Below are 72,089 nucleotides of genomic sequence, written 5' to 3'. Positions count from 1 at the left end.
AGAACATCGACAATGCAGAAGACCGACACGACGGATGACAACACCAACGCCGAGGATGCCGACATGGGGAAAGGCTGTGTGAGTATGCGGTAGTGACGGGACGTTGCGAGGCAGGTAAGTGTGGAGATTGACGGTCTGTGGGGATAGGGGTGGGTTAAGTGAGTTAGGGTTAGGGAGCGATAGGGGTGGGTTAAGTGAGTTAGGGTTGGGTGGGTTAACTGAGTTAGGGTTAGGGAGCCATAGGGCGAGTTAGGGTTAGGGCAGTGAGTTAGGGAGCCGGTAGGTAAGTGTGACGGACCTTAGGGTTAGGTTTAGTGTGGGCTTGTAAGGATTTTGTGTGTGCTTGTAAGTGGGATGTGTTTTGTTTTGTATGGGGTTTGTTTGTGTACCACGGGTTATTTGCTGTCGGTTATGTGTGGTTTCGTGTTTATGGACTGTCATATGTGGTGTCGGGTGTTGTGTGGTTTCGATTATGTCAGGTATATATATATATATATATATATATATATATATATATATATATTTGTGTATATCAATATACATATCTACATGTATATATATTTTTATCTATATATACGTCTGTGTGTCCGTTAACCAATACATTTCCTGGACATAGACGGTTACACATGCGTATTGGGTTTCATCTCTGCTTCAACAGCATACTATTGCCTTAGTCATTATGACACCAACACTTCACTCTGGTGAACTTGTGATCAGTATACTGCACATTATACAGTGGACAGATGTTGCACGTTTTTCATGTCTGGGGTACCGTTGATAAGTGTGATGTGATACAGTGTTATTCGACCTATTACTCATATGCGCAGCCTATTATTCCTGCTACTGTGTTTGTTTCTGTGCACATTCATATTATTAATGTTAATAGAATGAGTGCTTGTGTTACAGAGATTGTACGTCAACATATTGATGTCTGCATGTAGTTGTGCCTTTCTGCTTTTCCCGGTTTGGGGATGTCACAGCAGATCTCCGTTCCACTCATGGTTGGCAGATAGGTTTTACGTTCTGAGCTGCCAGCCCTGACGCACAACCTCCGACGATGGTACGCCCATTCACGCATGTCTCCGCACAGACGACGCTCTATGTGGGAATCGCACCTATTTACTAGCTGACCTCCACGGGCCGCTCCATTGCAACCAGCGCAACATACCCTAGCACTCCTGTGTCCATAATCACATATCCATAGTTTCTCCAGCACACCCGGGTTGAGTTTCCACACATAACAGCCATTATCCACCTGATATCGCAGCCATGACACACCTTTACACATTGCCCTCTCCAGAGCATTGGGGCCCTATACACATTTTGCACCGCCTCTTGTATTCGCAGCGTCTCCCTCCATTCATATTTGCACATACGTGCCTTTCCTGGTGTTATGGATTATGAACGATTTGTGGGTTACAAGTGTAGGTGGTCACAACATGAACTACATTCCGTCTGTGTATAATGTTGACGTAGCACGTCAACGATGTTATAGCCACTGGTATAACCCTGCCTCTGGTGTGCATAGCGGTGCTCTACTCACTCTTGTGCAGCTTTATATGACATATGCTCCGAGCACTTTATAATACCTTACTTGCTCTAGATTCCCTTCAAAACCCTTATGTTTGCTTTTGTCTTACGGCGTTCATTCTTATATATGTATATATATATATATATATATATATATATATATATATATATATATATACATGTATATATATATATATATATATATATATATATATATATATATATATATAATTGCATATTTCTTTTATGTCTGTGGATATTTATCTATACAGACATCTATCTATCTATATATCTATATATATCTATATATCTATATATATAAAAGTTACAACTGTACAAGACAACATACATTTGCTATGCTACAAGCTGCTTACACCTGCGCAGGCGCACTTGCATCTACTTATTGTGAGTTACATATGTTTACTGCCACTTCTTTGTGATTACATGTGCCTTATTCCTTATGAAAGTACCACTTTAATTGATGGAATCCGGTTAACGGCCCCATGCGAGACACGCAGTCACCTTTACATGTATAAATGTTGGCTTTACAGCACAGAGGCATTCATTACACAATAAATTAATATGTGCTATAGTCGTACTTGAACCAGGAATGCCTTTACGTTAGGCGGATGCTCTAACCACTACACTATTGTTGTTCTGCCTCATTTATATGTATACCCATGGTTCATAGCTACTCTGACATACGCCTCACCGCTTCACTTACACAGCAGGCATCCATTCTCCTGCTGGGAAAACCACAGTACTACACTTCCGACATTCCCTATTTCCTACTGCTCTGGACCCGTGCTGCATGTCTACTCACTCCAAGGATATTCAGAACTCCTCCACTTATAGTCCTCGCACATACGTGTGTTTGATTGTCAGGGTGTTCATGTGCTAGTCTGGGTTTAGGCTTGTCCAGCTGGTGACTAGAACTGCCCTGTACCTGTTTAAATATCACACGTAGCACATGGACAGAGTTAGTCTGGATTTTAACATTCTACCTGTGTTTACAGAGGCGGGTGTTTGGGCACCTCTGACCACATTATTAGGTCAGCACTACATAATATAGGGTGGGGAGTGGTTCCACTACATAATACATGGTGGGGGGGGGGGGTTTCACATGTTTCCCCTCACATTTGACTATTTCATTCATTTATATATATGATGAATATTATTCTGGACATCAGTTATAAATTCACTACAGGTATGCAATAGTCCTGTCAACAAATGTGACAGTTGGTTGGTGTACTTATGTGTACGCACCTGTGTGATACTCAGAGACTAGTTTCTACAGTGACAGGGACAAGGCTATGACAAATCAGGGTCAATCACTGACACTTCTACCATATTAGTACTATTAACTTGGAACATGTTGACAGATTCGTATTACTACTTATTTTCTGCAGTTAAATGCGTCTATTACTCTTAATTGTTGTAATTAGTCATTCTGGGTGGCCACGGTGGTGCACTGGTTAGCATTGTCACCTCGCAGAGGTTCTCTGGTTTGATCCTTGGCTGGGGTGCCTTCTGTGCGGAGTCTGAATGTCCTCCCTGTGGTAGCGTGGGTTTCCACCGGGTGCTCCGGTTTCCTCCCACATCCCAAATACATGCCATAGGTGGATTGGACACTCTAAATTGACCCTAGGTGTGAGTGCGTGTGTGTGTGTGTGTGTGTGCCTTCTGTGGAAGGTTGGGCGCTGGGCTGGCAATTGGACACTGTAAAACTATACTGCCAATCATGCGTGGACAGGTGATCCGCTGTGGCGACCCCTAACCGGGAAAAAGCCAAAAGAAGAAGAAGAAGTCATTCTCATTCAACACCTTTCCTCCAAAGGTCACTGGCTTTGTGAGTGATTAAGAGGCTGGCCAGTTATTGTGCGAATGCTCTGACCATTGATAGGGTTGACACATTGTCATATGTACAGGTTGGGATATATTCTGGGGACACCAGATTATTTAGGCCAACACATACCCATGTTCGGTGCAGGTTTAGAACATTCATTATTTTCCATGCTGAGAGCCTATACCTTTAGCACTTTAGTTGTTAGTCTGTTTCTTGTACGAATTACATATTTTCTATCCTGACATGACTGCTTTAGGCAACTGTTACATGCAGTATGGTACATAGTTATTTCCTACAATCACAGGACATTTGGCATTGTATCATTGTTGGTCAGGACACACCTACCCACACAGTTACTGTCCCTCACACAGTAGATCAGGGGGTATCCTGTTTATGTCAGTGCCTTCATCACCCTATTTCCAAGTGCCACTATGCAAATGTGTACAATATATTCTCTCGAGTATTCATGTGGGGACACGTGCGTCACGGGCAGGTGTTTGATCCTGGGTAGTAGGTTCTGCATGACTGTCTAGGGCTGTACAGTCTCATGCACCACTACTGCACATTCAAACTTGTGTCCAGATGTCTACAGGACTGGACATCGTGTCTTGATACCCATTCTGATGTTTACACAAATTACTTATCCCATGAGGGAAATCCAAAAATTTAACAAGACCAATACCGACCATTCAATGTGTTTGGGGTTTTACATGCAAGCGATACATAGTTTGCAATCCTGAAACTGCCTAGGGTGACACTGCCTACTACATATGAGTAGTGGTCACTATGTGTAGATGTGGCTGCGCCAAGCTAGTAGGCCAAGTATGGCTGGATTTGGTGGATGTTCATGTATGGGGGCGGGTTGTGTGCTGTGGAGGGGATGATGGGCATTCCATTATGCATCCAGGTGTGTTGCATTTGAATGGGCTGGTTCCATCAGGACCAATCTGTGGGTATGTGCCGGTGACATTTCTGTACATTTCTATCGCACATTTTAATATTCATATGTTTGTGGGATTGTGTTCTACAATATGGCCTGTCAGGTTGCATTGCAGATGTGTATACATGTTCTTTGTATTTCTTTCTGATTCACCCACTGCTCCCTCATACACCTCCAGTTCACCTATTCTGCATACGACACGGTCTTGCCTTTGAGGATTATACCATTACCCATCCCCCCCACACACATATTCCTGACACTCCATCCATCACTGCTTTGGTTGATGGCCCATGACACAGTCAAGGTAACACATTGTTTACACTACATATGTCAGGTACCTGTATGGTTGTGTGGACTACCCTGGCATGTTTCACCTTCCACATGCTATATATCACGCACATAGGTACACACCCATACTTAACTTTCATGACATGGTTGGTACACCCGGGTAATACCCGTTCAACTGTGACACATCCTGACAAGTACGGCTTGGACCGCATATGTGCAGATTTTGGCCGACTGCTCTGATCTTTGGTAGGATGGCACCTTTTCCTATGTCCAGGATGGGATATATTCCGGACACATATCCGATTGTACTGGATATCACATACCCATAGTCAACGCTATGGATAATACTGTTCCTTTAAGCCTACATGTTGCCTTATTGTTGTAGCAGTTTATATGCTCCTTCTGTTACGTTTTCTTGCTTATTCTATTTCTTGTCACATATGGTATGTTAAATATGGACATACCTATTGTATGTGACTATTACATGCGTTGTGGGATATAATTCTGTCATACGGTCGCTAGATGTTTACATTTATTGTGGTTTTGTTATGGACACATCTGCCCAGCTGTGTACTCTCCCTCAGAATGTGGGACAGCTGTGACCCTGACCATTGGGCTGGACGTAGCTATTGGCGGCACGCTAACATGATGTGTTTCACTTCCACTTGGTATAACTATCTACACTGCGTTGGACTACGGGCACACAGTTTTCAATGTCATTTGTTCGAGGGATGGGGACCCACTATTCCCTACCGTGCATTTGTGTTTGCTTCTTTATTTTGTGTTCGCAGGAACTGTCTTGCATGCTTTGCATACGTTTCAGTATCCACGGACACTGACAGGTGTGGTTACTATTGCATGCAAATTGTTATATGCAAGCATTTTAGGTTGCACGTCGACAGCTGACATTTCCACGCCTCCGTGTGGCACTTCGACATGCCCTATGCACTCGCGCTCGTTTCCTATGCACGTGGCTGTGGCGGCAGCGCTTTCATTAATATGCATTCGGTGCTACTGCACCATCTTCATGCCACATGGTCGGTGCAAGCCTAACGCCGGCCTTGCGCTGAGCTTCATGAATCCTGGGGAATGTCTTTTTGATATGGAATGGGAATGAACAAGAATTATGTGATTTTGTTTCTTATTTGGATACTACTACTGGATTTTTGCAGTTTAAAGTGAACTATTCTAAAGAACAAATACAATTTTGAGATGTATGTATTATAAAGAATGAGAACAAGCTAGATACATTATACATACATACAAATGTTTCAAGTACGGGCATTAAAGCCCTTCTAGCTTGCCAATATGCCAAAACACTTTTTCCCATAATAAATGTCCAGGCTGTTCTTAAAAATATCTAAACTAGTACTTGCTTTAATGTAATTTGGTAGTCTGTTCCAAGCATCATCTACTCTGTCAGAGAACCAAATTAGTACACTTTTCATTCCTATACAATCTTCTACATAGGTTATCTGACGATACTCTAGTACTTTTTGATAACCCCAAACATTCCCAGAGTTAGTTGTCCCTAAATGCCCTATATACCTGAATAAGATCTCCTCTTAAGTATCTGTAAGAGACACTGCACAAGTTCAAATATTTTAGTCTTTCATAATAACTTAGATTTTCACATCCATGAATGCCCTTAGTATATTTCCACTGTACTCTTTCCAGTTTATTCACGCTTGTTTTCCTATAGGGTTTCCATATTGTTATTCCATACTCAAGCTTGGGTCGAATGTAACTAACAAACAATTACTTCATTATGTTTGATTTCCTAGACTTTATAAATCTTTTTATACAACATATAATTTTATAACTATCATTAGCTAATTGGTTGATATGTTTAGAAAAACTCATAACTGAATCTACCCATATACCCAGGTCCTTAAATGAGTCTACAGTTTCAATCACTGTGTGCTGTATTAAATATTCACCTTTCAATTTATGTCTCCCAAATCTCATATGCTTAGTTTTTGATGTATTTATCAACATATTATTTTCCTGTGCCCAAATGGTCAATTTAGTCAAATTATTTTGCAGACATGCCTTATCTGTAACACTTGTAACCAGTTTACCCAATTTCAGGTCATCAGCATATAGACTGTAGAACACCTCAGATGAAAAAGTAAGGTCTGGAACATACAATCTAAATAAGTAAGAGCCTAGTACAGAGCCCTGTGGGACACCTTGACTGTAACCAAGGATTTCACCTGTCCAGTTGGTGTGTGATACTTACCGTGTCCTATCTGTAAGCCATGCAGCTATCCATCTTATCAACAGTACATCAATACCTAGTTGCGCTAATTTATTGATCAGTGTTTTGTGCTGTCAAATGCTGAAGTTAAATCTATATAAATCATATCACAGCACAATTTTTCATTCATAGCCATTATATTGTTAAAGAACATCATGTTACAGGTGGTAATAGATCTGTTTTCAACATATGCAGGCTGATATATGGTTTCAAGTCCCAACCTATCCAGTTCTGACAATAACTTATCGAGTATTACCTTCTCCATTATTTTTCCACAACATGAAAGTAGACAAGGGTCTATATGATTCTGGGTTTGTCCTACTCCCCTTTCCCTTAAAGACAGGTTTAATAAGTGCATGTTTCCAATCTTGAGGAATCTCCCCATATTTATATGACCTAGTGAATAATATATGTAATGGGAGTGTAAGTTCTTGCTTAAGTGTTCTTAGGTCATTGTTACTTATTCCATCTCCTCCCTGTACTTTGTTTGGATCCAGTTTGCACAGTTCATTTTCAATATAATTTAATTTGATTCCAGTATCTGGGGTTACCTGGATGTCACTAGGACAACTTAAACACCCCTTGTGTGGAGTCAAACTGTTTTGCATAAGATTTTGTAAATATATCTATAATCTGTTGTGTCTGAGAATATATTTTAGAATCTGCACACAGTTTATCAGTTTATGCATCTTTACTCCTTCCACATCTTATGTATCTATAAAAAGGTTTTATATTATGCTCAACATCTTTATATAAATTTTCCTTGATCTTGTCTAACACTATGCTTAATCTGTTTGTCCAGCTTGTTTATTTCAGTTTTCAAAGTTGTAGTTTGACCTCTCTTCAGTTTCTTATATTTTTTGTCTCTTACCTTAATCAGGTATCTTGTTCTTATGGAAATATACCCCCTAATGTTGCGTGCCTAGATCCTGATGTTAAACATTTTTTTTACTTTTTGAACTCAAATAATTTCTCTTTCAAAACCTTCCACATTCCATCTGCAGTTTTTCCACTGAACGCCTCACTCCAGTTAGTTTTATATAGTAACGGTTTTGCTTCCATATAATCTGTAATTAACCTTCTGTGCATTGGCTTAGATTTCATTTCGGCAGAATTATCTAGCAAAAAATTAACCTTTATGACTCTCATAATCACTGCACATCAATGGTGGTAAAATTTGACTTGAAGTTACAGCAATTTCTTTGTGAACACAAACAATATCTAGTATATTTTGTTCCCTGGTAGGTTTTTTTACAATCTGAAGCATTTGTTCCTGAATATACTCTCTGAATAATTTCTTTACTAACATTGTTGAATCGATATTATTCCAATCTGTTTTAGGTAAATTTAAGTCCCCAGCTAATATTATTCTTCCCTCCTGTGTTTTATGTAAGAAATGTATGAATTCCTCTAGGTCATCTGCACTTGAATTTAATGACCTGTACACTCCAACAATTGTTATATGTTCCAGGGTTGTCTTTATTGATGCTACCATATATAAAAAAGAAGTTCAGGCCAGTAGGTACCTTCATCGAAAAAGCATGCACCCTGGTCGTACTTTTAGGGGCATTGTTGAAAGTCAACTATTAAGGATGAGCAAGATTAATACTGATATAGAGAGATGTAATCAACAGATGACAGACATGCTCTATGATTTTAAGTTAAGAGGGTATGATGAAGTTTTACTAAATAAAATGAGAAGAGAAGTGATTGGTGACAGGGAATGTAGCGCTAAGCCCTATTTTTCTCCATTTGAGGGAGATGCACTTAGATGTTATGCAGGAGAAAATATTAGGTTAAGATATGTTATGAATTAGAGTAGAGTATCATATGCTGTAATGAAGCTAATTATTAATAATTGGATATTAGAAGTAAAATACTGACAAACCCGCTCAATAAGCATATAATAGACTGTGGCCCTGGCCATATGTATAAGCTCAGGGTACTACAAATCTTGACTAAAAATATAAGGGGATGTGATTATAATAGTAAATTAAAATTAATGGAATATGAATGGATTTTACGTTTGCAAGCTGACTCTTCTCCAACCTGTTTTACAAATAAGACAGATGAATTTAAAATGAGATATAGGTGTGTTGTATTTTTAAAAGTATGTTTAATTGTACTTAATTGTTTGCGACTGCTGATTTGGGGGGGTTTAACATGTGACTTGTTTTATTTGTTATTTATGTGAAGTTAATTTAATGTATTTAATACACTGAAGAAGGGATTTGGTGTTCCAGAAAGGTTTGTGTTTTAATAAAGTAGCAGTGCTACAGTTCGGCATTTTTTTTGCATGTTGGATATTTGCTGCGCTTGGATTTACTAGTTGTGGATCTTTGAGCACTTTCCAGATTTGTGTAATGCAATGAATGCGGACGTGGGTCTGTACTGCAATAACTGTCTACTACAAAGTATAGCGAAATAACGATTAAAGCATTAAACCTGCTCATGATAATGAGATAAAGATTCTACTGCAATAATTGTGCAATTACAGCTGTATTGCAACACCTGCATTACCCCAAATTTAGTTTAATAGAGAAAACCACAAAACGAGAAGCTCTCAGTACACTCCAAAAGTACGTAATTTATTATAGTTAGCGCTTTCGCTGGAAACAATTCTCCAGCTTCTTCAGACTAAACAATTACATGAAAATTACTCACAAACTTTAAAAACTCCCCTTAAAAAACACACTTCCAATGAAATTCACAAGCCAATAATGATGTCACTCAAACTAATTCTAATTTAAAGCAACAGGATAAAAAACGATAAAAATGGTAATAATGTTCATTCTAACCAACTAGATAATATTTGTGTATGAAAAGCGCTTGTGTGTGACAAGTAATACAAAGCTGTTTTTCCTTATTATAAATAGATTACATTACACAATTACAAACTATATACAAATGACTACGGACAATTGAATTTGCCATACTTGTTGTCAACAAAGATACTAAACACAGTGTTATTAAATGGAATTCTCTGAACGTCCTAGATAAATAAGATTATTGTGCACATAAAATACGCTGTAAGCCTAACCATAATAATGTTAATCTGGTAGCGTGTATTTATAGGTGCTCTAAAACAATGCACACAGTTTGAACTACAACTTATTGGGCATCTACACGTAATTACCTGGCTAGTGCTTTCTTTTTTAATAAACATTTTATTGACAATGCCTCGTTCAACCCTGGTGGTGTATGGGCTCCTGTCCAAATTTGCCATGTTAATTCTGCTTCCTCAAGTACTAAATCCCAGGGACCTCCTCTTAAATTCTTCTCTACTTATTACTTGTTTAATAAAGACTCAAAAATATGACAATAACTGCATGAAGGTACCCCTAATAAAGCTGTGTTGTGCAGTTTGTGTGTAAGTAGGGCTGTTGTTCATGAAATCGAGTATGACATCTGCTCTGAAATAACAACACAAAGAATACCACTAACTGACTCTAGGTTAGCTAAGAAAGAGTGTTATGCTAAACTGTAGATTTAGAGCTGTACTACAAGATATGTACATTATGAAATTTTCTGCACTAACATCTGAAGCAATACCAGGAGCACACAAGGTATATTGTGTATATCAGGACTGTCTTGTGTTAACCATTGCATTTCAGTCATATGCATTCCTGATCTGAGGTACGGTGCTACAGGCAAGTGTGAAACTGTAATAACTGTAGACTGCAAATATACCATCTCCAACTGTATATGGGTCAGGTAGCCAACCCAATACTCTGATATGGTTTGTACACATCACAGATATTTCCACCCACTAAGAATTTATTGTGTACACCTGCGTTATATGTATTAATGTACAGTTTAACTAGTATCTCTGTTATGCATGAATCTCACGCATGTGTGTTCAACTGTCATTGCAATCTTATGTAAAACTGCTACTATTATAAGGTCATATTCTTTTTCCAGGTGAGCTCTAGGTAAATATCAGTCAACAGTCAGCACTGGCTCAGTAGCTCAGTTTGTTTAATGTTGTGTTTGATGTACATTTTGTCACACAGACCAGGGTTTGAATCCAGTGACAAGTACTAATAAATATTACTGAATCAGTTAAGATTTGTTAACAGATTTTCTTCCCACAAGAATTACAGGTAAATGGGTGCAGTAGCCTTTATTATGGGTTAATTTGTGTGTTCAGAAGTAACAGACTGTTAGTGGCATTCATCAGGAATGTGATAAGATGTCCGAAAACAAAAGCAGCAAGTACAATACTAATGAAAGATATTAGAATAAACAAAATGTGTAATCTTGGTATGGCTGTGTGCCTGGTGTGTCTGTGAATGTTTGTTGACAGTCTAACCCCATGCATGCCAAGGATGGTATGATAGTTGTTTACTCTCTGTACTGTGCATGATACAAGTCTCTCAAGTGTCACGGGCTGTAATCATTGTCACCTAATCCCTCTGTCACAGATCTATCATCAACATGATTATGTCAATAGCACAATCACACTACAGTCTAAAGTACACCTTGGTAGTCATATAGGTCCACCTGACATGTAATAGTCCTCTGTAGTTTTGTACCTGTAGGTGTTACAGCTTGGCCCATACTGTTCCATGAGGATAGCTTGAGAGGTATATACGTGCTACAGCAGCTATAGGGCACTGTTATACATAAAGGAAGGGCAGACCTGTAGAGTAATTAACAGTACTGTTACAAACTATATAGCCTATACTAGTACTAATGGACAGTATTTCTCTCTATTCCCACCCCTTATCTTCATCATAATTTATTATTGTTATACATTGGTTATGGTTTACTATTAACAAATATTGTTCTCTAAATGTTATGTTGGGCCTTGTGTTTTATTATTGTTATGTATTGCAATGGTTGCATACTAACATAACATGTTGAATTACCTATGTTGGCCTTATGCTGTAACTGGTACTGGCATGCTGTTACTATACTGACTGTTATCTCACTTATTGTTGTGCTCCATATACTATGAAATGTTATGCTGGGGTAGTGCCCAACCTTTCATGGAGCCCAGCATTAGTAATGAAATACCAGTTCTTACGAATGATTGAACATAGTGAACCTGATTGTATGTTAAACGGGGAAATGAAGCCAGTAGAGAAGTTTGACCTACTACAGACGTTAAAAACGTCCACATTGTTGTCAGTGGTAGTGGTTAAACTCCTTAACTGGCTCGGGGAGAATACACAGTTTTCAACTGAGTGTGCCTGCTCATTAAGTGATAGCAATGGCAAATAAGTGCCCAGTTTTCACATTCAAGAGAGGTTATAACCTCAAAGACATGTTACAGAGAAACAGCTCAGTTGACCTTATGGTTAGACATAAGGGGACATATACTTGTGGGTGTTGTAAATGGTGTACACACTTACGTGTAGGAAACTCCTTTTCCATTGGTAAGAGGAAATTTGCCATTAACCACAGGATCAACTGCAACACGAAGTCTATTGTATACGTGGCCTTCTGTGAATGTTGTTATGCTTTTTATGTTGGTAAGACGGATCGGCGATTCAGGGACCGTATTTACCAACATTTATACGCTATTAAGAACAAGAGGAGCGATAATGCCCTCTCTAAACACATTCTGAACAACTGTGGCCACAGCTTCAAATTTATGGGTATTGATAATGTAAAATGTGACGTTAGGGGCGGCCCACAATCTTTAATTTTAGAGACCCGGGAGTTGGAGTGGCAATTACTATTGGATGCTTTCTCCTACCCGGGTCTCAACGACAATTGCAATATTGCTTCTATTTTAAAGTATAGATCTTATCTCAGGTAACTGTGTTTGCACATTTTATATATATGAGCTTCATCAACTACGTTAGAATAGGGCAGTAACTACCTATTTTGGGTTTATTCCCTCTGCTTTTTGATAAGCGTCCCTTTGTATAAAGTTTTTAATGACAACTATATCACTCCCCTTGGGCACTGTTTTACTAAGCTTATACAGCATTGTACACATTTGTTTTATGCACCTTGGTAGTACAGTTATAAGATTAATTTTACACTTATTCAAATGTTGCTTCTTCCCTTCCTAAGCATAGGATATTTATCTAACCAACAAAGTGGTTAGTCAACGTTTTTGCTATGTTGTTTAAAAAAAAAAAAAAAAAAATTTTTTGCTACTTGCTTCACAGGTTCTAGCAATGTTGACATTGTTTTTGGTTGCTTGATTTATCCGCATATATACGAGTATACATATAATCTTAGGTGTATACTTGCTTGCTTTTCTAAAACCAAAGTTATATCGTGGCATTTCACCTTAATGTATTTTAAATGATTTTACTTTAAATGATTCAATTTGGGTGACATCAACAACACGTCACTATTAGTTTTTAAAACACTGTGAGTTTGCGTTCTGTTTATGCTGAAGAAGCTTCCGTTTTAACAGAAGCGAAAACGTGTGTTATTTGTTTTAAATAAACTGCGTTACATCTTTTGGAACCTACGACTCATCTGGGCACCTTGTTTATTTGTTTCAGTTTGAGTTCTCTTTTTTTATAATTAGCACAGGTTTAAGCAGAGCTAAGTGGAGCAACATGCTGCGCAAACCCATTTAAAACTGTTTAAAAGTACCTTGATCATCTTATGTGTTTCTGTCAGTGTTAGATACATTTGCAAAATAATCACCCTTCACCCATCTTGAACATGGGCCTCTGTCAACTACAGCACAATGCATTAACCCACTAGCCCACTCAGCTCTGCATTAAAATAGGTGTTTCCACCAACATATCTTGATTGCCACTGACGCACTGCAAGTACATATACAGTAATGGGGAAATTGGCAGTGTACATGGGAACTGCACCAGTACACAGTCAAATAAATAATAATGGATGTACGTGAGGCCTGGGATAGCAGGTATAGCTCTCAGCTGTACAGACTATTGCTGAATGTCCACAGTTGTGCCCCTTAGGTTTGGCATGGTTTTCACAAAAACATATGTGTCTGCTAAACTACTGGCAAGTCATTAAAGATTGAGGTTAAAAGATAATGACAGATATTTCAGTGTGCAGCAGTGACTCAATACCTCAGTCTGTTAAATGTCTTGCACGCAGTACATTTTGCCACCCACAGTCCTGGTTTCGAATCCAGTGTGTTGCACTTCAGTAACATTCTTGTGAATGCATCAAATAATGACTGAGTCATGCAAAGTCAAAGTCAAATGTCAAGTCAAAGGCCTGTAGGTAGGGACACACCGCACATATTCATATAGCCTACCTATATCTCACCTACCCCTCTCTGATTGGCACTGTTACATAACAGATGTATCTTAATCACATGCCTAAACTGGACTGTTATTGGTACCCTCACCCTGGCTGTGCTGTAATGACAGAGTTGACACTGCTCCCTCAGTGACACATACAGCTTGCTGTCCTCCAAAGTGTTCACACTCCCCACTATGAGTCCAAGGCAAAAAGCAGCAGCTGCGGACTGCAACATGTGCAGCTCTATGTGTGCTACCGGCCACAGACCTACCATACCTCACAACCCCCCCAGAATGAGGGATCCACACAAACCCCATACATAAAGGGTGGGGGGCAAAGGTCAAGTGACAAGGACATGTGTCACAGTCTGCCCCTACAAACATTCAGCGCTGATAGATCAGCAGCTACTGCAGCAGCATGCATATTCTGATGGGTATAATGTCTGACACTCACATGTCTCTTACCCCTTACTGACCTCACCCAACAATGTTTAACAATGAACTGCCAGATAATCAAAAGTCATTTGACAATGGCCAAACATATCATGCAAAACTGTGGACATACCTCATAAATCTCAACAGTGGACAGTATTTGTACCTACCTTTTACAATGCTGTAGTCTCCACACTTCACTAAGATCCATCACACAGACTAAGAAAGGGGCAAAGGCCTACATGAAGGCTTTAAATATTGCACTGGTGTGCCATGTTATTGGCTAATGAAAGTGCTACCAAGCTGTTCTTGATGCAGTTAGCAAGTCTGAGCCATGAATTCATGCACAGGCAATCACCTGTTATTGAGCTTTACCTACAAAAGGCAAGCAGCTGCCTTTGGAAAACAGGTCTGTAACTTGCTTTACCAAGACAGACTGTGATTTCAGAAGCATTTTTCTTGAGGATTTGTGCATAAAAGGATTACATCACTCTACCAGGTATGTAATGCAAGTCGCTATATAATGGGACACAGATGGGAGGATGTAGTTATGGGGAATAGGGATTACAACAGTAGACCTGTAGTACATCTCTGGGAATGACATGGTCTGCTGTCCAAAAGTTATAGGCATGACTCTCAACTGTGCCTGCTGTGACTTAAATCACAGCTCTGACCCTCTCACTCTTTCCTGCAATGGTTGGCTTCTGTACAAATGCTACTGGATTATGTGTTAGTCATAGTGACAGTAAGTAAGGGTGGACACAGCTGTCATATCATATGATATTCTGTCATTCAGATCCTCTCAATTTGTGAATGTCACACAGGAGTAGTTCAGACATTGTACAGGTGTCCCTGACTGTCCCTGATGTACTCTGGCTAGGTCACTGTTTTGTCAGCATTCATGTCTCATTGCTTGACAGCTATGGCTAGCATACCTGGCAACCCCCTACAGCAGGAATTCAGGTCATACCCATTATTAGTGGGGGTCCACCCTCAGTGACTGCATATACATATTGGTCATGCAAAGTAAGGATATGAATACAGTAACAGATATTACTGTAGCATAACTGCTTTATGAGGGTTCTGGCATGTGACAACCAGATTCTCTACATTCTGAGAACAACCTGCAATTATTGTCTAACCATTTGCCAGACAGCCACATGTTTCTGGCAAAAGGACCACATATATCAGGCACATGTACACATTCTACAAACATCTGTTTACCGAAGAAGTAGAATGCCTACAGGAAAGATAGGATGATATTTTACAGCACATTTGCATTTCTGTCTGTCATTGTGGCACATGGATGTTGCTGGACTGTCCCCATATACTTGTAATAACACACATCTATTTGTCTGACAGTGGCTGTATGACATAGTACTGGGACATTGCCCATAGGGGACACACCACAGTAGACGGCATTGATGGGAGTGGAGACATAAAGAACACTCCATCATGGCACACAGGGACATAACCAGTATTGCTACTATGTTGCTGATAGCCACATACATGCTGTGTTGATAGATGGTGAGGTCTGACATGGGAGGTAGCAGTGGATAGTGCAAGCCAGTTTGGATGTGCAGGGTCTGTACATAGTGGATAGCAGTGTATGTGGTCCTGTGATGTGTTCCCCTCTTCTTATCTTTCAGACAAGATGTATAGATGGAGGCACCTGCAGTTTTCAGCTGCTGAAAATAATGTTATCCTGGATGGCCTCAGACTGCATAACAATAATTTGGTGTCCAGGAGTTGCCCGAATCATGAACAATGTGCAGCACTGTGGGCTGACCTCATCACAGCAGTCAACCAAGTAGGGCTGCAGGACAGAAGCTACAAGCAGGTCCGACACCAGACAACAGATATGGTAAATGCTGCATGGCAAAGGGCTTCTGCTGTGGCCAGGAACCATGCTGCCACCAGTGGAGGGCCTGCAGCAGAACAACCACTCTCAGCTAAAGAGGGATTACTGGTGAACCTGGGATCAGCCACCAGCTCCCAAGCATCCATCACCCCATACATCATGGAGGTGGGTGCCACAGCATCCACAGCAGAAGAGCATCCAGGTAAGTGTCCTGTGTTCATCACTGTATCAGTCATTGTGGCAACCTCTGCATGTCAATACATGGATGTCAGGTCCATCTGCATTAGGGGGATCATTTTTAATGCACACTTGTGCACATATACTCAGAATGTCAGCAATGTAGACAGTATCACAGTACCTACTGTACATGTTGATATACTCACATATTATCCTGTAACAATATCACATTTAGTATTGCTGACAGTACCTCTTCCTCACATTTCTGTAGGTACATCAGGTGTGGCTGGAGTCCAATGCCCTGTACCCAGTGAGTGTGATACTGTTTTTCTATGGATCTTATATACTCTAAGAATGTTAAGGGTTGCCATTTTGCATTAGACACAACTGATGTGCTTAGCCAGAGTGCAATACTTGTATTTCAGTTTTGGAGGGGCAAACTGAAGTGCAATTACAGTAGTGTATTTGCAGGAGCAGTAACATATTTGCACTTATTTTTGTGAAGTTCTATGCAGTCTGCTATACAGGGGACAATGGTATGCTCCAGATGGGTGCAATGTGTTTTAGATGTAGGTCTATCACATACACTGACGTATTACTTATCTCACAGGTGTGTAGTACTGGCAACATTAACTGGACATAGCTGCAGTGCATGTTATAAAGGGCCTTATTTGTCTGTGTATGTTGTAGTCTGCTTGTGTGTTGTGCATGGGATCAGAAATAAGTGGTATGATGTGGTATGTGTAATGCAGTTGTGGCTCTTCACCTGTATATGTGTGTGTGTGTGTGTGTGTGTGTGTGTGTGTGTGTGTGTGTGTGTTTGTGTGTGTGTATGTGTGTGTGTGTGTGTGGATCACCGTACATAATAGTGAAGGTAGTAATGTACTTATTTTGTCTTCCTCCTCACAGGTGACCATGGCGGTTGTAGTGTTTCCCCTTCACAACCTGATGTCAGTGTCACATCAGATGTTGATGATGATGGTGGCTATAGTGAGGCACAAGTGGGGTTGTTGGGGGCAGAATCTGTTCCATGGGTTGACATCCCACTTCCTACCCCATTGTCCCCACACACAGTCAGTATACCCACACATACCCAGTCCCCTACAGCCACATATATTGGACAGTCAGAATGTGGCAGCATCGAACAGGAGAGTGCGGCATCAGTGGCATCAGTGAGTGTAGACAGTAGCCATAGCCAGAGAGATGGCAAGATCCCACACAGGCAGATTGACAGGGGTGCTCGAAGGAAGATTGCTGCCCATCCACCATCTGTCACAGGTGTCACATCATGGGTCACTCTATGCATGTTTTGGTCCATCATGGAGACATAGGCACATTCTGAACTCAACACCAGATGGATGTCAGGATCATGGATGCATCACTGTCTGACATCTGTGACTCCCTCTACCACATTGGTGACACCATGCATCATTTCACTGATGTTGTGGACAGACAGGGGGTTAAGACATTGTCAGTCCTTGACCGCACATTGTCTGTGCTAGAACATGGGGTAGGAGTAGGCCATCAGACATCTGGTTGCAGGTTAGCAACAACATCTGCTGAGAGTTCACGTGGCCATGCACACTCATGCTCCCATAGTGGCAGTACTTCCAGAACTACAGAAGAGAGAGTGCTGTCTTCACCACAACATTACAGGCCATGGGCATGTGGTCCTGGGTGGTCCTCTGATGGACACGGGCCCAGCAGACACCAGTCACTGTCAGGGACAAGTACCACATCTGACCCTGGGAATGGAGGTACCAGTTCCACTCCTGGCAGAGCCAGTTACCTTGTTTGTTGCTGGAGAATGTGAACTGTCTATTCTGCCATGTACAGTCCACAGCTGTCCAACATACCTATGTGTAGAGATAACACATGGCTTGACTGTGTATACACACACACACACTCAAACATCACTGTCACATGCAGGTCACCAACAGACATGCACAGCACCTCTCTATGTCCAGCTGACCAGTACACCTTCCTGACTCACACACAGGATGTCAACTGTTTGACACAGCCTAAGCCTCTGTCACCCCCACACCACACCCTGTGCATGTGATGATACCTGTGCCACATCCTTGCCATCCATACCATCAATGCAGGGACATGCAAATATGTGCTTGATACACAGGGTGACTACATTACATTGTGTGACATTTTGTAGTGCGGTAGGTTATGTCATGACAGGTACTGTATGCTGGCATATGTCATGAGTACACATCAAAGTATTTGTACCTTGGTTGCATGATGTTAGATTGGCAGTAGTGTTGCAGAATGACAGGTGTCTCACAGAACTGTGTATGTTTCTGTTCCAGGGGTCTGCATGTCTATGCTGTAGAGACTTGGTGGCAATACAGCAGCTCAGGATGGCATGGCAGCAAAGTGGAAATATGACATCAGCAATGTACGGCTGTATATGTGCATGGTTACGTAGGTGCATAAGTGTACAACAGTGTGTCAGGGACAATGGGGGCAGACAACATAATCCTGCATGCATAGCCCGTGACAAGGCATGCCACCCTTGATACATGTCACCTGGGTGTTCTGTACCTACAAATGTAGGTGGTGGTGGATAGCATTTATGCATAGGTAGATGTGGGCTATTTAGAGCCAGGAGCTACTCACAGGGCCTTAAAATGTATAACCATTACACACAGATAGGTGAGACAGGCACACTGCTGCAAGGGGATATATTTACATACATAGACACACAGGCACACTGCTGCAAGGGGATATATTTACACACACACACAGGCACACTGCTGCAAGGGGATATATTAACACACACACACTTCTGCAACAGGATATATTTATGCGCACACACACACACACACACACACACACACAGACACACACAGAGTTGCCTTTATTGGGGTCAGACCCCATACCTATCTAGTAGTATACACTATAACACTAAGTACTTATTGCATGCGCCACAGAGCTTATGTGTTTTGAGAGTGTCTGCTAGAGCTGTTAAGATGGATGACATCAGCAGCTGTTGACAGGGAGGCCAATGTTGTGGAGGATGCTAGTCACAGGGCCATAAAAATGATTGGCCATTGCACAGACATATGCCTGATGGGCATGTCTGTAACTGCTGTGTGGGAAATATCTACATACACACACACACACATAAGGTGGCTGATGTGAGATTAGAACCCCTAACTACCTACTATTACACACTACAGCTTACAGTACTAGTTGCACATGCCACCGGTTACATTTGGTGGACATGTGGCTGCAGTCACAGTACTTGTGGGCTACGCAAAGTGGCCTTGTATTACACAGCCTGTATGGCCTGCAGAATGAACCTGCTTTATGCTGTCATTGTATCTAGTGTTATATCAGTGGGATACCTGTTAATACCCCTGCTATGTGTGTACAGGTACCAGTATTGCCATTTCTGACCTTTTGCAGTTTGCTAGGTGGAGAATTTACTAGTGACTATATGGCCAGTCCAAGTCCTGCATTGCAGCCATCACACATTACACTACCTGCTCAACATTGTCTGTCTACAGTCTGAGATTCTACAGGCACAGGGATCTGTGATTGGGAGGATTATGTCATTATGCAGCTGTGGTCTTTTACCATCAGACGACAATTATGTGTGTAGGTGCAGACCCAAGCATTCTGCATGTAGGTGTGAACTTTCGTGTATCCCCACAAACATATACATGTATAAATATATGTATGTATGTATATATATAAATCATAGTGATGTCCACTTAGATGTAGCTGTGTGTGTGAGCGTTATATAACTGTGTCATATAGATATATGTGGAGGGTGTACATTACTCTATACCTATAAAGCATTCTATTGCTATGTCAAGAATCTCAATGGCAACACTCAGATCTGCTCTGAGTTACAGCGCAATGGCACTAAATATACAGACCCAACTGATATTGCCAACATCCTGGCAGATAGGTTCAGTGCTAACTTTACCCCCCTCTCATCCCCTAAAGAGCCCATCTCTATACCGGAAGAATGCAAAGTTCCTGTAATCATGGCTGCGCAGGTAAAAAACACACTCTCCAAAGCCAAGAACACAACATCCATGGGACCAGACAACATCCCAGTCTGCATTCTACATGAACTACATAACCAACTGGCGCCCCACCTAAGTACCATGTTCAGTCATAGCCTTACCTCAGGCTTTGTGCCCGCTGAATGGTGCACAGCGACGGCTATCCCACTTCACAAGAGGGGAGCCACCATGGACCCCGGGAACTACTGCCCCATTAGCCTGACAAGCCTGGTCTGCAAGGCCATGAAATGTATCATCATGGAACTTATAAACAAAGACATTGGTAATCTCCAAACTGTGGACCCCACCGAGTTTGGGTTTGTAAAAGGCAGATCATGTCTACTAAACCTGATAGACTTCTTTGAAGCAGTCACCAAAGCTGTAGACGAGGGTAAGGTGGTTCACACAGCCTATCTATATCTTGCCAAGGCTTTTGACACCATCCCCCACTCTGGAATTATAGATAAACTCACTAAACTAGGTACAAATCCCTATGTCACAAGATGGGTTGCCAAATGGCTTACTGACAGAACCCACACTGTGAAAGTAGCAGACTCCAAATCTGACTTCAGACCAGTGACAAGTGGAGTACCACAGGGTTCAGTCCTGGGTCCTCTCCTGTTTGGTATCTACTTCTCTGAAGTACAGGCTAACACAGAAGGTCTTTGGTAATGAAATTCGCAGATGACTGCAAACTAGGAGCCATAATCAAAACTCCTAAAGATGTGGACATCCTACAAAAGGGCCTCACTGAGACAGATGCCTGGTGTCAAAGCCATGGCTTCAAGCTCAATGCCAAAAAGTGCATTGTCATCCCCTTTGGTAAAAACACTGTACCCATGAACTACAACATAGGTGGTAGTATACTTAACACCAAAAGTGTGATACGATACCTTGGGACACAGTTGGACAGTAGTCTCTCCTTTGATAATCACATCGCCACAGTAGTTAGGAAATCCTTCTACGTGGCACACCTCATCACAAAAGGTTTCTCATCCAGAAAAAAAGAGGTCATTGTTCCCCTCTACTCATCACTCATTAGACCCATTATAGAGTACAATGCCCCTTTTGGTATGTACCTCACAAGACATCTACAACAACTGGAAAGGCCAAAGAAATACCTCACAAAGAGGATTACCGGCCTCAAACAGATTCCCTTCACAGACCGTCTCAAAAAACTCCAGCTTTACTCCGTCCCATATCGCCTACTCAGTGGTGATCTCTGCCTAACATACAAAGCTATGTCAAACCCAGAACTGTTGGACATGCTCCACTTAAAGAAGTCCCAATCCCTCTGAGCTACATGCTCTAAGGACCTAAACATTGTCACTACAATAAACAGAACATGCCGGAGGGATAGATTCCCATCCCAGAGACTTCCCATACTCTGGAATAAACTACCTATCTATATCAAACAAAGCTTCTCATTAGTACTCTTCAAGAAAAATCTTGATGATTGGATGGGAAATAGGAAATTCACCCCAGGGATCACTTCTTTGCCTCTGCTCGACAGTGGCACAGGAAAATAATTTTCTTAGGTGGCAAAAGCCAGGAGGTACCTTTTTGGCTTGGCTTGTATAGGCTCTAGGGCCGATAGACTAGTACCTATATATGAATAACAAAAAAAGAAGCACAAAGGATCCAAACCGGTTGTAGCACTCAACAGTTGTTTAATGAACACACAAACTGACTTCCAAGATTAACTCTGACAAGGTCAAATTAACGTTTTCGCCCCACAACTTCTTCAGATAAAACCCCCTCTCCTCTTTGAATCCTTTGTGCTTTTTTTTTGTTATTTGTTTTCTGCAAGCACTTTCCGCTTTTCGATACCTACATATTAACCTTTGTAGCTATATATATATATATATATATATATATATATATATATATATATATATATATATATATATATATATTATGTATATCTATACGTAAGTCTATCTCTCTCTCTATATATATATATATATATATATATATATATATATATATATATATATATATATATAGGTATGTATATATATATATATATATATATATATATATATATATATATATAATATTTTCTCTCTCTCTCTCTCTATATATATATATATATATATATATATATATATATATGTTAGCTATGTATATATGTTTTTTATATATATATATATATATATATGTGTGTGTGTGTAAAATATATATTGTGCCACATACTGATAGATACGAGTAATCATGTCTGAGGGGGACAGGGAGAGACAGATACATATACATAGCTGTCTGTATGCACAGACATATTTTCACATCTCAGTTCTTTAGTCAGATGAGGCATCAGACATGGGCTGAAATTAGCTAAGTGTAGCAACATGCCCAGTGTGACTGTCAGTACTTACAAGGTGACTCCAGGCCAGACCTACCTGTACTCCAGTCTGGGATTTTGTGTGCTACAGCCAATTGGCTGCTGCACCTGTTTCAGCAGTCCAGTACCGCCTTGATATTATGTCCAAGGGATTCCCCGGCTGTGTGCTGAATGTAATATATGACTCATATCTAGCAACAGATTGTAATAGAATGTGCACTTTTTTTATTTTTATTTATTTTATTTTACATTTGTTGACCGGGATAGTCCGACTGGATCGATGTCCATTTTCAGCAGAGGCCCAGGGAGATAAGCTCCAATGAATACAATTATATTAAATGACTGACAAGACATAGTTACAGATATGATAGTTCAAACAGATACAAAGATAAACATGAAAATACAGGTTTACAGGATAACAGTTTCCCCTCCTTGCAGTCAGGAGGAATTAACAGTAGCTAGTTAATGGATAAATCATCATCATACAGAGCATTTAGCCAGGCGTGTTACAGTGGCATAGCCAGTTTAATGCCAGGTGTTGTTTGATTTTAGCTTTAAATTGGCCTAGGGAGGAGAGCAGAGTAATATCGGCAGGAAGTACATTCCAGGCTCTACCTGCTGAGTTTGCGAGGAGGGCATTCCCAGCTGCATTGTTAATTTTAACCATCTGAATTTGTAGTTTATTCGAGGATTGAAGTAGCCTTGGATTGTTATGGGGGAGGATAATATGTTTGAAGGCTGTTGTATTATCTGGGTTATAGAGGATTTTGTTAGCCAATATTAGTAGATTATATTGGATTAGATTGGGAAGTTCCAGCCACCCAAGCTGTTTGAGGTTGATGCAGTGGTGGGTTTTAAATGGCAGACCTGTGGCGAACCTGGCAATGTGATTATAACAGGTTGAGAGTCTATTGAGTTCAGATTTGTTTAGGTTGTAGAGAAGGGGGGGGGCATATAAAAGTGTAGAAAGAAGGTGGGAGTGAGCAATGGCCATCTTAGCTGGTGGGGTAAGGAAGGCCTTAATTCTATAGAGTGATCCAAGTTTTTTATTGATGTTTTTGATTGTAACACTCACATGTAGGTCAAATTTTGAGTTATTGTCAATAATGATGCCCAGTAATTTTGTATGTGGGTCAGGGGAGATAACTGTCCCATCTTTTGCATTTATGGTAAAGGAGAAGGGAGCAGACTTTTGGGTTGGTCAGAATAAAAGCATTTTGTTTTTTTTTGGGATTAAGTAGTAGCCGGCACTTGGAGAGCCAGTATTCTATGGTATAGAAGGTAGACTGGGTAGCACCCCTCAAGTCAGTTTTGTATCATATGTGTGATACATTTTACATAGCATTGTGATTTTTTTAGTACATCAGTGGCAAATCATTATAGATTGACGTTAGGTACTGATGACAGACATTTGAGTTACTGACTAAATATACACCAGGGAAGTCATGCTACTGCACGACTTGTTATTCTCTTAATCTTCTACATTTGTTTGGTAACTAGTTAATCCTTCTCCTTATATTTGGGCCTTTGTCCCACTCTTGTTTATGGCTTTGTCCATATTTCCTGCTCTAAGTGGTTGTAGGTATGCTGTGACTGGGGTACATGATGTAACACCACAAACGGGGTTACAGTCTTCACACCTCTGACTGTACATGTTTTGCAGGATGTCCAGCATTCTGCCCCATATGTCTGCTCTGCTCCTCAGACAGTTGTGTTTTTCTGATAATATACTACTAAATGGTGCCCACTGAATTGTAAGTACTGACACAGTTACGTGATAGCCTTTACATCTTGCTGCTACTCTGACATGTTACAACCTACTGTTATACTAGCCACCTTCTAGGTTACTCTGAGCATGTGTAATGTCCTTAGCTGTGGTCCCCTGTCCCTCCATTGTCTCTGGCTTTGTCCAGCTTTCTTGCAGTAACAGATTGTGACATATTGACAGTCTGTGGGATTCCTACCATAGGAGTAACTCACATGCAAAATTGCAGATGCAGCCAGCTTCGGACCATGAACACCATCAACCATGCTAATGAACTTAGCCCACTGAGCCACACTAGCCACCAGAAAGTGAAGTTTAATTCCTGACACTATCAATAGCAGACAGACATACACTTTGACCCTTGCATATTGTGGAAATAGAACATGTAGCCAGGTTGTTTGGGACAGCCCTGAGATTGTGTGTTCCACTGCAATTTCCTTGCAAACATACTGTTATAGCAGTTGTATAGGAACATGGCTGTGTTGGGGTAGGGGACTCTAGCATTGACACTCATGCTGCTGTCCTATGACCCCGCTGTTTGGCATTTCCCTTGCATACTGCAGTGGGTTTTGCTGCCTTGTGGCCTAATGCATATTATGGGGCAGCCAGTACTGGACAGAGTTCCTGTTGTCCCACATAGCTGTTAGTTCTCCACAGGTAGCCCAGTAGCCCACTTTATTCCCTTGCATATATGCAGCAGGTCTATATGTACCATAGTCTAGTAATCCATACATTTGTTGTAAAGGAGAGTGACTTACCTTGTGAACGCAGCAGTTGAGATAACAGTGCTGCAGGGCTGACTCTATCTGATGCATGCAGTACACAGCTAATACACGGTAAAGTACAGGTTGTGTGGTATGGCTGGCATATTTTTTACTATGTATGTGATTCAGAGTAAGGTGTCAGTCCCTAGGTCCCTAGGCTGTCAGTGCATGTGCTATGTATTGCCTCTTTGCCAAGGCCAGGGCATACTGGGCGTGCCTACGTCTGCCTACAGGGACAGCCTCAGGGGGGGGCTCCTCCTCTGAGGCCCCCTAAGGGTATGGCTGTGGGGACCTTGGCACTGGTGGGGGGCTGTGTATCCCTTCCTTGTGATGATCCTGCCACAGCTGTTTCATAAGTATCATATTGTGTAGCATGGCACATACTGTGACTATCTGTGCACATTTGGCTGGAGAGTACTGCAGGGCTGCACCAGATATATTGAGGCAGCAGAACCGTGACTTGAGCAGCCCAAATATATGCTCTGTCATGTGTCTAGTTTGTGTGTATGCCTCATTATGGCGTTCTTTGGTAGGTGTATGTGTGTGTGTGTGTGTGTGTGTGTGTGTGTGTGTGTGTGTGTGTGTGTGTGTGTGTGTGTGTGTGTGCATGTGTGTGTGTGTGTGTGTGTGTGTGTGTGTGTGTGTGTGTGTGTCATCATCTATGGTTCCAGTGCATAGCCAGCATCCCCCAACAGATGTGCCATATAGGATGTCCCCCCCTGGCAAGCATCTGGTACAGCTGTGATGAGTGCCAGATATTTGAGTTGTGATAACTGCCAGAGCTGCTGGCACATGCACTCATGATAATGCCCTGGGCATTGAGCATGGCCTGGCAGTTGATGGAGTCATACCCCTTGTGGTTGACATAGAATCTTCCCTCCTCACTGGGTGGTGCTTTGATGTGCACATAAGTGCAGTCTATGGCATCCGGTACCTCAGGATAGTGTGCTACACATTAGAAGAGATGCATACTGCTGGCTCTCTCCTCAGGGCTGTGGGGTAAATAAAGGTGCTCAGTGGCATGTGTTTTCATTGCAGCCAGGAACTGGTGGAGTACCCTGGATGCAGATGCCTGTGAGACCCCCATCATGTACCCAGTTGGTCTTTGAAAAGTACATGTAGCTAATATTCTAAGGGCTACACATACCTTTGTTTCCACTGGGATGGGTTCCTCTCTGTTGGCTGTAGGCCTGAGTTGAGGGGGGCAGACCTCGGTGAGTTCTTGTATAGCATTAGGATCTCAAGCAATGTTGGGACACCAGCTTACAGAAATCTTCTCTGAGCAGCATGTGTGAACAATCTTTTATGTAAATGCCAGTGACATAAAATAATGCAAAGCTGCATGGAAATACAATGCCTGGCTAAAAGAGCATCAGCCAAGATAAGATAGTGCTTATGAATAATTCAACTCTTTATCAAGGCATAATTATTAATACAAGCAAATATTTATATTGAAAATAATTCCTCTAATAATCAAATGTCAGACAACAGATGCAAGTTAGGTATAAGACTTTGTAGGTTTTTTTTTTTTTTAGAATTGTTAACCCAGCTATTTGTTAAAAAAAAATAGAATGGAAAGGTCACAGCAACCTGAAACAAGGGTCACACACTGACACACACTGATATATTGTAACAGCAGGGAATGGCTCTTCTATTAGAAGTTATGTAAAATATGCATTAATCAGTACTTTTCTATTTCTATCAAAACATTGCTAAACTATATGTGTAAAGAATGCAAATAATGTAAAATACATGATTTGTAAAATGTACATATATGTCATAAACATCAAAGAATCAGGAAATGTTTATTATTCTATTTCATACATTATCTATAGAATGAATGACAGGAGCAGTTGTGCCTTGCATATACATGGTGCAGGCTTTATATAAAGTTTGTATTAAGCTTTTGTATTGTATTACTTTGTAAGTTGCAAATTTTCATTAATTTTGAATTATTCAGCAGTAGCAATAATGTATACTGCAGCTGTAACAATAATAAATACTCTTTCTCATTAGAAATGTTATGATAAGACAATTAAGCAGTAAGAACATATGATGACAAAGCAAGCTGAAGCAAGAAATTATTACTCTGTACTTGTTACCAAAAAAGGAAAACTTGTTGTATAGCAATTCTACAAAAATAGTCTGCTGTAGCACTTTTAAAATAACTTGTAAAACAACTTAGGGCACATTGCATAACCAACTTAGGACACAATGTATATCTAAAGAGGCAGGACTGTATTTGTCAAGAACTGTATAAAAATCCTGTACTCACTGGTGTATTTTGTCAGTTAGTCAGTCAGCCAAATTAGCTAATCAAGTAATAATAAAAACTGTACTGACCCTGGGATGCCTTGCATTGCTGATCATTTATTTTTCTTGTTCTTCTAACTGCCTGTATTTTTTCCTCATAGGTACAGTGCTTGTAGATACATTTACAGTCCCTGTCCACCCTGTAGTGCTCTACAATCTCCAGCTCATGCAGCTCCTGGAAGGTTACTCTAGGCCTGAACACTCTTCTCCTTCTCAGCCTAGGACTATTGTCAGCAGCAGCAGCAGCATTGACCTCAGCATTTAGCACATACATATGTAGCAGACCTGCAGCAGCCCATAGCATTCTTTCAGTTAAAATTCCCATGTCTGTACTTCAATGGTGCAGAGTATGGGGGAAAAATCAGATTTTAGGTTGTATGTATACTTTATAGTGCTCTGCTGAAGATGCAGACTGTGTGATTGGATAACTATGATGCATTCCATCTGCCAGGTACATCACTGAGGTGTTTGAATGGCCCAGTGTAAGTGGAACAGGTGTTATCAGTAATTTATACATGATTGGCTTTCCCAGGCTATTTCCTTTTTTTTTTTTTTAAATTGCCTTCCTTGCTAAGCACTGAGGCATGGGGTGCTAAGCTACGGTGCTGGTATAAACACTGCTCAGCAATCTGGACACAGCACCATACACAGGCACACTCAGCATAGTTGAAACCAGCTAAAATACATGCCCTGCAGCTAAACAAATCTTAGCAGCACTGGACACACCCTTGCTTAGCTGAGCGGCACACCATGCAAATGGGCGCCATTCAGCTCCAATCTGCTTAAACATATTGTGACACACCAAACAACCACAAGGATGTATAAAGCATGACTAAAACTAATAAAATAATAAAAAATGCACCAAAGCTGCAAATAGACTCTTCCTTTAATGAACAATGTAACATTGAGCGCTTTCATCTCTCTGAAAGGAGACTTCATCAGAATAAGTAACAGTACAAAAATACCATTTAAATAGCCTGATATTTATGGATGCCATGTTTTTGTACACTTTAAATTTGGCATTTTAGGCATATATATGGAACCTAGAGGGGCGACTGGAAGAATTTATTAAGAAAGAACTGCAGTGGCAGTTAAGCAGTTAAGATTAGCAGCAAGGTTTCCCCCTGGTCTTAATGATTCCATTTCTTTAAAATCAGTATTAAAAGAGAGAGAGGATAAATTATAAATAATGGTTGTCATGCTTTGTTCATGCTGGCATGTTCTTCAAGATCAAGTATTTTTTAGTGAGTCTGGTATTTGTGAACTTGTATTCAGCTTATTTATTATTCTTTAAAAAAACATTTATTTTAAAAATGTATTTTTTATAATATGGCTACTGATAACATGATTTTATGAAACAAATTGATTGGGCTAAAATTAACCAATGCCATGTTTTTTTCAAGCTATTTAAATTGTATTTTTGTACTGTTCCTTATTCTGATGAAGTCTCCTTTCAGAGAGATGAAAATGCTCAGTGTTACTTTGTTCATTAAAGGAAGATTCTATTTGCAGCTTTGGTGCGTTTTTTATTATTAAATTGTGACACACCCCCTTTTGATGTCAGCTAGCTCTTCTGTGGACACCAGCACGATTCTGGGGCTACACAGATTTTATCTGCGGACAAATTGGCACATTTTTGCTATTCAGTAACCCCAGCTCATTTGCATACCGATCCATGCGCAAAACCTGGATACTTAACTATTCCAGGGCCTGCCTCGTTAGCAACCACTGAAATCTACCATTGTACATACTCCATACAGGGCCCTATAATGCATTATTCTCACATATGTCTTATTTTTAGTTTTTAAACTTTTTAATATTTTTATTTGCATAATGGCATGTTTGCATGCTGCTGTGTGCCTCGCAAACGTAATATGGGCATAAAAAATTATTTTGTACTATTTTACATTATTTTTTGGACACATAGTTTTGCACATATCTGTACCTACTATGCAATCTCTGACCTTCTAAATGGACTTTTACAGCCCCTGTTCAATTTTTGCTTTCTTGTACATGGAAATTTTCTGTGTACACTTCAGACACCAACACAAGGTCTGTAACACTGCCTATCTGCTTTCTGGGTCACTCCAGCACCATCATTTGCATGTGATTAATCTGCTTATGAGGTGATTTGCACGCCATGGACACTTTCATGTCCGCATGCTCATGCACGCCCCTCTGCTCTGTTTACTGGATCACACAGTTGCTTACTTGTGTGTAATCTCCATGCCACTATGCCTACATGGAAAATTACTCCAAGTAGGCTTTATTGAACTCTTCCCATAGTGTATGGCTTACTACAGGAGTGTTGCATTAGCAGAAGCAAATTAAGTACCTATGAAAGAGGAAAAGAAGCAGCAGTACATGTTACAAACTGTCTTCATAATGTCTCCAATGCCTAATACTGTGGGGTTAACTTTTAGCATATGAGTCTAGGTTTCACAAATCTACTGGGCTATTACAGTGTTGACAATTAAAAAAAACAAAAAAAACAAAAAAAAAACGATCATTCATCAGTTATTTATAAATATGTAAAATGTGAATTCTAGAAATCCAAGGCAAAACATAACTTTTAGATATCAGATTTTGCTGATCCCTGGGCTTTGTCTTGGTTCCTGTTTTCTCCATTTTCCTTGTTTGGTCAAGGGGTAGTTTCTTTACTCACTAGTGGGAGTAGGGAGTACTGAGCTGCCTGTTTGTCCTTAGAGGAGTGGTTTAAAGCAGTAACTTGTAGTTTATTGGCCATTTTGGGTCATTTCCTGTCTTTTCCAGCCCCCTGCTATAAAGCACGCTTTGGCGGGCTTTTCTGGCTATAGAGAACTCAGCACAGCTCCTCGTGGTGTCCAGCAGAGTTCCTAGAGCAGCAGAGACCAGAAAAGACAAACTTTCCAGATTTTAAGTATTTTTTTCTGCATTTTCGACTTTTTAAGCCTTCGATTGCTATTTCTGCCTGTTTTATTCTGTTATTACCTATTTTTACTGGTTTTCATAGCTTGAACTGTTTATTGCACTTGCTTGTTTAAGTTTTGCTTAAAAGTTAAACAACAGGCTAATACACTCAAGTGTACTAGCTTTTGATAGCATTTAGTCGAAAAACACAGCATTTATTGTATTTTCTGCCTTTCTGTTAAAAACTTGAAAAAAACAAAAAAAATACTCTTGTTTTCCATACTTTTCTAATAGTTTGTTCCAGTGATCAGATTTTGCTGATCCCAGGGCTTTGTCTTGGTTCCTGTTTTCTCCATTTTCCTTGTTTGGTCAAGGGGTAGTTTCTTTACTCACTAGTGGGAGTAGGGAGTACTGAGCTGCCTGTTTGTCCTTAGAGGAGTGGTTTAAAGCAGTAACTTGTAGTTTATTGGCCATTTTGGGTCATTTCCTGTCTTTTCCAGCCCCCTGCTATAAAGCACGCTTTGGCAGGCTTTTCTGGCTATAGAGAACTCAGCACAGCTCCTCGTGGTGTCCAGCAGAGTTCCTAGAGCAGCAGAGACCAGAAAAGACAAACTTTCCAGATTTTAAGTATCTTTTTCTGCATTTTCGACTTTTTAAGCCCTTCGATTGCTATTTCTGCCTGTTTTATTCTGTTATCACCTATTTTACTGTTTTCATAGCTTGAACTGTTTATTGCACTTGCTTGTTTAAGTTTTGCTTAAAGTTAAACAACAGGCTAATACACTCAAGTGTACTAGCTTTTGATAGCATTTAGTCGAAAAACACAGCATTTATTGTATTTTCTGCCTTTCTGAAAAACTTGCTACAAAACAAAGAAAATACTCTTGTTTTCCATACTTTTCTAATAGTTTGTTCCAGTGATCAGATTTTGCTGATCCCTGGGCTTTGTCTTGGTTCCTGTTTTCTCCATTTTCCTTGTTTGGTCAAGGGGTAGTTTCTTTACTCACTAGTGGGAGTAGGGAGTACTGAGCTGCCTGTTTGTCCTTAGAGGAGTGGTTTAAAGCAGTAACTTGTAGTTTATTGGCCATTTTGGGTCATTTCCTGTCTTTTCCAGCCCCTGCTATAAAGCACGCTTTGCTGAATTAGCGCTAATTAAGCGATTTAGCCGATTTAGCCTTGAAGGAGCTGCCACTGTCGCACACTAGGGCAGCGCCGGTTAAGCAGGTTTAAACTATTCGCGCTACCTAAAGTCCAGTCTTCAAATTTTCCCTTAGAACTACCTTCCTCGAACTATACTACTGATCAAATGAGCGCGTGCTTTAACTCAGAAGAGCATCTCTACTTGACTCCTAGTAGACTATTCTCTATCTGTTAAACCTAGCACTTGCTCCTACAGTACTTATTACCTTGATACGGCACTCTTGTCATAGATAGTACCCCTAAAGGGCCACCCCCCAATTCTCGGTCACCCACATCCCCCGGAATCTTTTTTTAAAGTTTTTGTCTATCCGTCTAGCATGTCGAGGGATCAGTTGCTAGTGTCCTCTCCTGCTCAGCTGGTGAACCTGGGAATATTGAGGCAATGTTACAATTGCCTCATGTACACAGACAACCCTCTCCTCCTCCCACAAAACACAAATACATGCGAGAGATGCAACTATACGGCCAAACTGGAGGCTGAGCTCTCTCAACATAGGACTGGCAAGACCAGTCAGGAGGAGAAGGTTACCACACACACTATAGACCCAGTCTCACATAGTACCATTACAACCTCAAATCATACACATAAACACACAAAGACATACTCGGAGGCTCTGATCAAAAATCTACCAAAACAGCAGAGGCCACCAAAGCAGACACCCAAACAACCACCACCTCAGAACACAACACCTGCAACACATAGACCTCACAGTCAGAGTGTCAAACAGTCACAGCCCTTAAGGCCAAACACAATGCCAGACACACTAGTCATTGGTGACTCCATAGTCAGACACACTGGACGTCCGCTCACCAGACTGAGTAAGGAGAAGGTCACAGTAAGCTGTCTGTCGGGCGCTAGAATCCGCCACATAACGCAAGCACTCAGGTCTCTCAACAGCAGGTACAAATATGACTCAGTCATTGTCCACGCTGGTGTAAACGACCTGAGACGACCTCCTTGGACTACATGAAAAGAGACATTGAGGAGCTCTCTGATTATGTAGCCCAGGCAGGTATGACCCTGACCTTGAGCAGTATCCTACCTTCACCAAGAATGATGCCACAATACAGAGATAAGATGATCAGCTTTAACAATTGGCTTAAACACTGGTGTCATTCAAAGGGGATCCAGTATCTGTCTGCCTGGGATGACATGCTGGACAAGCCACGCTGCCAAGGGACGGCTTGCACCTGTCACCCTGGGATTCTGGATATTGGCAAAGGCTCTTGCCACCCCATAGTGCCTTTTTAGGCAAGGCTCAAATTCTAAACCTACCACCCTAGAACACAAAAAGGAAAAAACTAAGGGTAATGCTGCTCAATGCCAGAAGTCTAAATCTCAAAATGCACGCACTCGAGGCCCTTCTCAGTATGGAGAACATCGATGTCTGTGCTGTGACAGAAACCTGGTTCAAGGCTCCTGAGAGCACCCCAGCGATATCAGGTTTTACCTCATATCATGCGTTCCGCCCCAAAATCCGGACAATACCAAGAAAGGAGGGGGGGTATCCATATTCATCAAGGACACCCACACCTCAAGACTGGTGGCAACGCATGATGCATCGGAGACCATCCAGGTGCAATTAACCATAGGCAAGACTGCTCTGCAAATTGTAGCATGTTACAGGCCACCCTCACAAACTCAGGAACCTCACATGGCCTTCCTGAAAACACTAGAGGGATAAAAGTATCACCAAACACCATCATACTAGGTGACTTCAATTACCCTAATATAGACTGGGAACACTACTCAAGCCCAAACACCCTAGCCCAAAAGTTCCTGGAATTCATAAACTCAAATGCCATGGAACAACTAGTCACCATCCCCACAAGAGGAGATAACATACTTGATCTCATCATCACGAACATGGGAGCACAATGTTCAACACCGAAGTATACCCCTCACTGGTGAGATCAGATCACAAACTAATCTCGCTGGAGGTCTTCATCCCACCCCACCTGAAATAAAAAGACCACAGTAAAGAACTTCTCAAAAGCCGACTTCACACTTCTAAAGACTAGTGTGGTCTCCTTTAAGGCCCCGAGCCGGCGGAAAACAGTACTCAAGCCGCTGAATCACTTACAAATGCCTTCTACCAGCACCTACAGGACTGCATGGATAAGGCAATCCCAAGCAAAACAAAGACTCTTTGTACCAAAGGCAAGCGTCCAGTCTGGTGGACCCCAGCCATAAATAAACTCTACAACAAAGGAGGAAGCTACTACAAGATAGAGCAAAATCCTTAAAAGGTAAGACACCCTTGATCACTATAAGTAAAAAACTAAGAGCTCTCATAAAATCATCCAAAGCAAATTTCGAGAGAAAAATAGCTAAAGACTCAAAAGACAATCATAAGGCCTTCTTTAGCTATGTTAGAAACCTAGGAGGAAACTCCCAGATATGCTCAGAACTAGTTCAAAATGATGTGAAGATTACTGATCCTACGGACATTGCCAACATACTGGCTGACAGGTTCAGTGCAAACTTGTCCCCTCCCCAAAGGAGAGATATCTATACCAAATGATTTCAGCCCCCAAACATCTCCAGCCCAAGTGAGAACTGCTCTCTCCAAAGCAAAAACACAGCATCCATGGGACCTGATGGTGTCCCCGGCTGTGTGCTCCATGAACTCAATGAGGAATTAAACCCACAGCTAGGACAGCTGTTTAATCAAAGTCTTACCTCTGGATACGTACCCAGGAGTGGCGCACTGCAACTGTGGTCCCACTTCACAAAGGCGGTGCCTCCACCGACCCTGGAAATTACCGCCCATTAGCTTGACAAGCCTTATCTGCAAAGCCATGGAGAGGATCATAATGGACCTCATAAATAAAGACATAGGAATTTGCAGACTTTGGATCCAACCCAGTTTGGCTTTGTCAAAGGCAGATCATGCCTTTTAAACTTGGTTGACTTTTTGAAACAGTCACCAAAGCCATTGATGAGGGAAAGGCAGTCCATACAGCCTACCTCGATCTGGCTAAGGCCTTGATACAATACCCCACTCGGGTATCATTGAAAAACTCATCAGCTTAAATGTTAACCCATACATCACAAGATGGGTTGCAAACTGGCTGAGTGACAGAACCCACAGGGTCAGAGTTGCTGGCGCCATGTCAGACTCAAAGCCTGTCACAAGTGGTGTCCCACAGGGCTCAGTCCTGGGCCCACTCTTGTTTGGCATCTACTTTTCAGTAAAAGCAAACACAGGAGGGTTATGGCTGACAAAGTTTGCAGATGACTGCAAACTGGGCGCCATAGTAGAAAACACATCTGACACAGATATCCTTCAGAAGGGTCTCACAGAAGCGGATAACTGGTGCCAGAGCCACGGCCTAAAGTTAAATGCCAAAAATGCATAGTCATACCCTTCGGGAAAAACAAGGTTACCCTAGCTACCAAATAGGTGGCAATCCACTGAGCACAGAAGAAGTTATCAGGGACCTGGGGACCCAGGTTGATAGTAGTCTGTCATTCAACACCCATGTAGCTAAAGTAGTTAGGAAGACCTTCTACATTACCCACCTTATCATGAAGGGATTCACATCTAGATCAAGGGAGGTCATAGTCTCCTTTACTCATCACTCATCAGACCAATGATTGAGTACAATGCCCCATTCGGAATGTATCTGACCCGACACTTGCAGCAGCTGGAGAGGCCACAAAGTTCCTCACCAAAAGGATAAAGGGTCTCAAAATATGTCCTATGCTGCCCGACTGAAAGAACTCCAGCTCTATTCAGTCGCTACCGCTTGCTCAGAGGTGACCTTTGCCTAACATACAAGGCCATGTCAAACCCAGATTTGATGAATATGCTTCACCTCAAAAATCTAGATCCATCAGAGCCACAAGGGCGGAGACTTAAACCTCGACACGGCTATTAATAGGACGTGCTGGAGGGATAGATTCATCACCCAAAGACTCCCTATGCTGTGGAACAAAATCCCGGTACATGTGAGGCAGAGCACCTCACTGGCCTTGTTCAAGAGAAATCTTGACCAATGGATGGGAGATCGCAGATATACCCCAGGGATTACCTCAGTGTCACTGCTCGACAGAGGCACAGCAAAATAATGGGTATAGTTCCCAATACTAAAGGGGTGGCGTAAGCCACAAAACGATGGGCTAGGCTTGTAAATGCCCTTGGGCAGATAGCCTAGTATGAACCTATGAACCTATGAACCTATATATCTCTTACGAGAGATTTTTTTTCTTGTGAGTCCAAAATTCATAAGGAAGAGGATTTGGTCCAGATGCTGACTTATTACTTAAAATCCAAGAGCTGACATGGAAACATTCAGAATCTAGTTCTTAAAGTAAAAGCAAATCCTGTAATATAAAATCTGCTTCCAGTACCTTGTATTCTTCAGTAAGCACACTAATCTGTTAAGTGTTTATTAATTAGCTCAGTCTGGGACACTCATGCCATGTTAAATTTTATACTATAGAGAATCATCATTATAGGCTGGTTTAGCATGAGACAGTATCCCGTGATATGGTTTCCAATAATATTTGTACAGGAGAATATTTGTACGGCAGAGCATGCTGCGGTGGTGGTGCTGCGGTAGCATTGTCGCCTCATAGTAAGACATTGTCCTGTTTGATTCTCAGCTAGAGCATCTTCTGTGTGGAGACATGCGTGAATGGGCATACCTTCATTGAAGGTTGTGCATCAGAGCAGGCAACTTAGCACGTAAAAATCTACTGCCAATCATTAGCAGACCTGAGTTCTGCTGTGGCGACCCCTAACCGGGAAAAACCGAAAGACACAACATTTGTACAGGAGAGCATGTAGTTTGGATGTCCGTTTTTATTTACTTTTCCTGAATAGTTAGAACTGTTTATGCATACTCATACACTGATCTTGTTAGACTTTTCTTTTGACAATGTTACAAACCATAGGTCTCTCTAGGACATACTGCAGTGGTTCAAAGGCAATTCTATCGTACCTCTCAACTGTACCTCATTATGTTCATGTTCCTCACTGTTTCTCATTGAACAGGTCTGTCACATAGTCATTGTTAACAATTTTTGACTAATATCCTTGTTAAAAATACTGAATCATATTCATTCATCACAAGAACTTTTTATAAATATAAAGTAATACATTTCAGCTCTGCTTTGAGTTCTCTGGTTGAAGTTGGTAGTAACTTGTTAGCAGTGTTCCACATTTTGCCCATTTATTCTACATTATGAGTGGTAGAGTTCGACATTTTGCAGATGGAAGGTTAAGAACTATGACTGCTGCTTTTATCAAATCACTAACTACAGCATATCTTGCATTTTAGGAATGCAGTGGTGGTGCAGCGGTAGCTTTGTCGCCTCACACAAGAGGTTCTCCCATTTGATTCTCGGCTGGAGCACCTTCCGTGTGGAGTCTGCATGTCCTCCCAGTGGTCGAGTGGCATTCGAAAGACATGTGTGAATGGGATTGCCTTTGTTGAAGGCTGGGTGTCAAGCTGGCACCTTGGCACCATAAAAATCTACTGCCAATCATTAGCGGACCAGAGTTCTGCTGTGGCAAACCCTAATCGGGAAAAGCCAAAAGAAGAACAACACAAAATGTGTTTGAATTTTCTTGAGTCTGAACCAGAGAAATGAAGTAAGACATTTTTCCAGAGAAAATAATGTTTCTTCTATCTTTTCAGATTGGATAGTCTTTTGGCATTTAACCTTCTCACCCCAGTGTTTGTGCTATATTAAAGCTGTGGTTGAAGTGACAGGATGTTTTGCACTGCAGGCTATATGAGCATTAGAAAATTATTACAGAACTATTTCATGTAATTTTGGCTACTACTGACAAAGACCATCCCCCGGAATCATGAAACCTCCGTGTAAGACTAAATAAGTCTTACTCAGAGGCTGCAGCCAAACGGTATGACATCGGCGTGCCATGAATATTCATGAGGGCACGCTGACTCTACCCCAAGCCTAACACAGACTGTGCAGGCAAGCAGGGGGTGTGTCCAACTACTGAGCAGTCTAAAGGTCCACGCCCCTGCAAGTGTGTGAAATGCAAAATGTCAACACACAAGAGCGAGTCCGCTCAAATGTTCATTTATCCAACACCACACTCCCTGACATTGTAAACCTCCAGCACAGTTATAAAAAGTAAAACATTAAATTTTTTTTCTAATTCCCAATATAGCTGCCCGTATTTGCGTGTGTGTGCGCGAGTGTGTCCATTGCTCAGCTGCAGTTAGCAATCTCGACATGGAAGAGCATAATAAGGAATGTGTATGCAAATTATGCCCAATAGTAATAGCGTCGTGGTAGAGTGTTCGCACAAAGAGGAAGCATTCACAGTTCGAGTCCCACCACTCCTCTTCCTATTTTATGTTAAAAATGAGTACATGAAATAATTTCTGACATATATGATAAAACTTTCACTAAAAAGTATTGAAATGGCCTATGTATCAGTGAACAAAATGTAAATTTATAAAGGAACCTGACATATAATTGTCCGCAGTTAAGCAGCGCTTTACCCAGCGCAATGTAGTTGCCCATAGCTAAATCGCATTTTACCCAGCGCAATGTAGTTGCCCATAGCTAAATCGCGCTTTACTGAGTGCAATGTAGTTGCCCATAGCTAAATAGTGCTTTACCCAGTGCAATCGGCTTGCACGGAGGTGCGCGCCGCTCTGACCAGCGCACCATCGGGCAATGTGGAGCAATGTAAAGCAAAGTTGCTTAAACACAGCCACACCCCCTAACCTGTCTAGACAGTAGTAAAATAAAAAGCAATGATAAGGTTTGAACCCAGGACACTGTGCACCATAAGCAAAGTACTGAACCACTAAGCCACGACAGCTTAGGGTAAACATCCATTGTTAACATATATATACTAATAAATGTTATATTAACCATTGCTAAGCAGGTCTGCAGTCAGCCTAGAATTTTCAAAAATGGCCAATCACAAAAAAGTGCGGGAAATGTGGCATATTTAAGCTTCATAGGCAGGAATACTCGCCATAACTGATTGTAGCTCCCATCTGCAGTTAGAATGTCTGGTGCTGGAGAGGGTACTCACTTTAGAGCACAACGCTGGGACATCGAGGAGTCAAGATACATGGTTTGGCTCCTAGTCCATCGTCATGAGACTCGACTCCTGCAGGGCCAGTTCCAAGGAACAGCGTATAAGGCAGAGGCTTGGAACCGGTTGGCTGATGAACTCACCAGTGCCACAAGCATCCCTCGGACTGGTGAGCAGGTCCATCACCACCATGCAGACCTAAAGAGATGGAAGCAGGACCTTCTGAACCAATGGATCCAGGAGGCCCGTCATATGCATGATGCCCCACTACTAAGTAGGTAGCCATGGAATGCAGTATGTAAGACATGCTAATATAGTCTAAATAATGGCCAGGTATGTCTCAATATTCCTTCATTTACTTCACAGCTGCAGGTGTTCATGCTATGAATCAGCAAACCTATGCAGCTAGGCTGCTAAGTCTGTGCCACCAGGCAGGTTAGTAATTATTCTACATGTATTGTTATATGATATATGTGAGTGAGCATGACAAAAGTGTTGTAGCCCAATAATACAGCAATAAAATGTCCTGAATAAATCCTCTGCATGTACTGTTATATAACATAAGTCAGTGAGCCAGAAATACAGTGTACTAACCCAGCAATAAAGGTAAAATAAGTCTGGAATACTATCTCTGCATGTACTGTCATAACATATAAGTGAGCAGGCCTGAAAAAGAGTGTTGTAACCTATCAATAAAGGTATAATATGTCCTGAATATGTCTTCTGTATGCACTGTAATATCAAATAAAGGAGAGTGCCTGTAGAAAAGAGTGTTCAATGTAATCAATAAAGGTGTAAAACTTGGAGTGTGTCTGTGTCACTTACTTTGAAATGTTGTTGTACCCTTGCAATAAATAAATAGTACTGTTGCATTAGGTGCTGTCAACCCACAGTTGTGCAGTCCCATAAGAAGTGGATGAAGGAAGTGGCAGTAGCTGTGAAGCATATAACATTTATTCCCTGAATAAATCCTCTGCATGTACTGTTACATATCATAAGTCAGATAGCCAGGAATAGAGTGTAGTAACCCATCAGTTACTTAGAAATGTTGTTGTAACCTTGCTTTAAATAAATATTACTGTTGTATTAAGTGCTGACAACCCACAGTTGTGCAGTGTCATATAAAGTGGATGAAGTAAGTGCCAGTAGCTGTGAAGCATGTAACAGTCCTCAACAGTTGTTAAATGGCTGACATGCATAGGTAAATCTGGCACACGAGTAGCTTGTCAAGGTGTTCCCCAGAAATGTGAGTGTGCTACCTGAAATGTAGGGTTGTGTAGAAAATCAAGTGAAAATGTCATGTGAACACATCCAGATGTGCAGGTACATAAATATATAAATAAAATACAAGTATGTAGCAGTAACATCTGCATCTTGGACAGTTACTATGTCAGATATAGGTCAGGTATATGATGAACTAGCCAAACCCATAACGCAATCTAATGCATGTTGCCTAGTGTAATAATACATGTAGGGGATATACACCTGCAGTCAATAGGAATGTAGTGTAGAGTTAAAGTACTAATAAGATGTTAATGGAGGTTTCTTTTTACACCCTACTCCATGTGCATAAACAATGCAGTTCCACACCTCAATGGGTATGTCTAATCTGATAACATTTGTTGGGACATATGTCCAATTGTTCTATAAAACCTGCATTTACTTTGATGCATGTCCCCTGTTAAAACACCACAATCTTGGTGGCCTGTTGCCACCAATCATCCCTGCATGCTGTTGTAATGTCCACTGTCATTCAATATATGCATGTGTTATGCTCGCTGTTCAACAGTTGTAACCCTGGTGTGTTGGGTTAATGGGAATATTACTGCATGCTATTACAACTAATTTGGAATGCTGTTGTCTATGTTGTAATTAAACACACCTAATCACAGAACGTATGGGAAGGCCAGTCTCAGCAGACCCACCTGTCCCTCCTCAGCTGTCAATTGCAGCTGGCACCAGCAGGTCTGGTGCCCAGCCCAGGCTAACCTCCTCCATTGGTCCTGTGGTCTCCTTTGGGTGGAAACGCTGCAGGGGATGGGGTTCATCCCCCCCTGCAAGCGTGGGAGGAGAAGGCCCTCCTGTCACTCTCCGAAGGGTCTGGGTTGTGGTGCGTAGGGAGATCCAGCGTTTAGACACTGATCCCCTAAGCCAGCTTGAGGAGAGAGTGGTGCAACTTGCTGGTGAGCCTGCCCCTCCTACACAGCCCCCAGCACATCTGTGAAGGTTCAGTGGTGACTGCCCATGGGTGGGGATCTCATTCCCACTGTTACATTTGTGGGCTCATGGGCTTGCGATTTCCAAACATCCGTCCCCATCAATTGTGTTCACCCACCCCATTTGTCATACTCTGCCCCTGTATGCGTTTTGTATGTCTTGTCTGTTTACCTACCCAACCTAACTCCCCAAATATACCTACTTCCTCTACCTCACTTTCCACTCCCCCCTGAAAAAAAAGGGCAATCTGTACCTGCAAAAAAATTACGCCCCATACATAGCTGCCCATTTTGCACACATGTCCGCTGGACATGTAAACTGATAATTATAATTCGCAGTACAACATACTTCATTGTCCTCACCCTTCTCTCAGGGTTGGAAGGCTTCAAATTCCACTCCAAATGTGCTATTGCTGGTAAAGAAATGGGCAGCTATGGACCTTCCCTACACCTGTCCTGCACATCCCGAGCTTGTTTTCCTACTGTCTTTCCCTCTTTGTGCCCCCTTTTTCACCACTTTCTTATCTCCCCATTTTCTTTTCTTTCAAAAAAATTAGCGCGGGGGTTAGAGGGAGTAAGCACTTTTAAGCAGTAGTAAGCGGGTTTAAGCGAGTGTGCGCATGTGTGAGCTTAGCTAAGCATTGCTAAACATCACGCAGACCCGTGCAAACCCGCTTACAACTGCTTAAAAGTGCCTTAGTCACTCTGTGTCAGGGCCCTTGTTCTGCTCATCAGCAAAATAAAATACCTCTGTCAGTCTCGAACCCCAGACCTTGGACACATTAGACTGCATGAAGTACCACTAAGCCACAATAGATATACAGTAACTTGGTGCTGAAAAAAATATATCATGCATTACAATGAGTGAATGTAAAGGAAAAATAGGAAGGCCATAACACAAAGCTTGTTCTGTGGATCTTTACCAGCAATTGTTGTGGAATTACATTACATGAGTGTGATGTGAGAAGCAGCCATTCAAGCATAAAATAATGTTACAGAGGCACTTTACAACCCCCACACAGTATCACAGCAGGACAAACACTGGCATATCTGAGTAGGGCAGAGGCCATACCTCCTAACTGTGACAACTTTCCAGGGATGTCCCTGATTGTGAAACATATTTTAGCTGTGTCCCTCCGAATACCTCAGAAAAGTACTGACCTCAGTCAGAAAGGTGGGCTATTACACAACGAATACTGACAATAATAACAGTAGACACCGCTTGTACTTCATGAAAGGAGTACTAATCCATATGCACTGCTTCACTGAAGTCTATACCTACTGTCCCTATTATGTGTAAAGTGTACCTCACTTTCAACTACCTATCCCTGACTCCATGCAAAGATGTATCTGAGTGTTCCATAGGCCTGGCAGAGGCACAAACACACAGGCATATAGGCTATACTGCTCTTACACACTCTGCAAATAGCTTTGGTAGGACCTCCACAAGCATACCCTTATGTAGGAGTACAACACAGAAATACCAATGGATGTAGCCATGTACTGGTAGCAACTGACTGTACCAATGCCATTGTACCAGTGCTGAAAACACATGTGTGTTGCACAGACAAAGAATGACAGTGTAACCTCTGGCTACCATCTGGATAGGTTCACAGTTGGAAACTATGCAGACAGACCACCTGCCCTGATAAACTCACAGGTATACACCAATCCTGTAAGTCCAGTAAGATAATATTCACACATTAATGCATAATGCTCTCTGTATGTAAGCACCCCCCCCCACAATTAAAAGATACTGGTGTGTTTAGGGTCTACCAAGTGTGTAGGTAGGCATACTCAGTACTGGAATTGTCCAGTTGTCCTGTGAACCCTGTGCTAATGTCAACACTAAAAAACACAAACTCTGCAGAAGTGAGTACATTAATATTACCAGTATAACAGTTCACAAACAGTTCATGTGCCAAAAGAATATGTCTCAATAACTACATTCGTATGGCAGTTAATTATATGAGTAGAAAAGAAACTACATAGTCACATAAATGTTGTGTAAGCATTTGTAGTGGTGAGTAAAACTCTACACTGATAGCTCAGTACTGGAAGTGGCAACAGTCAGTTCTGAGTACAACATGTACATCACTGTCTACACCTCTAGCTTCATTTATAAGACGTATACCAACCTTCTGACTTACACAACAGTGTCCACAGCAAACAAGCATGGGCCCCACTCTGGAAATCTGAAAGGGCTATGCCTACATACCTTAGCAATTTATAGCATTGGGTTGCTATGACAGTGAGTACTGCAATTACCACAAAACAGGCTGTATGCATTTACCAAATGCTGGGCAACAATTGGTGCAGAGGGCATCACATGCACATGTGCAGATACTTATAAAAGCAGATTGTACTTGCTATCTCCACATGCAATCATTACATTGCACGTTCAAGCAAGCGAACAGCTCCTGCAGACAGTAGCACGTAAGAAAAAAAAATAGGTAACAAATTTATATACCTAATCAAAACTAAGGTTATCAATTAAGACAAAAAAAGCACAAAGTAAACATAAGTAAGTCTCTGTACTTAATAAAAAAAAAACATCAAAGCATACACAGACGGACCTGAAAGGGACATACAGGTATGTAACAGTTTGTAGTTACCGGCAAGTAGTAGATGTTTATGAATAGTACTGTAAATCCTCTGAAATATGCATATGTGGCAGCAGTAGGTATGTATGCACTGATGCCATGCATAAGTACTGCCATGGAGAAATTTGTGTGTAGCTGTGTGCAGTGGGACATAAGTGTGACATATGTAGCTCAGTAGTACATGTCAAACATGTGAACATGTTATCTATGGTCTGTACAGTACAGCGTTTAATGGCAGTTTGGGGGAGTAGTGCAAACACCTATATAAACTTGGATGTCACAGAGTAAGACATGAATGATAGTCACATAATGTGTAGCTTAGCATTGGCAACTGCTGTAGCAGGCTAGTATAGTAATGTATCATTTGCAGCTATATATACCCTTGTACTATTACTGTATGCACACATGTGACAACTGTCCATGTTGCATCAAGGCCCAACAGGTCATCCATGAGGTGTACGGACTTACAACAGTGTGGACCTTGTATCTGTATGGCACACACATATGGCGAGATACATATGTGTCTGATTTATAAGCATCTGAACATGTGCATAGAGCAAGGGACATATTGCAACTGTTTGTGAAAGGCAGACATTTATATGTTGGTGCAGGTTGTTATGTGCATATTTATATGTAGGTTATAGTGTGTGTCAAACAAGACAGCATACAGTGCTGGCATATGACATGTGTTGTTCAAACGCCGTGGTATGATTTGTTAGGTTTATAGTCTTCCAGATAGGGGGTCCTGCTAAAGATATATGGGCTGAGAACACCTTCCATGCATTCTGCACAAGACTGTGCAATATCATTACATAACTGTATCCCCCTCAACCTTTGCATAATTGATATTCCCACCATGAAAGGTGGACTGTATATGTGCCGATATGCATATCTATGTGTACACCAGTGGATGTTCATATGTACGCTCCAGCTCAAGGTTGTACACATATTGCCATCCCTGTTGTTAAAAGCCCTGTACCCATGAACTACCACATAGATGGTAGTCTACTCAACACCGAAGGTGTGATAAGAGACTATGGGACACAGGTGGACAGTAGTGTCCCTTATGATAATCACTGTGCCACACTAGTCATGTAAACTGAGTACAGTCCGCATGTCATCAGTAAAGGTGTGTCATCCATGGAAACAGAGGTCAGTGTTCCACTCTACTCATCAGTCATAACACCCATCATAGAGTACAATGTCCCTGTTGGTATGTACCTCAGAAGACATCCACACCAACTTTAGACGTCAAACACATACCTCACAAAGAGTATTACTGGACTCAAACAGATGCCCTATGCTTGACTGTCTTACAAAACCACAGCTACACTGTGTCACATACTGCCTACCCAGAGGCTACCTCTGCCTAACATACAAAGCTATGCCAAACCCACAGGTGTTGGACTTGCTCCATGTAAACAGATGGAACTCCATACAAGCTACACACTCTACTGATCTAAACCTTGTAAATTAAAAAAGCAGAACATGCTTGAGTGGCACATTATCATCACAGACACATACCATACTGTGGAACCAACTACCTATCAACAGCAAATGAAGGTCCTCATTAGCAGTTGCCATGAATAATCATGATGATTGGATGTGAGATAGGAAACACAACCTGGTAATCACCTCTGTGGCTCTGCATGACAGGGGCACATGAACCTACATTACATGGGTGTTTAAGTGCAGGGTACCATATGTCTAGGCTTCCATAGGCCCTATGGATAGCAGCCTACCTAGGACCCAATACACAAACGCATGTACCTGTTGCATCACATGCTATGTGAGGTTGACTGGGTGTGATGGAGAATGTGTAGGCGAATGTGTCAAAGATGTGTATATGTGTGATAGCCTAGTGGGAAACTGTGTATACCATGGTATGCAGTGTTGTAGCTCTAATCCCATCAAAAGGTCCGTATGCTATTGCCAGGCAGGAAAAGCAGTATGGCATACATTGTGACGTAGTCCCATGGTGTCGACTGGAGTGTGCCATTGTAGGCTAAAGCAGTACATGTATGCTTATTAATTGTTAACACTAGTGAATACAACTCACGGATGGACTGTAGTACTACCTGAAGCTGTAGGCCTCAACTGCACAGTATGGTTTATATCCACATGGCTTGGTAGCACTGTTTTGTTTGTTACCTGTAGTCCTCACACATTAAATACCTCAGGCATGAGGTTATATAGGTGCTGACACACAGTACTGTATGGTACACAGGTAAATGTAATCTGGGTTGCCATACCTTTGTGTCTTGTAGGTATGTCTGATGTGTGTGTGGGTATGCCTGTAACATGGCCTTGGTGGTATGTGTGTCACAGGATATAAGTGCGTAGTTAGCAACATGTATAGTGTAGTACAGCAGTATGCCACCTATAGTGATGAATGTGCACATATGTTAATAAGGGGTTTGCTATCATCAAGCAGCGTAGTGTACTGGTAGTACTGTAACTGTACTGTACATTAATTTCAATGGATGACAAATGTCTGTATGCATTAGCATCATATACACCTCCTTTGGCTAGGTAGTGCATTGTGTCACATACAGTGTGTCATGTACTGTTGTATAGTCTTACATACTGGTTCCACTTTGTTGCTGTGCAGAACATGGTTTGGTATATAGTATGTGCCATGGCACTGTCAGGCAGTTGTGGGCTTAGCAGTCATATGTGGTATTAAAAGTGTGTATCTACTGACAGCCAATAGGTTGCTATATATGGCATTTCATTGATGTCTGTACATTAGAATGTTGAGTGTGCCACATGACTTGCTCACAATTACTGCTTCATTGTCTTCCAGGGTAATGTCACACAACAGGAAACCAGCATATTCCCCTGAGGAGGAGGAAGTGATATCAGACGCACTCATACACCATTATAACCTGCTGTTCTCCAGAACCTGCCAGGACCTGCATGGTCGCACTGCACTGTGGCAGGATGTTCTCCATTGGGTGAATGATGTAGGCATGCATAACTGGACTTATGAGCAGGTACACCATCACTGCAGTGATTTAATCAGACATGTCCGGCAGAATGCCTCCGATGTCCACAGACAGCAGCTTGCCACAGGTGGTGGTGCTGCAACACATCCTCCCCTCACCAGAGTGGAAGAGCTGCTCCTCAGCGTGGTGGCTCCTAGGCAACCAGTACAACACACCTGTGTCATCATGGAGGCTGGAGTCACCCAGCATGGCGATACCGAGCGTGCAGGTAACATGGCATATCTGTAGACCACTGTTATCTCAAGTGTTATAATATGCATTTATCAGATGTGTACTGTGTATGCAGAATATGTGGAGCCTGGTGTCATGCAATACTGATAATTCAGGACATTATCTGTATGCCTGTGACTGTCACCTCATGTACTACTGTATAATTGCAAACTCACAGCAGCAATGCCATAGTTATTCACACTGACAAACTGTCTCATATCCTTGCAGGTCCCTCTGGTGTGATAGAAAGACAGCAGACCCATGCTGGTGAGTGGGCTACAGTTAATATAGTATAACATGTGCATGTCATAGGAGAGTTGCAGGCCAATACACATGTTAAACACCTACACATAGTGCATGCTCTGCATGTTCTCTGTGGGATTATGCACATCCCAGTGACATGAGTAGCTGACTCATACACATGCAACACACAGAGCATCCCAAACAAGTGGGGTACACTGTAGTGGACATTGTATAGGCAGAGTCAATACACATGCACACAACATACACCACTTTGTCATATGCAGTATGTGTTAATATGATACACATGGCATATGTAGACACCTGCTGTAAGGTCATACTCCAGTATCCCATATGTTATCAACACAGCACACATACTATACCTGGGGGTAGAGGCCTATCATGGGGCGGTGTGACACTCATCAACACACAACACAGTCATGTTAGGCAATGCTCCCTATTGAACACCTGACATGCCCATGTAACAACTGTCTGTGAAATGTTAAATGTAGCCTAAGTGTTGCAGGTCAGGTACAGCAAGATAGTTGCCAGTGTGACATACAGCAGTGGCCTTAAGTGACCACATGATGCTGCCTGATGATGGCTCATGGTACTACACTACATCCAGTTACAGTACCTACAGTACCTTCATTGTTATATACCTGACAGTTGTGTGCATCCGGCCATGGTTTGTATACCTATGAGTGATAGTGCACAGGGCATTGGAAAGTGTTTCAGACTTGCAGTGCAATGTTGCGTCCATTTACACTTTGTGTTCCAGGGTGAGGCCAATCATTGAACAACACACATGCATCAACAGCATGTATAATGTTATCAACAAGGACTCTCTACACTCGCACTGCATGCTGTTGAGCAACACACATCCTGCATGCTGACACGTGTGATAGGACTCTTTGGCTTGTGATACTGTACTCCACCATCAACCACTAACGCATATGTTCCATATTGCTGTTGGTGTGTGTGTGTGTGTGTGTGTGTGTGTGTGTGTGTGTGTGTGTGTGTGTGTGTGTGTGTGTGTCAACTTGACTGAGTATTGTATTTGTGTGCATGTGTGCATGTGTTCGTGTGTGCATATGTGCATGTGTTCATGTCTGCATGCATGCATATGTGTGAACATCCTGTACAGATGGTAAAGTGTGCTTCCAGTCTCCCTCTCACAGGTGCTGAGGTATTGTTGGATGGGTGCAGCAGGGAACCTGAGGTCACTGCCACAAATAGTGAACATGATGATACATGTGTTGTGGCACAGGCATGTTTGACAGGGTCTGTCGTTGGTCCACCAATTGACAGTACACAGCTTTCCACCCCATCTATGCACACATACATACTGCCATTGCATCCCTCAACACCAATGGCCTTAGGTGAGGAACAGCATACGGTAGGCATTGACCAGGAAAGTGTGGTATCTATGGCACATGCAACCCCACACAGCAGCCATGCCCAGACACCCAGAATGGTACCACATAGATATATGTCCAGGGGTTCTCGTGGGAGCACCACTAGTCATAATGCCCCTGGCAGACGTGCCCGCACAGGTCTCACAACCTCAGGTATGTTCCGTGCTGTGATGCAAGCACAGACACGTATAGAACGGTACACCAGGCAGGGACTAAGGGCGCAGAGGGCTCATAACACTGTGATCAATGACAGTATCCGTGACCTTGCCGGTGCCATCCGCAATAACACCGATGTCATTGATAGACATTGGGGGGAGATACTAGATGTCCTCCGCAATGTAATGTCCATGTGCCAGGACAGTGCAGGATGGCTGGGACATTGACGTGGATGTATGCCAGCAACATCATCAGCTGGCAGTCGTTGCAGATGACACACAAGTGCCAGCTGCTCCCGTAGTGCCAGTACCAGCCCCAGCAATGTTGTGGCTGGGCTGTCAGTAGATCGTCCGTGACGACCATGTGCACGTGGCTCTGGCCAGTCCCAGCAGGGACATGGGTCCAGTCAACATCCCTCTGCCTCTGACGATAGTACTCAGTCTGGCTTAGTACCCGATACTGTCTGTGTCACCCCCTGCCAGGCACAGGTACTGTGTCTGTGGCTGGAGACAGTGATCTGTACAGCCTGGCAGGTACAGTCTATGGATGTCCCACAACTTCCCATATTTGGCAGCCACAAGGGGGTACTGTGTGCATGCAGACACACACACATACTACCAACATGTAGGGCTAACACATACACACACACATTACATCAACACTGACCCATACTGTACTGTTGTCCCTTACACACACACACACACACACACACACACACACACACACACACACACACACACACACACACACACACACACACACACACACACACACACACACACACACACACACACACACATATACATGTCGATTGGATGGGTCATTGTTGGGCTCTGGAAAAACAATAACACACCCTGTGCATATGATGAAACCGTGCCACCTCCTGTCATCTGTGACATTGATGCAGGGACAGGATAACATGGTGCTGATGCACAGGGTGATCTAATAGCAGTGTAGCAATGTTAGCATGTTGTCAACAGTAAAGTGTAATGATATCCTTGTAGGTATATCTGAGAAGGCATGGTGCATCACAGCAATGATAATCAATGTAGTATTGTTTACACCAGTGTTAATTCCAAACATGGATTGTCCGCACATGTGCCAGTTGGCTGATGTGTGTGGTACTGGCAGCATATGTCAGTGAGTGGATGTTACGTGTGATTTGTGCAGTACAGATTTCAAGGTGTACATTTGTGAACATGGTGGAGGTGCACTGTTTGCATGTATGTGCATGGTGGGCACATGGGAAGGGTGACATGCCCTGTATTACACAGTGTTAATACTTCATATTTCCTATTGGTGTCCAGTATGCGTTTCACTACACATATGTCACAACTTGGGTACACATGTGTGTATGACATGGTATGACACTATGCTGTGGGTGATACTGTTAATATCGGTCATTGGTTAGCATTCTGGTAGTGTACATAACCTCAACAGCCAGATTTTAACCAATCGTTAGATGATGTCTTGACAACTGACACACAGCTGTAGGATACACAGTAGCATTAGAATCATTCTGGTATTGTACTATACCAGTTACCAGTGGTATTGACCACCACAAATTCCCGTGACCACTCCTGTTTGGCATGTGTCCATCCTAGGTGCAAGCAGACACACTAGGGATATGTACGTCCACATCTGGTGATGCATACAGTGGCCTACAATGCATTCCCCAGATTAGACACTTATCCTCCACAAGGGTATCATACAGACAGATACCTGTTGACAAACCCATGTTGTGAAGCTATGAGCCAACAATAGCATAGTCATCCACATTTAATACACATAGTATCCTGACAATACCACATTTGTAGTAGCACACAACATGTAGCAGGGTTACCCATGTGTACAAACAGCCACATGTGATGTCATCTGTCCTTTGATATCCACATTCCCAAAGGCATGCTGATGTCCCTCAGTGTATCACATAAGCAATAAGGGGTCTGTATTCATATCCATGGAGTTGTTGTATACCTACAATGAATGGCCATTATTGACAGACTGTGTTGTGTTTGAACATGTCTGAAATATGCCCCAGGCATACACCCTCACTCACACTATTCTATAGCAACTGTCATGTGTGTGCGTGACACAGATGACCTAGGGCACAGACCACTACAGTGGCTGGACTTGTCACATACATACATATGTGACCTACGGTCTGAGAAGCAGCAGCAACAACTGTCAATGGTAACAGATGTAGTCGTGTTGAAAGCAGGCTTCACACCTATGAAGTGAATGAGGTCACATGTACATATATGTCTTGGCCACACAGTTACCAATTTAGGTCACATGTACATATGTGTATTTGCCACACAGATACCTGAAGTGTGCAATGCACATACTGTTGTTTTACTGATATGTCATACGGTAGTAAAAGCAAAACTCACAACACATTGATCAACAGTATCACACACACACACTCAGCAATTGCAGGATTCAAACCCCTACCTAACTACGTTATGATACTAGAGTAAGATGCATTACCTTGACGTGCCATATGCTTTACTGGGAGTTGCTATTTCCACTGCTGTATTTGTGGGATACTGACATCATCAAACCAGCCAAAGGGGAATTCACCTCTTTAAATGTGTTTTCACAGTCTACAAAAAGGCCACTCCTCTCATAGGATTAGATACACACACACCCAGCACTTGCAGAATTCAACCCCCTACCTAAGTATGTTATGAGACTACAGAGTAACGCATTACTATGGCGCGCTATATACTTTACTGAGAGTTTTTATTTCCACTGCTGTATTTGTGGGATACTGACATCATCAGACTTGGCAAAGAGGAAATCACCTCTTCTAATGTGTTTTCACAGTCTCCAAAAAGGCCACTCCTCTCAAAGGGAATCTCACACACACACACTCAGCATTTGCAGGATTCAAACCACTACCTAACTATGTTATGACACTAGGTAGATATGCATTAACACACCATGCTATATGCTTTATTGGGAGTTTTCATTTCCAAAGCTGTATTTGTGGAATACTGACATCATCACACTTGGCAAAGAGGAATTCACCTCTTTTGTTGTGTTTTCACAGTCTCCAAAATGGCCACTCCTCTCAAAGGGAGTCACACACACATTCACACTCAGCATTTGGGAATCACACACGCACTCAGCATTTTCAGGACTCAAATCCCTACCTAACTATGTCATGACACTAGGGAGATACACATTAACAGAACGCGCTATATGTTTTATTGGGATTTTTTATTTCCAAAGCTGCATTTGTGGGATACTGACATCATCACACTTGGCAAAGAGGAATTCACCTCTTTTGTTGTGTTTTCACAGTCTCCAAAAAGGCCACTCCTCTCAAAAGGAATCATACACACACATTCACACTTAGAATTTTCAGGATTCAAACCCATACCTAACTATGTTATAACACTAGGAAGATATGCATTTACACAACATGCTATATGCTTTACTGGGTGTTTTCATTTCCACTACTGTATTTGTGGGATACTGACATCATCAGACTTGGCAAAGAGAAGTTAACCTCTTTTAATGTGTTGTCACAGTCTCCAAAAAGGCCACTCCTCCCAAAGGGAATCATATACACACCCCCACACACTCAGCAATTGCAGGATTCTAACCCCTACTTAACTATGTTATGATACTAGAGAGATATGCATTAACACGACACACTGTTTGCTTTATTGGGTGGTTTTGATTCTCCTGCTATATTTGTATGATGCTGACATCATCAGACTGGACATGGTAATGTGTGTGCACTTTGTTTTATGCAATTCCAGGAATGAACCATGTGGGTCAGCAGGTGTGAACAGCTTGAACAGGACTCCACAATTCTTAGCTTGTGTGATCTATCTGTGGACAAGTTGCCATTCCTTCATATGACAATACATATTTATACACAGATTGTTGGTTTTGTTGGTTTTTGTGGATACGACATGTGTCTGTGATGTTGATAAAGGGCTATTCAAAGTCTATGTGGGATGTGTGTAGCTCCTTTCAGTGATGTATGTCCTGGGTGGCTGCCTTGAAAACAATCTAGCAGGTTTGGGGAACATGATCTGCTCATTAACATACCACAGTTGGTTGGGTTGCATGTTTGTTGGATGGCAATAGCTCTGTTTCTGACTGCAATCATGATGGACTCCATGGCCTAGCAGTTCAGACTTCATAGGCTTATAGGACTATAGTTTCCATGGTCTGTTGTGCACCAACACTTGTGGGGTGTGCCATATGTTGCTGTAACACATTCAACAGTGTAAGATCCTGTAGAGAGGGTGAGGCTCAACAGACTGTTCAGGTGCAGGGTCTGTTTGTTCTGTTGTTCACTTATGACACATATGGGGAAACAATGTTATCCAACTGATGGCATTCATTCGGCTTTGGGAGGAGCAGTTTACCCATTCTACATGTGATATCTCCTGGTGTGATGATAGGGCCTTTTGTCACTGGGAGGTGGGTATGTATGTATGTATGGGCCTGTCTGACAGGATGTCGGCATTGTCAGCCAGGTACAGTTGACCTGACTCAGGACATATATGACTGTACATTCTATTTCTGACATAACTGAAGGAGGTGTCATGGTTCTGTCTGTACTCCTTCGCAGATAATCTTTCCAAAACGACAAACCTGACCACTAAACCCTTTATACTCTTTTACACACTTAACACACTACTGATTCTTTGTGATCAGTCAACAGAGTATGTCATCATAATATCCTGGCATGTCCAAAGGTCAGTTTCGTGTGTACTCTCCAGTCCAGCTGGTGCATATTGGAATTTTGACACAATGTTACAACTGCCGTATGTACACAGACAACCCTGTCCCCCTACCAACAAACTCAGATATATGTGAGAGATGCAACTGTATAGACAAACAGGAGGCTGAGCTCTCTCAACCCGTGACTGGCACAGTCTATCAGGTGGTGAAGGTAACCACACACACCACAAATCCAGTCTGACATGGACCTATGACAACAGCAAACCAAATAAATTACCACACAAACACATACTCAGAGGCTCTAAATATACTCTGCCTAAGCAGCAGAGACATCCAAAGCAGACACCCAAACAACTGCTAACCCACAACTATACACACATATCACATAGTTCACAAAGTCAGTGTGCCACACAGTCACTGCCCTTAGGCCTTAACAACACACCTAATACACTTGTAATAGGTGACTCTTATTGTCAGACACACTGACGTCCTACTCACCAGGCTGAACAAGGAGAAGGTCACTTTGTGCTGTCTGTCGGGTGCCAGGATCTGCCACATAACACATGCACTCAGGTCACTCCAAAGCAAGTACAAATGTGGCTCCATCATTGACCATGCTGGTTTCTAAACCCTCAGACGTTCCTCCCTGGACTACATGACAAGAGACATAGAGGAGCTCTCTGATCATGTAGCTCAGGCCAGTATGACCCTGACCTTGTGTAGCATCTTACACTCACCGAGAATGATGTCACAATATACAGACATACTGACCACTTTTAACAGTTGGCTAACATATTGGTGTCATTCATCGGGGATCCAGTGTCTGTCAGCCTGGGATCACATGCTCGACATACCACATAGCTTCGCTATGGACATCATGCACCTGTCACCCCTAGACTTTCAAATACTGGCTAAGGCTCTTGCCACCCCCATAGTGGCTGTTTTAAGTGAGGCTCAGAAGACAAAACCACCTCCATAGACGTTACAGGGTAAAGGAAACAGAGAGTAATGCTGCTCAACAACAGATATCTAACCCTCAGAATGCATGCACTCAGGACTCACCTCAGTATGGAGACTGTCGATATATGTGCAATAACAGACACCTGGTTCAGGCTCCCAAAAGCACACCAGCACTACCAGGTTTTACTTCATACCATGCTTTTCGGACACAAGACTCCGACCAGCAAACAAAAATAGGGGGAGTATCCGTATACATCAAACATACACACACCTCCTGGTTGGTAGCACTGCACAAAGCATCAGAGAACATACATGTGCAACTAACAGTGGCCCAAACTGCATTTCAGTTTGTAGACTGCTACAGACCACACTCCCAAACTCGAGAACAACACTCGGTATTCCTGGGAACACTGGGGAATATGAAGGTCTCTCCAAACACCATTATATTGGGTGACTTCAAATAAACAAACATTGACTGGGAATACTACTCAAGCACCAACACCCTCGCACAACAGTTGCTAGGATTTATAGACTCAAATGCTATGGCAAAACTGATCACCACAACCACAAGAGGCTAAAACATGTGGGACATGATTATAACCAACATGGGGACTCTATGTTCCACACCAGAGGTATACCCCTCATTGTTAAGGTCAGACCATACATTTATCTCAGTGGACATACATATCCCATCCACACCCCCATCCTAGGTGATCTCAGTGAAGTACTTCTCATAAGCAAATGTCACACTTCTACAAACCGAGGTGGTATCTGTCAAAGACCCTGGGACAGTGTTAATTACGGCTCAGACCACTTAATCCTTTTCACACCCATTCTATGGACAACTACTGGAATGCATGGATCATGCTATCCCAGATTTCACTCCTCCAAAGGCAGGGGACCTGTCTGGTGGACCACGGCCATTAATAAGCTATACAACAACAGGAGGAGGCTACTACATGATAGAGCACAATCCCAAAAAGGAAGGCATCTCTGATCAGTACTATGGAATAGCTATGATCACTTGTTGATTCATCTAAGGGCCACTTCTAATGGACACTTGCAACAGACACTGAGGACAATCACAAGGCCTTCTTTAGTTATGTCAGGGACCTGGGTGGGAACTCACAGATATGCTGTGAGTTACTGCATAATGACAAAACATACACTGAACCCACTGACATTGCAAATATCCTGGCAAACAGGTTCAGTGGAAATGTTTCCCCCAACCCCCTACGGTGCAAATGTCCATCCCAACAAGGTGTAGCCTCCCTGACATCACAGATGAAAAGGTGAGTGCTGCCCTCTCCATAGCAGACAACACAGCATCAATGGGACCAGACGGCGTCCCCGGCCTGCGGCTTACACGAGATTCATGATGAACTTAACACTCACATTATGTCACTGTTCAATATCAGAGTTACTACAGGATATGTACCCAAGGAATGGCGTACAGCAACAGTGTTCCCACTCAACACAGGTGGTGCCACAAGGGACCGTGGACAATATCGCACTATAAGCCTAACTATCCTGGTCTGCTAAGCTATAGAGCGTATTGTCATGGAACACATACACATAGACATCGTGAACCTACAGACACTGGATCCTACACAATTCGGCTTTGTTGTGGGCAGATTTTGCCTCTTGAACCTGTTCGACATCTTTAAACAGTTACCAGGTCCAAGACATACAGAGGGTTGTCCACACAGCCTACCTGGAGCTCGCACAACAGTTCAACACAATACCCCACTCGGCCATTATACATAAGCTCACTGGCTTCAATATCTACACATATGTCACAAGATGGATTACTAACTGGATCATGGATAGCACCCACATGGTCAGTATTGCAGGTGCCATGTCTGATTATACACCAGTTACATGTGGCATCCCACAGGGCTCAGTCCTGGGACCTCTCTTGTTCGGTATATATTTCTCAGGCGTACAGGCTAACACAGGAGTAATATGGCTGACCATGTTCGCAGATGACTGCAAACTGTGTGCCATAATCAACTCCCCAGCTGGCACAAGCATCCTCAAAAAGGGTCTCACAGAGATGGATAACTGGTGCCAGAGCCATGGCCTACAGCTACCTTCCATTAGATGCATATTCATCCCCTATGGTAATAACAACATGCCCACACATTACCACATAGGTGATGATACATCATGTACGGTGGGTGTGATTTGGGGACATGAATAGTTAGTACTCTCGCCTTTGACAATCACGTTGCCAATGTTGTTGTACATACCTTCTATATAGCCCACCTTTTCCCATAGGGTTTCACATCTAGATCAAGTGGGGTCATTGTGCCCTTATACTCATCAGGCCCATGCTTGGATACAATGCCCCATTTTGGATGTACTTTACCCAACACCTGCAGCAACTGTAATGTCCACAAAAGTACCTAACCAAGTAGATCTAGGGACTCACACAGATGGTATGCGCAGTTTGGCTATGGTGACCCCAGCTCTCCTCAGTCGCTTACTGCCTACTGGGATGTGATCTGTGCATGTTGTTTAAAGCCATGTTCATCACAGCATTAATGGACAGGCTCCACCTCAGGATATCAAAGTTCCTTACAGCTACACGCTCCAGGGACGGGAACATCAGCACTGATATTAATAGGACATGCTGGAGGGGCAGATTCCCATCCCAGAGGCTCCGCTCACTCTGGAATGAGATCCCAGTCAAACATATGCAGAGACCCCCACTGACCACCTACAGGTGACATCTTGACAAGTGGATGGGTGATCGTATGTTTAGCCCTGGGATATGTTCTGGGTCCCTGCTAGACAGAGGCACAATAAAATAAACATATGTGGGATATCTTGTGTGACCTACTATTCACAGGCACAGTCTACTAATCTAGCAGGGTTGCAAAAGCCAAACACACTCTGGCTAGGCTTATACATGCCCTAGGGCAAATAGCCTAGTATCAACCTCTGAACCTATGATAATGTTCGGGATGCACATTGTTCATTGATGGTACTGATTGCAGGTTTTGTTTCTTCTTTGCTTTCCCACTTTCTATGAACAACCTAAGTATCTGCATAACATATTTGATTATGACAGGGTTCCACTATATTATATATGTGTCTGTTGTCATATAACTGTGTGCACAAGGCAGATTGGTGAATACTGCGAGGTTCCTGGGTTAACACATGCAACTGACGGATATGTGTGGCCCACTGCTGCTGTACTCAGACATGCCCTAAGTGTGTGAGCATGCCCAGTTCGGCCTTTCAGTGTTTTGTTGACTGACATTTGTCTCATTTATTCAAGTGTGTGAGCATGCCCAGTGTGACTTTGCAGTATGTTGCTGTCTGAGGTCTACTACATTTGTTGATGTGCGTGAACATTACCAGTATTAACATTTATACTATATATGTGTTAAAAATCAGGTTCTATTCTTACTGCAGGCCTCACCTTTGTGTCTTAACTCAACCGGGATTATGCTATGCCTGCAAGGTTTCCATGAGATACTTTGCATAAACTTATCAACATTTCTTCATACAAGTTGACCACTGACATACTGTCATGGTTTAGTGGTGCTGTGCTATGACTATAGTGCACAGTATCCTGGGTTCGAGGACTATCACTGCTTCATATTTTCATACTGGGCAGAACAGACTGCTTCAGGAACAGTGAAGCAAATATGACCATGTTTACCTGCTTTTGCTCAACTATGCCTGAATTTGACCAAACTTGCACAACATTGCTCAATGTTAACCAACATTGCTGAACAGTGCCCAATATTGCTCAACATTGCCTGAAGTTGTGCTACTTAGTGTGTGCAATTTTGTTTACATATACTAAATAGTGGGAAGAGCTGTTTAGCACTGCTTTATATTGCTTAACACATGGCAATCATGCCTCAGGTGGTGCTGCAGGGCTGCCTCTGTCAGATGCACATTTTACACTCCCTATACATGTTTGTTAACAGGTAGTGTCAAGTTAGGCATCCCTTTTACTATATGTGCGAGTCAGAGAGAGGTAACATTTCCAGGGTTCCTACTGAGCCAGTGTATATGCTATGCATTGCCTCTTTGCCAAGGCCAAAGCATACTGGGCACAGCTCCTTCTGTCTACTGGGGCAGGCTCAGATTGTTCCTCCTCCGAGTCACGCTGTGCCTGTGATGGCCTTGGCAATGGTGGGGGGCTGTTGTGCCCGGCCCTATGCTGCTCCTGCTGCAGCTGTTTTTGCAGGATCATATTGTGTAGCATAGCACATACCATGACTATTTGGGTACATGTAGTTGGTGAGTACTGCAAGGCTCCACCAGATGTGTCCAGGCACCGGAACTGTGACTTGAGCAGCCCAAACACATGTTCGATTACATTCCGTGTGTGTGCGTGTGCCTCATTATGGCATTCCTGTTCAGGTGTGTGTGCATTTCTGATGGGTGTCATCAACCACGGCTCAAGTGCATATCCAGCATCCCCCACTAGGTGACCATGAGGGATGTCCCCACTGGCAAATGTCTGGTACAGATGTGTCAGATGCCAGATATGGGAGTCATGGTAGCTTCCAGGGCAGCCAGCCCACACATTCATTATTATGCCCTGGGCATCACACATGACCTGGTAGTTGATGGAGGGGTAACCCTTGTAGTTATAGTAGACCCTACCCCGCTCACCAGCTGGTGCTTTGATGCAAATGTGCATGCAGTTTATTGCACCCACTACCTCAGGGTATTCCACTATTTGCTGGAAGAGACGCATATTGCTGGCCAATACCTCACGGGAACTGTGGAAATATACATGATCACCGACATGTGCTGACATGGCATTCAGGAATTGGTGCAGTACCCTGGATGCTGATGCCTGTGAAATCCCCATCATATCACCAGTAGGTCTCTGGAAGGTACCTGTTGCTAGTATTCTTAGGCCAACACATACCTTGGTTTCCACTGGGATGGGTTCCCCTCTGTTGGTTCTGTGTGTGAGGCGTGGCCTGCACAGCTCAACAATTTGCTGCATGAGGTCTCTGTCCACTCTATAGCGCTCCACTATCTCCAGCTCATGTAGCCGCTGGTAGGTTACCCTGGGCCTATATACTCTTCTCCGTTTCCTCACTGTGGGTTGCTCAGCAGCATTTGCATTGTCACCACCCTCAGCATGTTGCATATGTCGCCTTATAACAGCAATGGCAGCCCCTAACATTTCTTTGTCTCAGTAAAGCTTTTTCAATTTTCACTTCTATTAGCTTACTGCAGTGTTGCAGTGTCTCTGAGAAAAACATAGCTGAAAGTTGTTTGCTGAGTTTTAAGTGCTGGGCTGGGCTGGGCTAGTGTACTGCCTGTGTAATTGCCTGCTTCTGATTGTTTTCACCTGCTAGCTGTGCTAGTCCTCCCTGTTTAACTTCCTGCAATTTGTTGTGCTTCCTTTTCCCTTTCTGTTTCCTCAGTGGGCAGCGCCGCGCAAACAAGCGCTAACACACTCACTGTGCACACCAGCTCACACACACGCACGCATGCTTACATGGACTACAACTTGCTTAGTCTTGCTAAAACGTGCACACACAGGCGTAAACACGCTTACACGGGTTTCAAGAACCTTACACATGCTTACTCCGGCTTAAACGCGTGCACACAGGCACACAGGCGCGCACACAGGCTTACTCGGTTTTACAGGCGCTCACACGCTCGCATACACATTGCAGGCATTTCTACAAGAAACTTTAGTGTTGTTCACGGCATACACCTTCAATTTCTTACCTTTAGCTAGGGTACCTGTTGACACACCTCTTCCAGTGATTAGTATCTGACAGCAGACACATGCCACTCTACTCCAATGAGCTTCACTTCTTTCAGACATACCTCCCTTATGATGTCACCTATCTTCTACTCTGTTACTCCCCTTATCCTACTCCTACACTCCACTGACTGTGCTCTTTTGCTATGTAAACTTGGGATTCACTATCCTTACCCTCATTTGCATAGGATTGCCTACTAATGCTTGGTTACATCTCTTAGACTGAGCTTCCCCCCTTAGCAACCTCTACTCGGTAGCCATGTTGTCTTTGGACTGCCATTCCCTTGCATTGTATATTACGGATTGCTGTTAAATCCACATTTGGGGATTTTAATTATTGGTTTTCTCGTTTTTACAGTGCAGCGCATTTGCGCAGCGCTGCGCTTAAACATCGGCGATCGGGATAAAAAAAATCACATTGACAATGGCCATATTTTTGGCCATTGGCATGCTTCCTCGACTGGATGCATCCTTTTTTTGGAGCTATCACGGCTCCGTTTTGCTGTTTGCAGAACCATACTCAGTTGTCAACGGAGTACATTTCTGCAAATAACACTACTCTTACTCGGACAGGTTAGGGTTTGCTGAATCACAAATTTACCTCATTTGCATACCTTTCAGCAGCAAATGAGGTAATTTGCATAACCTAGCCCTGTCCATGTAAGAGGAGTTTTAGAAGCTTTCTTGCACGCCCCTGCCTGCTGTTCCTGGATCACTCGGTAGACATGTTGGCTGCATGGAGTCTTACTCTACTCTTAGACTCCGTGCAAACCTTCGTGAATCTGGCCCCATGAGTATAGTAGAGATGCTTCAGGAAAGTTGGCTTGTTATACTGTGATACAGATTGTAGTTTGTAGGAATTTAAAACATCTTAGTTATGTTATTTAACGGATTTTCTGAGTGAGTTGTATCCCTTTTCACAGGAAGTCCAGAAAGAAGAACTTCCCAAAATGCAGTTACAAAATAAACAACAAAGGAGGCAGCACTACAATGTGAGAATGCAGTAAACATATGATAGCAAATTCAAAGCATGCACTCAATCAGTGTGGAAGGCAGCATGAATAGTGAGAACCCCAGTATATCCAATCTTTTCAAGACCAAATGAGCAAAATGCATAAAATAAGACAGAGATACAGTAATATTCCCAATCATCAGATACATAAAACACTAATCATCAGTATGCTACATAAAACACTAATCATCAGTATGCTAAATACTATTCAGCAGCCTGTAAAATAGTAAAGACTCAAAACAAATCCAGGGCTGCACATCCTCCTTCCTTAACTATGACTGCTTTAGATTTCATTTGATCTAGGTTTATTAGTGACAGGACTGCGATATGATTAAGTTTTCATTTGATCTAGGTTTATTAGTGATAGGTCTGTGATATGATTAAGTAAGGAGAAACATGGGCATTGGATATCTTGTGTGTGGCTATCAACTAACCTGTTAGCATTCTGATGGCCATCTATTTCATATGTTCATAAGTACTTGTTAGGTTATTGATCTGTGAGGATTGTAAGAAATTTAGCCTTACATTCCCATGGTAGTTTTTTTAGCCCTTGTATTTTCTGTATGAATGACACAGAGGTGGTCATAACAAGGATATTTAAGGACATTTACTTGTTGCTCTTTTCCATGAGGGATATGGTGCTAAACCAGGAGTGAATTTACAGTTTCCCTTCCAATCTTCCAATTTACATTTGAACAGAGTAAGGGAAATGCTTTGCTTTATGCATAGTGGAAGACAGTTCCATAGGTGCTGCTTTCTACATGATACCTACATATTTCTCCATAATGTGCTGTTTATGTTGCAAAAGGGATGGAAATCCCTTGATTAGGTGTTTATGCTACCAATGGACTTGCAGATGTGTACTACAACTGATGGTATAGTGTCTCTTGAGGCTGCATACACAAGGCAGAGTTTCCTTCTTACTAGCTTGTATGATACCAAGAAGAGGGAGAAAGCTTTGAGATGGTATGTATAGCTGTTACAATTTCATCCCTTGATTGTTAGGTGAAAAAAAGTTTTTGTCATTCTAGCTGGGACAAATGTTTGGATATGTATATACTGAAAGGGGCATTATATTAAATGATTATCCTGATGAGAGCAAGGTACAGTACAATAATTATATCATTTGACCTGGATTCCATACATTTAGATATAAGCTATGTAAAGAAATAGGACTTCCTTGCAACAGTGGATACATGGTGATAAAAGGACAGTTCTTACGAGTGACTAAATAGTTTACTAATATGTATTTATATTCTGTTTCCATAACCTATTGATAATGTTCTTCTCCAGCAGAAAGACACTTTCACTAGTATTTATTTTTCCTCCTATTACTTCCCATTTAACATTGACTCCTAAAAACACCTATCTTTTTTATTCTAATATCCTTGTTTTCTATCCTTCTAATCTGGTAATCAATTAATTTCCCTTTTTATATTCCTCCATCTCCTTGCAGCTGCAGAATTTGTGTTTCAGGTCTTCTACTACCTGTCTCCTTTACCACCAATATTGAGGTTCCACCTCTGGGAACATTCTTCCTGTCCTATCCAGTGTGTAGAATTACTTGTGGGGACACTTACATGTGAAAATTCTGTATCCCTCAACTTCATGGCTTACCTTGTTATTATCCGTAATTTCTTTCATTGTTCACTATCTCTAATCTATCCTAGAAACCTTTCCATATACCTATTTTTCTGCAATCTTTTTATGATTTTGATCTCTCATCACACAATATAATCTTGCTATCTGTCCCTTACTTTTATAATCATTCTTACTAGCGCAGTCTATCCTGCTCCCTCATTTTTACTGTCTGTATTTTCTTTCTTTCCTTCTGTGATGCCAGGTAGTGAAACTCTGCTGTGTTCTGTACTGCATACAAAGCTAAACCCTTGCTTCTTTCCAAGTCATCATTCTTACTTTCTGTCATTGCTTCATCACAATATTTTAAATTCATTATAAGTTTCCACTCTTGATCCCTGCTGTCTCAATCAACCTTGTTTGTCTCATCCTTCTGGAACTACATCATTTTCCATTCTTTTAGTCCCTCCTTCTGAAACATCCTACTTACCCTACCTGCTATCACACCCATTACTGGTAGGTCTATATCTTGCAGTATATATATATTTTTTTATCCTAGCCAATCATTCTTCTCTTTTAACATCTTTACCACATTCCCCTCTTGTCATTGATATACATCTTACCAAGAAGGATGATAGCACATATCCCTCAGTGTTCAGGACCTCCAGTCCCACCTTCTTATTTTGCCATTATCATTTTGTTTTGTGCTATTCTTGTTTTCCATGTTGCCTCATCCAGGTTCGTATTTTATTCATTTTTCCCTCTGGGGCAATCTGGTATCCAATGGTCTCCCCATCTGCATCCTTTTGTTCCTGTTTATTATATCTTGGCTCCTACCATCTCAAGATATAATATAAGCAACAGTATAGATGAAGGACAGCCTTGCCTCATTCATCTTGTTATCCTTAAGGGTTCTGAAAGCCAGCTCATTATTTTAATGTGCCCTGTAGCCCCCTTACATTTTCTGTCTAGCATTGCAACCAGCTGCTCAGGAATCCGCATTGTTTCTATTACCTTAAAATATATTTCCATTCCAATATATTTTCTGCATCCAACACAAATACAATCATCTTCTCATTCATGTATTGTGCATCCTGAATTGTCATCAGTGCCCAAATTATATTGTCAGGCATTCATCTTCCCTCAGTAAATGCACCCTGGTCTAGCTCTTTCAAATACAGTAATGTCTCCCTTAAGTCATATGTTACAATGGTCACTAATATTTTATAGTCATGATGGAAAATTGTAATAGATGATAAGAAGCCACTTCCAGAGGATTTTTATCTTATTACAGCAATTAATCCTTCTCAAGACCTGAGACAACCACCTCACTTCCCAGATCTTATTAAACAATCTTTCCCAGTTAGGAATCAAATCTTCTTTCACTAGCTGCCATATCTCTTGTAGTAACTCATCACTTTCAGGAAATCTTGCTCTTCTGGCTCATTAAGGCCTGTTTTATTTCTTGAAAACACTGAACCAAAGAAAACCAAAAAGCCCATATAGTGTCCACTTTTTCTTGGTTTCCTGTTGTATTTCTTGCTTAGTAATTTCTCTTTTAATTTATCGATCCTTTTTGTGTCTAATCATGGTAACTCTACCCCTCTCAGGTATTTATGCCTTTGATCTCAGTCTTCATCTTCACTTTCATATAAACTTTGATAGCAATCTCTAAACAAGTTTAGTATCTCTGTTCCTCCCGTCTTGCAGATGTTTCCCTTTCCATCTTTATCTAAGAGACTGACCTTTCTACTTTTTGTTGTCTCAGTCTAGCCACTAGACTCACATTCATTGCGTGTTATAATTCTCTGAGTATTTACCCTTGTGCCTATATCCTCTCATTTTTTTTTTCCTTTTGCATTTTCCTCTTGAGATCCTCTAGCTCTTTCCTTTCCACTTTGGACAGTGATTTCTTTCCTTAATAACAGAACTCTTATTCACTGGATTCTTTTTTCACTTCCCTGTTAGTTATGATGTTGTGGCATAGCATCTTTCCTTTTATCCTCTTTTGTATCTCCCACTTTACAATGTTGCAATTTATCTTGCAACTTATCTTGTTATCTTCTATGTGCTTTAACTCTCCCTTAAGCCATTTGCAGAAATCTTCATTATTTAACCAGCTTAATAAGAACTTTTAATGCTTCACATCTTTCTGCCTCTGTTGCCTCTGTCTAATATCACATCTAGTTTCACCAGAGCATAGTCAAACTTCAATATAGGGCCAACATGTGTACTATTTATTACTCTTTTTGCTCCTTTAATCCATAAATCTTGTTTATCCAACACCAACTATATTATTTTGCTCTGTAAGAAGTATAACCTGGTTCCCATTCCAACTGTCTGTTAATCCTAATGTTTTAGTAGATGTTTTCTGCTCTTCTCAGTCTTCATTCTACCCAACCCTCTTCTTTCCCCACTGACATCTTGCCTGTTTGTCACCATATTCTAGTCTCCCACTGACACCAGCATTCCTTCCTGCATTTGAATTGTTTTAATAATGTTCATCTAATCATTGCAGTCTTTGATCCCCGGGTAAATATACACTGCTGCAGTCATTAGTTTTGCACCCTTTATTGTCCACTTTCATATTATCAAGCAACCATCTCCCCCATTGTATGTCGGCTGTGTTTCTATTACATCTGCTAACTTCACTGCAATTGCTACTCCTAGTCTTCTCTCATAGGTTCATAGATTAGTACTAGACTAACTGCCCTTGTGGGCATTTTAAGCCTAGCCAAATACCCCATGTAAGACTCAAACCCTGCACCTTGTGTCTGTAAGATAAACACCTTAACCATTATGCCAACCTACCACTCTCCCCTCCATGAGTCCTGAGCTAACACTGATATTCCTCTTTTTCAATAGTCTGTTCTATGTTATATGCAAACCCTGCCATACTGCTATACTTCCCTCCTGTCTCCTCAAGTATATCAGTTGTCTTTCTCTCATTCACATTCCATAGCCCTATTATCAGACATATTCTTGTCTCTGCCACTGCCATATTATCTAATTATATGTCTTTCCCTTTAAATCACTGAATTATTATACCCATTCCTTAGTCTTTCCAATTTCCTGTCTATATCTCCACATCACCTCTCCTGTTTAACTTCACTTGTCTGCCATATTCATGGCTTTCACTGACCCATGTTCCTCTTTTTCCATCTGGTTTCCTTTTTCTTAACCTTAGATATTTTCCAGCATTCCTTGCTCCCCTTTTAAAGTTGTCCACTAGCAGCTGTAATGTTGTCTGCTAGCAGCTGTATATAATATCAACTGCTTCTGTGGTGAGGGCAGAAACACCTTTTTGGTCTGTACAACTAAATCTCAATGTCTCCCCATATGTGGAGAAGGTTTTCTCCTCCTTTTTTCTCTTCACCAGACCACTCCCTTACTAACTTCTGGTATTTCCTGAATTTCTCTCTTATCCTTCTTTTGATAATTTGGGTCATACCAATACTAATGCGCTTTGTGTTAGCATTGCCTTAACTGCAGGGATTCAAAACAACCTACAAGCCTGAGAAGACCCTCCTCTGAAAAGTAAAACTTCTTTATCAGATTTTAAACATGTTGAGGTGGAAGCTTCTAGTGAGACATATTCCCATTTGAATCTAAAACCATATCTGCACTCTTCCTTCTTAGGTAATTTACATCCCCATTATGTTCTTCATGTCTATGCTTGCCTAACTAGGGCTACCTCATCTCTACTGCATTATATCTTCCTTTCTTTTTATGGTCAGCTTCCCCCTTATATCTTGCTGTCCCTGCATTTCTTAAGTATTACAAAATATTGTGAGTAGCTTCAAAGAGTTTAGCAATATTAAAACAACTTGGTAACCCACGCTATTTATTTACTTGTCAGAATCTTTAAACTTTTTGCAGTTTTTAAGTATTCATCCTATTCACCTGTAACATTCCTAGGGGTTCTGCTCTTTTTCTATGGGCTTGATATTTTTTGAACATAGGAAGCATCCCCTTCACTGTTTGCTCTGATTTTCTTGACACCTGTTGCTGTTCCATGTTCCTTCCATGTTTGTCTAAACAAATATTGTACCCTGTTCACTCTGTATTGCATTCATACCTCTCAACTCTCCATGTTTTTGTCCCATATTTTGGTGGGCTCCTCATAAAATGTGTAGATTTCTGGAAAAATCACTGAGGATTGAAGCCATTACATAATGACAGACATTTGAGTTTCAGACTTCATATCCTTCAGAAAATACATGCCAAAGCAACACCTATTATTCTAGCTATTAAATTCTGAACCTAAGCAAAGCAAATACCCAGTATGGAAAACAACAAATATCTGATATGGAAAACATTACAAAATGAAAAGCTACAGATATAAGTTATACTCAAAACAGACTTTGTGGTGTTTGAATGTTCCCCCTTGTACTTGTGGGTTCTCACCATGTACTCTGGTTTCCTTCTGCTTCCCAAAGACATGCCAAAGGTGAGCTTGTGATTTTTCAAATGGCTCATAGCTGAACATACCATGTGGTAGTGTGCATATGGGAGACAAGATACACTGCTACCCAGCCCAGGGTTATTTTATTTTTCTGTATTGAATCTGCTGAATGCAGGGACAGAATGTGGGTCCTGTGTGGTCTGAACTAGATTAACTAGGTAATCAGGAATGAACGAATGAAACAGATTCAGCACTTCCATTAAAAGATGGATGATATTAAAAACAGAAACACTGTTCCACAACCAGTATTATGTCACTGTACAATTTAGCAGAGGAGAGTAACACTGACTAGCACTTCACAATGACTGATTATGAATACAAGTATATATATATATATATATATATATGTATATAGAGAGAGAGAGAGAGAGAGAGAAAGATTTATATAGATATATAGATATAAATAAATATTTATTGTAGAGCTTTAATTTTCATAATCCCTTTAGATATGAACATTATTATTATTTTTCTTTGCTTTCTTAAAGTTATGCATCTCTTATCTTAATAATTTCATGGAAATTTCAAAGATGTAAAAATAACTCCTTTAAGTGAAATGTAAATCTGGACTTCCTGAGATGTATCCTTGGATGCACTAAATCAGAAGGTAGATGAAACTTGAAGACAACTCAAAACATGTTATTGCTTTTCACTAAAATTATCTTATTTTTAGGCCCATGAGAGTAGTCTTCAATTATAAACCAAATATTTATTCTGAAGATTAAAATTAGGATGTCCACAACTGAGATTTGAACATTAGGGACTCAGAATTCTGTTGCAGTTGTGCTTCCATCTGTAATTAAATGGTACATAAAATCTCACCTTTACCTAATCAGGTTGCTTATTGACTGCATTAGCTAGCATATATTCTGGTGGCAATGTAAAAAAAGACATTTTTATTTCCCAAATGTAGAAAAGCTAAAAAAAGGAACTAATTTTGAAAACAACCTTCCTGCTATTTGCATAGAGTAAAGTTGAAAAGGTACAAGTAGTTTAATGCATCTCCTTGAAATGAACTTCCTAATTGCTCTTTTTCTAGGAAATCACAGATAGTGTAGTTTCTGTTCATGCATTAGAAGGGTTTTCCTTTTTTTCTCTTCTTTCTGAAGTTTTACAGCAATGGGAATAGTATATTCATGAAAGGCTGTGGGGTGGCGGTGACATTCCTCACATGGGAATTGCAGGGGATTTAAGATAAATGTGTTGAGATGAAGGTTTGATCAGTGTTTTTGTTCAGTTGAACCTTCCTGGATTAGTTACATCATCAGACATAGATAAAGCAGTGAAAACAGTTACTTAACACACACACACACACACACACACACACACACACACACACACACACACACGTGTGTGGGTGGGTGTATATATGTGTATGTATGTGAGTGTGTATGTGAGTGTGTGAGTGTGTGTGTGTGTGTGTGTGTGTGTGTGTGTGTGTGTGTGTGTGTGTGTGTGCGTGTGTGCGTGTGTGTGTGTGCGTGTGTGCGTGTGTGCGTGTGTGTGTGTGTGTGTGTGTGTGTGTGTGTGTGTGTGTGTGTGTGTGTGTGTGTGTGTGAGTGTGTGTGTTTATGCGTAATATGTTCTTTGAAAAGGAAAGCATGCACTCACTGCGAATGCTGTTACTTTGGACAGCACTGAGTGCACTGAATGCAAAAATGCACTTAAAGAGGGAATATCACAAGGGTGAATTTCTTCTGTCTTCTGGCATATAGTGTTCTTGTAGTTGATTGTTAAAATAATGGGCTGGAAAGGGTGATGTCCATTTGAATGGTAGGTATGGGAAATTTAATCCCCAACCACAAAAAAAGCAAACAGACAGAAACAAAAAGTGATTGACTTCCACTTTAAATTTATTTTAAATTCAAGTAGGATTTTAAGTTATTTCAAACTCTTTTGAGAGAAGTTTGGATTTCTACAATCAGAGAAAACAAAGATTGAAATTCTCATGCAGGCGTGATGTCACACTGTCTGTGCAGGCTACATGTAAGTCTTTTATGGATATAGCATCCCTGAAAAGATGAGGAGGCTGATTTTGATTCAAATAGAAAAGAAATGCTAGTCTAGCCAGACTGTACATTTGTTACCATGGAGATGACCACAACCTAGCAACAGTTCGCAATTACTAAACACTTATAAAGCTGAATACTTCAGAAGAAGAAAATATACATGTAACAGACTTCTGAAGTGACACAAACTCCACAAGCTTAAAGGGAAACAATGCCATGTTTGCAGCGAAAACTATTACTCGACAAAGATATGAGCTACATTTTTATTGATGCGTGATCAGTGATAATAACTGTAACAATGACCTGAAGTACTACAACTAAAAAAAGGCCATCATATTTCATGTTTTTTAACAATGTTATTTTATTTCTACATAGACTATAATCATTATTGGATAATATGGTATCAAAAGTTTTACATTTTGTCATAAAGTGATAGTTTCAGATATTTAGCAAATAATGTGCACAGCATTAAAAGAAATAATTGGACAGTCTTACTAGAACTTGTTATTTTATGAAAATATGTCAAATATTACTTTGAGAACAATCAGTTTTACAAATCATTATCTCCCAAATAAGCACTTTGTCACAGAAGGTTGGATTTGTTCAAGGCTGATGTGATCTGACTGTGAACCTTATCGCACTTCACAGTTAATGAATAGTTATAGACCTTGACAGAGGAGTTCCACAGATGACATACATGCTAGTACTAGTACCTCTTGGAACACTAAAATGGAAAAAAAAAGATGTAAGCCTTTTACTTATCAGTATTAGTAAACATGGCATACACTATGGAAGGGCATTTGTGAAGATTGACAAGATGATTGGCTATCTGGCATCAGTGCTGTGCTAGACACATGCTACGGTTATCATCTTATTATGCAGAGAACTGGTAAAAACACATATGCATTACTGTAAGTAATTTTCGGGTTGTACAGACAAAAATGAACTTAAACTGGTAGAGCCAATGCATGAATTTTAAATGTATACACTAGAAAGTAAAATAAAGGAGGGTATGATATGAATTCCATAAAGAATGCAGGGCAGAGGGCAAACACTGGATACAAAGGCCACAGGAGGATTGTAAAGACATAGGCATCAGCTAGAAATGTGTATGTATGCATGCACCTGGGAGGGTTGATGAAATGCGGACTTAGGGGACTAACAATACTTCATAAAGAGGTTGGTGGGGCTTTGGAACACACTGCCTGAGGAAGTAATACAGACTGAGGCAATGGAGTGGTTTAAGGATACCTGATATTCATTGAAGATGGAATGGGGCATTTGTGAGTATAACTCCATATAGGCTAGCAGCAACAGCCTGTGAGTCAATTGTCTTTTTCATCAGTATCTTCTCAATTTTCATAAGAGCAAGATTACTGCCATGTATCTGTATTACACTGTTATCAGGTAATGGTAGGCAGCAATCTCATTAACACTTTTATGTTTAGTTTCAAACTTCTAAGAGGGTAGGGAGAAAAAAACAGTAAATTCACAGAAATGAGTATTCCTTCATATGTATACATTCATGTGTGCATTTACCCTCTATGTCTTCAATATAGTTTATTTCTCTCTCTTTCTCTGAGTAGAAAACAAAAACTTTTATTAAAGATCAAAATAAGGAGTTAACATCTTAGTACACTTAAAGAAGAATGCCATGCCATGTTATGCCTGGTGTGCAGTCACTGACATATTTATTGTTCTTAATTTTTTTCTATGACAATTTCTTTCTTTTGACAATATATACTTTCCTGAATAACTGGTACTTTTTGCTATTGTAACACATTTAGCCTACAGGAAGTTTTCATTTAAATAGGCCAGTGTCCATGTTTTGCAGGATTTAGTATGACCACTGTATGATTTGCAGTATTTATTTAATGAAAATAAGAGAACTATCTATGATGACCGTGCCCTGGCCCAGCAATCAAGGAGCCTCAATCCTCACCACTAACACCAGGGAGGTCATCTCCTAGAAGAGGAAAGGATAACTAATACACACAGTAAAGTACAATTTCCCTTAAGTGCATACAGAGATCACAGTCTGGGGCTGGTTGCTCCCTTGCTCACCAGGTCCCCAATAAGACTCCCCACTGGCACAGCTATAGGGTCCAGGTCTCAGCCTAAATGGGCAAGCTAAACCCTCCAGTACCCTCTCTGTCCAACCAGTGCTTTGTGTCCCTGCCAAGTAGCTGAAACAACACACACACACACACACTTTGAGATAAGTATTTATACCACTTCACAGATACTCCTGGGAAAGGCTGACACAGATTCAAACTGTTTCCCTTTACCCATACTATAGGGTAGTAATTACTGCCATCACCCAGTTAATAATATCAGCTACTAAAAGGCCCTTAAAGGGTGTCCAATTATTACTGTGCAATATTATTATCCAATGGTAATGTGACTATTCAGTCTAAGGCTTATTGGAAGGGCTTAGACAGTAAACTCTATAAATATATAATGTACTCTAAAGCATAATTTATATCTGCATAAACCAGCCACAGGTAGAAGATTTAAAAAAATATTTAATAATAAATAATTAAAACACAAGACAAAACTACTCCACCACATAGATATCTAAGAGTTCACAGATCACACAGAAACTTACAATAATACAGTAGGACAGGTCTGATTTCAAAGAAAAATACCTAATTAATCTTTACTAGCTTTAACTATTCCTACAAGATATCACAGTGCAAGAAACTTACATGTGAGCACAAGGCAGAGTGCTGATAAGTTAGATGTCTAGATCAAAATGCTTTTTCAGTCTCTCTCTGAGACACAGTTTATAAAACATCACTAACAAACATGTCTCTGGGTCCTCCCCAGATTACATCATTTTGACACTTAGGTTTTCCCAGTATTCCTATTGCATCATCTTAACACCTGGT

This window comes from Protopterus annectens, chromosome 1.part2 (genome assembly GCF_019279795.1).
Source record: "Protopterus annectens isolate FY-2018-M chromosome 1.part2, PAN1.0, whole genome shotgun sequence".
NCBI lineage: Eukaryota > Metazoa > Chordata > Ceratodontiformes > Protopteridae > Protopterus > Protopterus annectens.
This window is presented reverse-complemented; position numbering follows the sequence as displayed.